The 68,510-nt window shown below is 42.8% G+C and overlaps 1 protein-coding gene across 1 annotated transcript; it reads right to left on the reverse strand.

The window, feature by feature from the left end:
• Positions 1-31,862: 31,862 nt before the first annotated feature.
• LOC140066247 (persulfide dioxygenase ETHE1, mitochondrial-like) lies at positions 31,863-59,429 on the reverse strand. Its single transcript, XM_072113817.1, has 7 exons — positions 59,274-59,429; positions 57,959-58,103; positions 39,443-39,591; positions 38,977-39,106; positions 38,819-38,908; positions 35,945-36,061; positions 31,863-32,129 (listed from the first exon to the last, which is right to left on the reverse strand). Exons 1-7 carry the CDS (start codon positions 59,346-59,348, stop codon positions 32,086-32,088), a joined length of 750 nt encoding a protein of 249 aa, XP_071969918.1. The 5' UTR covers positions 59,349-59,429; the 3' UTR covers positions 31,863-32,085.
• Between the last annotated feature and the right edge of the window lie 9,081 nt (positions 59,430-68,510).

Below are 68,510 nucleotides of genomic sequence, written 5' to 3' on the forward strand. Positions count from 1 at the left end.
GGAGTGTATGATGGTATTATTATTGGGGAGTGTATGATGGTATTATTATAGGGGGGTGTATAGCGGTATTATTGGGGAGTGTATGATGGTAATATTATTGGTAGTGTATGATGGTATTATTATTAGGGAGTGTATGATGGTATTATTATTGGGGGGTGTATAGCGGTATTATTATTGGGGCGTGTATGATGGTATTATTATTGGGGAGTATGCGGTGGTATTATTATTAGGGAGTGTATGATGATATTATTATTGGGGGGTGTAAAGTGGTATTATTATTGGGGAGTGTATGATGGTATTATTATTGGGGAGTATGTGGTGGTATTATTATTAGTGAGTGTATAATGGTATTATTATTGGTGGTTTATGGCAATAATATTATTGGGGAGTGTATGATGGTATTATTATTGGGGGTGTATAGTGGTATTATTATTAAGGAATGTGTGATGGTATTATTTTTGGGGAGTGTATAGCGGTATTATTATTGGGGAATGTATGATGGTATTATTATTGGGGGGTGTATAGTGGTATTATTATTGGGGAGTGTAGGATGGTATTATTATTGGGGAGTGTATAGCGGTATTATTATTGGGGAATGTATGATGGTATTATTATTGGGAAGGGTATGATGGTATTATTATTAGGGAGTGTATGGCGGTATTATTGTTGGGGTTTATAGCGGTATTATTGGGGAGTGTATGGCGGTATTATTATTGGGGGTGTATAGTGGTATTATTATTAAGGAATGTGTGATGGTATTATTTTTGGGGAGTGTATAGCGGTATTATTATTGGGGAATGTATGATGGTATTATTATTGGGGGGTGTATAGTGGTATTATTATTGGGGAGTGTAGGATGATATTATTATTGGGGAGTGTATAGCGGTATTATTATTGGGGAATGTATGATGGTATTATTATTGGGGAGGGTATGATGGTATTATTATTAGGGAGTGTATGGCGGTATTAGTGTAGGGGTTTATAGCGGTATTATTGGGGAGTGTATGGCGGTATTATTATTGGGGAGTGTATGGCGGTATTATTATTGGGGAGTGTATGATGGTATTATTAATGGGGAGTGTATGATGGTATTATTATTAGGGAGTGTACGATGGTATTATTATTGGGGAGTGTATGATGTATTATTATTGGGAAGTGTATGATGGTATTATTATTGGGGAGTGTATGATGGTATTATTATTGGGGAGTGTATGATGGTATTATTATTGGGGAGTGTATGATGATATTATTATTGGGGAGTGTATGATGGTATTATTATTGGGGAGTGTATGGTTGTATTATTATTGGGGAGTGTATGATGGTATTATTATTGGGGAGTGTATGGTGGTATTATTATTGGGGAGTGTATGGCGGTATTATTACTGGGGAGTGTATGATGGTATTATTATTGGGGAGTGTATGATGGTATTATTATTGGGGAGTGTATGATGGTATTATTATTGGGGAGTGTATGATGGTATTATTATTGGGGAGTGTATGGCGGTATTATTTGTAGGGAGTGTATGATGGTATTATTATTGGGGCTGTATAGTGGTATTATTATTGGGGGTGTATAGTGGTATTATTATTGGGGAGTGTATTATGGTATTATTATTGGGGGGTGTATGGCGGTATTATTATTGGGGAGTGTATGATGGTATTATTATTAGGGAGTGTATGATGGTATTATTATTGGGGAGTGTATGATGGTATTATTATTGGGGAGTGTATTATGGTATTATTATTGGGGAGTGTATGATGGTATTATTATTGGGGAGTGTATGATGGTATTATTATTGAGGATTGTATGGCGGTATTATCATTGGGGAGTGTATGATAGTATTATTATTGGGGAGTGTATGATGGTATTATTATTGGGGAGTGTATGATGTAATTATTATTGGAGAGTGTATGGTGGTATTATTATTGGGGAGTGTATGATGGTATAATTTATAGGGAGTGTATGATGGTATTATTATTGGGGGGTGTATAGTGGTATTATTATTGGGGGTGTATAGTGGTATTATTATTGGGGAGTGTATTATGGTATTTTTATTGGGGGGTGTATGGCGGTATTATTATTGGGGAGTATATGATGGTATTATTATTAGGGAGTGTATGGCGGTATTATTATTGGGGGATGTATGGCGGTATTATTATTGGGGAGTGTATAGCGGTATTATTATTGAGGAGTGTATGATGGTATTATTATTGGGGAGTGTATAGCGGTATTATTATTGGGGAGTGTATGATGGTATTATTATTGGGGAGTATGGGGTGGTATTATTATTAGGGAGTGTATGATGGTATTATTATTGGGGAGTATGTGGTGGTATTATTATTAGGGAGTGTATGATGGTATTATTATTAGGGAGTGTATGATGGTATTATTATTGGGGAGTGTATAGCGGTATTATTATTGGGGAGTGTATGATGGTATTATTATTGGGGAGTATGGGGTGGTATTATTATTAGGGAGTGTATGATGGTATTATTATTGGGGAGTGTATGATGGTATTATTATTAGGGAGTGTATGGTGGTATTATTTTTGGGGAGTATGTGGTGGTATTATTATTAGGGAGTGTATGGTGGTATTATTATTGGGGAGTGTATGATGGTATTATTATTGGGGAATGTATGATGGTATTATTATTGGGGAGTGTATGATGGTATAATTTATAGGGAGTGTATGATGGTATTATTATTGGGGGGTGTATAGTGGTATTATTATTGGGGGTGTATAGTGGTATTATTATTAGGGAGTGTATGATGGTATTATTATTAGGGAGTGTATGGCTGTATTATTATTGGGGGATGTATGGCGGTATTATTATTGGGGAGTGTATAGAGGTATTATTATTGGGGAGTGTATGGTGGTATTATTATTGAGGAGTGTATGATGGTATAATTATTGGGGAGTATATGATGGTATTATTATTGGGGAGTGTATAGCGGTATTATTATTGGGGAGTGTATGATGGTATTATTATTGGGGAGTATGGGGTGGTATTATTATTGGGGAGTATGGGGTGGTATTATTATTAGGGAGTGTATGATGGTATTATTATTAGGGAGTGTATGATGGTATTATTATTGGGGAGTATGTGGTGGTATTATTATTAGGGAGTGTATGATGGTATTATTATTAGGGAGCGTATGATGGTATTATTATTGGGGAGTGTATAGCGGTATTACTATTGGGGAGTGTATGATGGTATTATTATTGGGGAGTATGGGGTGGTATTATTATTAGGGAGTGTATGATGGTATTATTATTGGGGAGTGTATGATGGTATTATTATTAGGGAGTGTATGGTGGTATTATTATTGGGGAGTATGTGGTGGTATTATTATTAGGCAGTGTATGATGGTATTATTATTAGGGAGTGTATGATGGTATTATTATTGAGGAGTGTATAGCGGTATTATTATTGGGGAGTGTATGATGGTATTATTATTGGGGAGTGTATGATGGTATTATTATTGGGGAGTATGTGGTGGTATTATTATTAGGGACTGTATGATGGTATTATTATTAGGGAGTGTATGATGGTATTATTATTGGGGAGTGTATGGTGGTATTATTGGGGGGGTGTATAGTGGTATTATTATTGGGGAGTATGTGGTGGTATTATTATTAGGGAGTTGATAATGGTATTATTATTGGGGGGTGTATAGTGGTATTATTATTGGGGGGTGTATGATGGTATTATTATTGGGGAGTGTATGATGGTATTATTATTAGGGAGTGTATGATGGTATTATTATTGGGGAGTGTATGATGGTTTTATTTTTGGGGAGTGTATAGTGGAATTATTATTGGGGAGTGTATGGCGGTATTATTATTGGGGAGTGTATGGCGGTATTATTACTGGGGAGTGTATGATGGTATTATTATTAGGGAGTATATGATGGTATTATTATTGGGGAGTGTATGATGTATTTTTATTGGGAAGTGTATAGTGGTATTATTATTGGGGAGTGTATGGCGGTATTATTATTGGGGAGTGTATGGCGGTATTATTATTGGGGAGTGTATGGCGGTTTTATTATTAGGGAGTGTATGGCGGTATTATTATTGGGGGGTGTATGGCGGTATTATTATTGGGGAGTGTATAGTGGGATTATTATTGGGGAGTGTATAGCGGTATTATTATTGTGGAGTGTATTATGGTATTATTATTGGGGAGTGTATGGCGGTATTATTATTGGGGAGTGTATGGCGGTATTATTATTAGGGAGTGTATGATGGTATTATTATTGGGGAGTGTATGATGGTATTATTATTGGGGAGTGTATAGTGGAATTATTATTGGGGAGTGTATGGCAGTATTATTATTGGGGAGTGTATGGCAGTATTATTAGTGTGGAGTGTGTGGCAGTATTATTATTGGGGAGTGTGTGTTGGTATTATTATTGGGGAGTGTGTGGCAGTATTGTTATTGGGGAGTGTGTGGTGGTATTATTATTGGGGAGTGTGTGGCAGTATTATTATTGGGGAGTTTGTGGTGGTATTATTATTGGGGAGTGTATAGCGGTATTATTATTGGGGAGTGTATGATGCTATTATTATTGGGGAGTGTATAGCGGTATTATTATTGGGGAGTGTATGATGGTATTATTATTGGGGAGTGTATAGCGGTATTATTATTGGGGAGTGTGTGGCAGTATTATTATTGGGGAGTGTGTGGTGGTATTATTATTGGGGAGTGTGTGGCAGTATTATTATTGGGGAGTGTGTGGTGGTATTATTATTGGGGAGTGTGTGGCAGTATTATTATTGGGGAGTTTGTGGTGGTATTATTATTGGGGAGTGTATAGCGGTATTATTATTGGGGAGTGTATGATGGTATTATTATTGGGGAGTGTATAGCGGTATTATTATTGGGGAGTGTATGATGGTATTATTATTGGGGAGTGTATAGCGGTATTATTATTGGGGAGTGTGTGGTGGTATTATTATTGGGGAGTGTGTGGCAGCATTATTATTGGGGAGTGTGTGGTGGTATTATTATTGGGGAGTGTGTGGCGTTTTTGTTTCAGACTGTATATCTCTATCACTACTGTTGGTTTGTGGGATCATCATTTGGAAACTTCTCCAGCTCCTGCAGTCTTGTCTATCGCTCTGATCTAATGGTATAAGACATCTAATAACTTCTATTAGAATTTAATAACATCTAATAACATCTAATAACATCTAATAACTTCTAATATCATCTAATAACATCTAATAACATCTAATAACTTCTAATAACATCTAATAACTTCTAATAACATCTAATAACTTCTAATATCTTCTAATAACATCTAATAACTTCTAATAACATCTAATAACTTCTAATAACATCTAATAACTTCTAATAACATCTAATAACTTCTAATATCTTCTATTAACATCTAATAACATCTAATAACATCTAATAACATCTAATAACTTCTAATAACTTCTAATAACATCTAATAACATCTAATAACTTCTAATAACATCTAATAACTTCTAATATCTTCTAATAATAATATCTAATAACTTCTAATAACATCTAATAACTTCTAATAACATCTAATAACTTCTAATATCTTCTATTAACATCTAATAACATCTAATAACATCTAATAACATCTAATAACTTCTAATAACATCTAAAAACTTCTAATATCTTCTATTAACATCTAATAACATCTAATAACATCTAATAACTTCTAATAACTTCTAATAACATCTAATAACTTCTAATAACTTCTAATAACTTCTAATAACATCTAATAACTTCTAATATCTTCTAACAACATCTAATAACATCTAATAAATTCTAATATTGTCTAATATCTTCTAATAACATCTAATATCTTCTAATATCATCTAATAACATCTAATAACTTCTAATATCATCTAATAACATCTAATAACATCTAATAACTTCTAATATCATCTAATAACATCTAATAACATCTAATATCTTCTAATATCACCTAATAACATCTAATAACATCTAATAACATCTAATAACTTCTAATATCATCTAATAACGTCTAATATCTTCTAATAACATCTAACATCATCTAATAACTTCTAATATCTTCTAATAACATCTAATAACTTCTAATATCTTCTAATAACATGATGGTATTATTATTGGGGAGTGTATGATGGTATTATTATTGGGGAGTGTATAGCGGTATTATTATTGGGGAGTGTATGATGGTATTATTATTGGGGAGTGTGTGGTGGTATTATTATTGGCGAGTGTATGATGTTATTATTATTGGAGATTGTATGGTGGTATTATTATTGGGGAGTGTATGATGGTATTATTATTGGGGGGTGTATAGTGGTATTATTATTGGGGGTGTATAGTGGTATTATTATTGGGGAGTGTATTATGGTATTTTTATTGGGGAGTGTATGATGGTATTATTATTGGGGGGGTGTATAGTGGTATTATTATTGGGGGATGTATGGTGGTATTATTATTGGGGGGTGTATGGCGGTATTATTATTGGGGAGTGTATGATGGTATTATTATTAGGGAGTGTATGGCGGTATTATTATTGGGGAGTGTATGGCGGTATTATTATTGAGGAGTGTATGGTGGTATTATTATTGGGGAGTGTATGGCGGTATTATTATTGAGGAGTGTATGGTGATATTATTATTGGGGAGTGTATGATGGTATTATTATTGGGGAGTGTATGGTGGTATTATTATTGGGGAGTGTAAGGTGGTATTATTATTGAGGAGTGTATGATGGTATTATTATTGGGGAGTGTATGATGGTATTATTATTGGGGAGTGTATAGCGGTATTATTATTGGGGAGTGTATGATGGTATTATTATTGGGGAGTATGGGGTGGTATTATTATTAGGGAGTGTATGATGGTATTATTATTGGGGAGTATGTGGTGGTATTATTATTAGGGAGTGTATGATGGTATTATTATTAGGGAGCGTATGATGGTATTATTATTGGGGAGTGTATAGCGGTATTATTATTGGGGAGTGTATGATGGTATTATTATTGGGGAGTATGGGGTGGTATTATTATTAGGGAGTGTATGATGGTATTATTATTGGGGAGTGTATGATGGTATTATTATTAGGGAGTGTATGATGGTATTATTATTGGGGGATGTATGGCGGTATTATTATTGGAGAGTGTATGGTGGTATTATTATTGGGGAGTCTATGATGGTATTATTATTAGGGAGTGTATGATGGTATTATTATTGAGGAGTGTATGGTGGTATTATTATTGGAGAGTGTATGATGGTATTATTATTGGGGAGTGTATGATGGTATTATTATTGGGGGGTGTATGGCGGTATTATTATTGGGGAGTGTATGATGGTATTATTATTAGGGAGTGTATGATGGTATTATTTTTGGGGAGTGTATGATGGTATTATTTTTGGGGAGTGTATAGTGGTATTATTATTGGGGGTGTATAGTGGTATTATTATTGGTGAGTGTATGGCGGTATTATTATTGAGGAGTGTATGGCGGTATTATCATTGGGGAGTGTATGATGGTATTATTATTAGGGAGTGTATGATGGTATTATTATTGGGGAGTGTATGATGGTATTATTATAGGGGGGTGTATAGCGGTATTATTGGGGAGTGTATGATGGTATTATTATTGGGGAGTATGTGGTGGTATTATTATTAGGGAGTGTATGATGGTATTATTATTAGGGAGTGTATGATGGTATTATTATTGGGGAGTGTATAGCGGTATTATTATTGGGGAGTGTATGATGGTATTATTATTGGGGAGTATGGGGTGGTATTATTATTAGGGAGTGTATGATGGTATTATTATTGGGGAGTGTATGATGGTATTATTATTAGGGAGTGTATGGTGGTATTATTATTGGGGAGTATGTGGTGGTATTATTATTAGGGAGTGTATGATGGTATTATTATTAGGGAGGGTATGATGGTATTATTATTGAGGAGTGTATGGTGGTATTATTATTGGGGAGTGTATGATGGTATTATTATTGGGGAGTGTATGATGGTATTATTATTGGGGAGTGTATGGCGGTATTATTTGTAGGGAGTGTATGATGGTATTATTATTGGGGCTGTATAGTGGTATTATTATTGGGGGTGTATAGTGGTATTATTATTGGGGAGTGTATTATGGTATTATTATTGGGGGGTGTATGGCGGTATTATTATTGGGGAGTGTATGATGGTATTATTATTAGGGAGTGTATGATGGTATTATTATTGGGGAGTGTATGATGGTATTATTATTGGGGAGTGTATGATGGTATTATTATTGGGGAGTGTATGATGGTATTATTATTGGGGAATGTATGATGGTATTATTATTGGGGAGTGTATGATGGTATAATTTATAAGGAGTGTATGATGGTATTATTATTGGGGGGTGTATGGTGGTATTATTATTAGGGAGTGTATGGCGGTATTATTATTGGGGGGTGTATGGCGGTATTATTATTGGGGAGTGTATAGTGGTATTATTATTGGGGGTGTATAGTGGTATTATTATTGGGGAGTGAATTATGGTATTTTTATTGGGGGGTGTATGGCGGTATTATTATTGGGGAGTGTATGATGGTATTATTATTAGGGAGTGTATGGCGGTATTATTATTGGGGGATGTATGGCGGTATTATTATTGGGGAGTGTATGATGGTATTATTATTGGGGAGTGTATGATGGTATTATTATTGGGGAATGTATGATGGTATTATTATTAGGGAGTGTATGATGGTATTATTATTGGGGAGTGTATGATGGTATTATTTTTGGGGAGTGTATGATGGTATTATTTTTGGGGAGTGTATGATGGTATTATTATTGGGGAGTGTATGATGGTATTATTTTTGGGGAGTGTATAGTGGAATTATTATTGGGGGTGTATAGTGGTATTATTATTGGGGAGTGTATGATGGTATTATTATTGGGGAGTGTATGATGGTATTATTATTAGGGAGTTGATAATGGTATTATTATTGGGGGTGTATAGTGGTATTATTATTGGGGGGTGTATGATGGTATTATTATTGGGGAGTGTATGGCGGTATTATTACTGGGGAGTGTATGATGGTATTATTATTAGGGAGTGTATGATGGTATTATTATTGGGGAGTGTATGATGGTATTATTATTAGGGAGTGTATGGCGGTATTATTATTGGGGGATGTATGGCGGTATTATTATTGGGGAGTGTATAGCGGTATTATTATTGAGGAGTGTATGGTGGTATTATTATTGGGGAGTGTATGATGGTATTATTATTGGGGAGTGTATGATGGTATTATTATTGGGGAATGTATGATGGTATTATTATTGGGGAGTGTATGATGGTATAATTTATAGGGAGTGTATGATGGTATTATTATTGGGGAGTGTATTATGGTATTATTATTGAGGAGTGTATGATGGTATTATTATTGGGGAGTGTATGATGGTATTATTATTAGGGAGTGTATGGTGGTATTATTATTGGGGAGTATGTGGTGGTATTATTATTAGGGAGTGTATGATGGTATTATTATTAGGGAGTGTATGATGGTATTATTATTGAGGAGTGTATGGTGGTGTTATTATTGGGGAGTGTATGATGGTATTATTATTGGGGAGTGTATGATGGTATTATTATTGGGGAGTATGTGGTGGTATTATTATTAGGGACTGTATGATGGTATTATTATTGGGGGGGTGTATAGTGGTATTATTATTGGGGAGTGTATGATGGTATTATTATTGGGGAGTATGTGGTGGTATTAATATTAGGGAGTTGATAATGGTATTATTATTGGGGGGTGTATAGTGGTATTATTATTGGGGGGTGTATGATGGTATTATTATTGGGGAGTGTATGATGGTATTATTATTAGGGAGTGTATGATGGTATTATTATTGGGGAGTGTATGATGGTATTATTTTTGGGGAGTGTATAGTGGAATTATTATTGGGGGTGTATAGTGGTATTATTATTGGGGAGTGTATGATGGTATTATTATTGGGGAGTGTATGATGGTATTATTATTAGGGAGTTGATAATGGTATTATTATTGGGGGTGTATAGTGGTATTATTATTGGGGGTGTATGATGGTATTATTATTGGGGAGTGTATGGCGGTATTATTACTGGGGAGTGTATGATGGTATTATTATTAGGGAGTGTATGATGGTATTATTATTGGGGAGTGTATGATGTATTATTATTGGGAAGTGTATAGTGGTATTATTATTGGGGAGTGTATGGCGGTTTTATTATTGGGGAGTGTATGGCGGTATTATTATTGGGGAGTGTATGGCGGTATTATTATTGGGGAGTGTATGGCGGTTTTATTATTAGGGAGTGTATGGCGGTATTATTATTGGGGGGTGTATGGCGGTATTATTATTGGGGAGTGTATAGTGGTATTATTATTGGGGAGTGTATAGCGGTATTATTATTGTGGAGTGTATTATGGTATTATTATTGGGGAGTGTATGGCGGTATTATTATTGGGGAGTGTATGGCGGTATTATTATTAGGGAGTGTATGATGGTATTATTATTGGGGAGTGTATGATGGTATTATTATTGGGGAGTGTATAGTGGAATTATTATTGGGGAGTGTATGGCAGTATTATTATTGGGGAGTGTATGGCAGTATTATTAGTGTGGAGTGTGTGGCAGTATTATTATTGGGGAGTGTGTGTTGGTATTATTATTGGGGAGTGTGTGGCAGTATTGTTATTGGGGAGTGTGTGGTAATATTATTATTGGGGAGTGTGTGGCAGTATTATTATTGGGGAGTGTGTGGTGGTATTATTATTGGGGAGTGTGTGGCAGTATTATTATTGGGGAGTTTGTGGTGGTATTATTATTGGGGAGTGTATAGCGGTATTATTATTGGGGAGTGTATCATGGTATTATTATTGGGGAGTGTATGGCGGTATTATTATTGGGGAGTGTATGGCGGTTTTATTATTAGGGAGTGTATGGCGGTATTATTATTGGGGGGTGTATGGCGGTATTATTATTGGGGAGTGTATAGTGGTATTATTATTGGGGAGTGTATAGCGGTATTATTATTGTGGAGTGTATTATGGTATTATTATTGGGGAGTGTATGGCGGTATTATTATTGGGGAGTGTATGGCGGTATTATTATTAGGGAGTGTATGATGGTATTATTATTGGGGAGTGTATGATGGTATTATTATTGGGGAGTGTATAGTGGAATTATTATTGGGGAGTGTATGGCAGTATTATTATTGGGGAGTGTATGGCAGTATTATTAGTGTGGAGTGTGTGGCAGTATTATTATTGGGGAGTGTGTGTTGGTATTATTATTGGGGAGTGTGTGGCAGTATTGTTATTGGGGAGTGTGTGGTAATATTATTATTGGGGAGTGTGTGGCAGTATTATTATTGGGGAGTTTGTGGTGGTATTATTATTGGGGAGTGTATAGCGGTATTATTATTGGGGAGTGTATAGCGGTATTATTATTGGGGAGTGTATAGCGGTATTATTATTGGGGAGTGTGTGGCAGCATTATTATTGGGGAGTGTATAGCGGTATTATTATTGGGGAGTGTATAGCGGTATTATTATTGGGGAGTGTGTGGTGGTATTATTATTGGGGAGTGTGTGGCAGCATTATTATTGGGGAGTGTGTGGTGGTATTATTATTGGGGAGTGTGTGGCGTTTTTGTTTCAGACTGTATATCTCTATCACTACTGTTGGTTTGTGGGATCATCATTTGGAAACTTCTCCAGCTCCTGCAGTCTTGTCTATCGCTCTGATCTAATGGTATAAGACATCTAATAACCCCTATTATAATTTAATAACATCTAATAACTTCTATTATAACTTAATAACATCTAATAACATCTAATAACCTCTAATAACTTCTAATATCATCTAATAACATCTAATAACATCTAATAACTTCTAATAACTTCTAATAACTTCTAATAACATCTAATAACTTCTAATATCTTCTAATATCATCTAATAACATCTAATAACATCTAATAACTTCTAATAACATCTAATAACATCTAATAACTTCTAATAACTTCTAATAACATCTAATAACATCTAATAACTTCTAATAACATCTAATAACTTCTAATAACTTCTAATAACATCTAATAACATCTAATAACTTCTAATATCTTCTAATATCATCTAATAACATCTAATAACTTCTAATAACATCTAATATCTTCTAGCTAATAACATCTAATAACATCTAATAACATCTAATAACTTCTAATAACATCTAATAACATCTAATAACATCTAATAACTTCTAATAACATCTAATATCATCTAATAACTTCTAATAACATCTAATATCTTCTAGTAACATCTAATAACTTCTAATAACATCTAATAACATCTAATAACTTCTAATAACATCTAATAACTTCTAGTAACATCTAATAACTTCTAATAACATCTAATATCATCTAATAACATCTAATAACTTCTAATATCTTCTAATAACATCTAATAACTTCTAATAACATCTAATATCTTCTAGTAACATCTAATATCTTCTAATAACATCTAATAACATCTAATAACTTCTAGTAACATCTAATAACTTCTAATAACATCTAATAACATCTAATAACATCTAATAACTTCTAATATCTTCTAATAACATCTAATAACTTCTAATATCTTCTATTAACATCTAATAACATCTAATAGCATCTAATAACTTCTAATATCTTCTATTAACATCTAATAACATCTAATAACATCTAATATCATCTAATAACATCTAATAACTTCTAATAACATCTAATAACTTCTAATAACTTCTAATAACTTCTAATAACATCTAATAACATCTAATAACTTCTAATAACATCTAATAACTTCTAATATCATATAATATCATCTAATATCATCTAATAACATCTAATAACTTCTAATATCATCTAATAACATCTAATAACATCTAATAACATCTAATAACTTCTAATATTGTCTAATATCTTCTAATAACATCTAATAACTTCTAATATCATCTAATAACATCTAACATCATCTAATAACTTCTAATATCTTCTATTAACATAATGGTATTATTATTGGGGAGTGTATGATGGTATTATTATTAGGGAGCGTATGATGGTATTATTATTGGGGAGTGTATAGCGGTATTATTATTGAGGAGTGTATGATGGTATTATTATTGAGGAGTGTATGATGGTATTATTATTAGGGAGTGTACGATGGTATTATTATTGGGGAGTGTGTGGTGGTATTATTATTGAGGAGTGTATGATGGTATTATTATTGAGGAGTGTATGATGGTATTATTATTGGGGAGTGTATGATGTGTGAGACACTGAAGGGGTTAACTGTGGATGGGCGGTATGTTTCCCCCAGGTTTTGCTTCTATGCAAGGCCTTAGTGCTGAGGTGGGTTTGTCCAGCACCTTGGACACAGGTGATGGGAACAGCCTAATTAGCCTGGATAAAATGACTCAGCAGAGTTGAGTGGGTTGTCTCTCTGTGGAAGGAGGCTGAGAGGACACAGCTCTGACCTGTGTGTCTGGAGCAGCCACGCGATCTTTTGTTTAGTGTGAGCTAGTGGACTATTTGTATAGTTAGCACCCTGACGGGTAGGTTTTCTTTTGTTTATTCAAATACCTGTATGTAAAGGCTGGTTTTATTTTGCTGCAATAAACGCAGGCGAGACCTGTTTGGACTGTACCCTGGTGTCCCTGTCTTGAACTACATCACAGCACCCCGCTACCACGGTCTCTACTGGGCCAAATCCCCACATATGGTGCTTCGGATTGCGGGCAGTTCAAAAAGACACACACCCGAAAGGCTCGCTACATCCTGCAACATTGCATGGCCTGGCTGAAAGCAGCAGGCAAATTGCAGGATACAGCCAAGATGGAGGACTTTATTAAAGCCATGCTCCAGCAGCAGGAGGAGAGATCCCGCCAGCAGCAGGAGGAGGCCAGAGCTAATCGGCAGCAGCAGCAGGAAGAGTCCCTGGCTAATCGACAGCTGCAGCAAGCCATGCTCCAGCAGCAGGAGGAGAGGTCCCGCCAGCAGCAAGCCATGTTTCAGCTGCAGGAGGAGAGGTCCCGCCAGCAGCAGGAAGAATCCCGAGCCATGTTCCAGCTGATGATGGAGAAGTTTTCTGGCATGATGGCAGCACCGCAAGCGACGACTACTGAGGGGTTCCGTACTGGTCTGCAAGGGTACCCGGTTGTCCAGCATTCCGCACGGGCTGCAGTACAAAAGGCTTTACAAAAAATGGCGACGACCGACGACGTGGAGGCGTATCTTACTGTGTTCGAACGAGTAGCTGAGCGAGAGGAGTTACCGGCTGAGCAGTGGGCAGATGTCCTGGCACCGTTCCTGACCGGCGAGTCGCAGAAGGCTTACTACGACCTGAGTGAAACGGAGGCCCGTGAGTACCCCCAGCTAAAGGCGGAGATTCTGGCTCGTCTTGGGGTCACCGTTCAGGTTCGCTCCAGCCGGGTCCACCAGTGGGCTTACTCAGAAAAATTACCCCCACGCTCCCAAATGCATGACCTGATCCATCTTGTCCGGAAGTGGCTGCAACCAGAGGACTGCACCCCCGCACAGATGGTAGAGAGAGTGGTCCTCGACAAATTCACCCGTTCTCTGCCCTCTCGGCTCCAGCGGTGGGTTGGACAGGCCGGTCCCACAAAAGCTGAGGATCTTGTGTCCCTTGTAGAGAGGTATCGGGCTACGGAGGACCTTCTACTTACCTCTCCGACACGAAGCAGTGCCAGTGACAGGGTCACCAGACCAGCTGGTAAGACTGCTACTGCGGAAAAGGGGAGACATGTCAGGTTGGGAGGGGGTTCATTGGGGGGCGTGGATACCCAGAAACCCAGTGAGGCTCGTGACAGAGGTCATGGCCGTATCCAGTGCTGGCGGTGCCATGAAATGGGCCATATTGCTGCCAACTGTCCACTGTCAGTGGAGCCAATGGACTGCAACCAGACCCGGCGAGTGTCACTGTTTGCCCGGCCAGTTCTGTCGGCAGAGTCAGTCACGGATGCAGAACCCCAAGTATGCATGGTCACAATCGGTGGTCACACAGTGGAAGCCTTGCTAGACTCAGGGAGTCTGGTCACCCTGGTGCGGGGAACTTTGGTTGATCCTGGACTGTACAGCGGGCGGAAAGTGGGAGTGTTGTGTATACATGGGGACACTCGCGAATATCCCACTGCTGTCATCAACCTACATACCCCTTGTGGTTCTGTTACCCATGAAGTGGGGGTGGTGGGGACCCTTTTTCATGAGGCTATTATCGGCAGAGACTTACCGGTGTTTTGGGACCTCTGGAGACGAAGACCCACCTCAGGTGCTGTTGCAGATAATGGACAACAGGTATGTCCGGCCTTGGCCCCTGAACCCTTTGAGGCCGATGTACCCACACCAGCAGTAGGGGTGACCCCATGTGATGAATTCTCTCCCCTAGAGGTCCTAGCTGGTGAGGTCGAGGGCCACGAGGAGGTGGCCGACATGCTGGACCTTGAGATTTCCCGTGACAATTTTGGGGCTGCACAGCTACAGGACCCTACCTTGGTTAAAGCACGGGAGAATGTCAAGGTGATAAATGGGGTACTCCAAATACCAGGGGCTGATAAAATATACCCCCGAATGGCGATTATTGGGGAACTGTTGTACAGGGTCGACCAGATACGGGGTGAGGAGGTTGAGCAACTTGTAGTACCCCAATCTCACCGTAGGCTGGTGCTAGAGTTGGCACACAAACATGTGCTGGGAGGGCACTTAGGGGCTGAGAAGACCCGAGAGAGGATCCTGCAGCGATTTTTCTGGCCCGGGGTATGGGAGGAGGTAAACCGGTATTGTAGCTCCTGCCCTGAGTGTCAACTTACTGCCCCGCTCTCCCACTTCAGGAGTCCTTTGGTCCCGCTACCGATCATAGAAGTGCCCTTTGAACGGATTGCAATGGATCTGGTTGGCCCCATAGTCAAATCCTCCAGGGGGCACCAATACATCCTAGTTATCCTGGACTACGCTACGCGGTACCCCGAGGCGGTTCCACTAAGGAACACCTCCTCCAAAAATATTGCTAGGGAGCTGTTCCAGGTGTTCTCACGCACAGGCCTCCCCAAGGAAATCTTGACTGACCAGGGTACCCCATTCATGTCTAGGGTAATGAAGGAGATGTGCAAGTTACTACAGGTAAAACAGCTCCGCACCTCTGTGTATCATCCTCAGACAGATGGCCTGGTCGAGAGGTTTAATAAGACCTTGAAGGGGATGCTTAAGAGGGTGGTCAGCAAAGATGGGAAGGACTGGGATTGTTTGTTGCCCTATTTGATGTTTGCCATACGTGAAGTTCCCCAGTCCTCCACGGGTTTCTCACCCTTTGAGCTGTTATATGGCCGTTCTCCACGTAGCTGTTATATGGCCGTTCTCCACGTGGGCTTTTGGATGTAGCCAAGGAGACCTGGGAGCAGGAGAGGACCCCCCACCGTAGTGTGATAGAACACGTCTCCCTTATGCAGGACCGCATAGCGGCGGTAATGCCCCTGGTAAAGGAGCACATGACAAGGGCACAAGAGGCCCAGTCTAGGGTCTACAATAGGTCAGCCAGACTCAGGACCTTTAACCCAGGCGACAGAGTGCTAGTTCTAGTGCCCACCGTGGAGAGCAAGTTCTTGGCCAAATGGCAAGGGCCATATGAGGTCATGGAGAGAGTGGGGAAGGTAACCTACAGGGTATCTCAGCCGGGGAGGAGGAAACCCGAACAGATATACCACGTGAACCTCCTAAAGCCATGGAGGGAAAGAGAGTCCCTGATGGCCATGGGAGTAGAGAAGGCGTCTGTCTCCAAGAAGGGGACACCGGAGGTAGGTGTACCCGTTGCCAAGGTGCCTGAAGTACGGATCTCGGAGTCCCTCTCCAGGGCCCAGATTCAGGAAGCGAAGGAGTTTGTGCTCCGAAATATGGATGTGTTCTCTAAGTTGCCGGGACGTACTTCAGTCATCAAGCATGACATCATAACCGAACCCCACATCCGGGTACACCAAAAACCTTACCGGGTCCCTGAAGCGCGCCGGCTTGCCATATCCGAAGAAGTCAGGCAGATGTTAGACCTGGGGGTTATCGAGGAGTCTAAAAGTGACTGGTCGAGTCCTATTGTGTTGATTCCCAAACCGGATGGTTCCCTACGGTTCTGCAATGATTTTAGGAAGTTGAACGAGGTGTCCAAATTTGATTCCTATCCCATGCCCAGGGTTGACGAGTTGATAGAACGACTTGGACAGGCTAGGTTCTTCTCCACCCTTGACCTGACGAAAGGGTATTGGCAGGTACCCCTGACTGACAGGGCTAAAGAGAAGACCGCTTTTGTTACCCCTGATGGGCTTTTTCAGTACGTGGTACTCCCCTTTGGGCTACATGGGGCTCCCGCCACATTCCAGAGGTTAATGGATCTCGTGCTAAAACCTCACCGGAGTTATGCCTCGGCCTACTTAGATGATATTATAGTCTATAGTAACGACTGGGAGAGTCATCTAGCCAAAGTACAAGCAGTGGTAGACTCCCTGAGGGCAGCAGGGCTGACAGCGAACCCCCAAAAGTGTGCACTGGGTCTGGAAGAGGCCCGTTACCTGGGGTACCGTATTGGGCGAGGGGTCATCAAACCCCAAGTAAACAAAGTAGAGGCGATCCAGCAGTGGCCACGACCTTTGAGCAAGAAGCAAGTGAGGGCTTTTTTGGGCATAGTGGGCTATTATCGCCGATTTATCCCCGATTTTGCGACAATAGCGGCACCTCTGACTGACCTGACTAAGGGTAGCAGGGCGGTGATGGTAAAGTGGAGTGAAGAGGCTGAGGGGGCGTTTCAGCGACTTAAGACGGTTTTGTGTGAGGGACCGATACTGATCACCCCTAACTTCACCAAGACCTTTATTGTGCAGACTGACGCTTCTGACGTGGGCTTGGGGGCTGTCCTGTCCCAAGTAGTGGAGGGTGAGGAACATCCCGTGACCTTCCTGAGCCGCAAGCTCACACCTCCTGAAAAGAACTATAGTATAGTTGAGAGGGAGTGCTTGGCGATCAAATGGGCTCTGGAATCCCTGAGGTATTATTTGGTAGGGCGACAGTTTACACTAGTGACCGATCACTCTCCCCTAACCTGGATGAGTCAGGCCAAGGAGAGGAACGCCAGGGTCACAAGGTGGTTCCTAATGCTCCAGAATTTTAAATTCACGGTGGAACATCGAGCAGGAAAATTGCATGGGAATGCCGATGCCCTATCCCGTACCCACTGTCTGATGGCCAAAAGTGTTCGTCCCCACAGGGTCAAACAGAGGGGGAGGGTATGTGAGACACTGAAGGGGTTAACTGTGGATGGGCGGTATGTTTCCCCTAGGTTTTGCTTCTATGCAAGGCCTTAGTGCTGAGGTGGGTTTGTCCAGCACCTTGGACACAGGTGATGGGAACAGCCTAATTAGCCTGGATAAAATGACTCAGCAGAGTTGAGTGGGTTGTCTCTCTGTGGAAGGAGGCTGAGAGGACACAGCTCTGACCTGTGTGTCTGGAGCAGCCACGCGATCTTTTTGTTTAGTGTGAGCTAGTGGACTAATTGTATAGTTAGCACCCTGACGGGTAGGTTTTCTTTTGTTTATTCAAATACCTGAGTGTAAAGGCTGTTTTATTTTGCTGCAATAAACGCAGGCGAGACCTGTTTGGACTGTACCCTGGTGTCCCTGTCTTGAACTGCATCCTAGCACCCCGCTCCCACGGTCTCTACTGGGCCAAATCCCCACAGATGGTATTATTATTGGGGAGTGTATTATGGTATTATTATTGGGGGTGTATAGTGGTATTATTATTGGGGAGTGTATTATGGTATTTTTATTGGGGGGTGTATGGCGGTATTATTATTGGGGAGTGTATGATGGTATTATTATTAGGGAGTGTATGGCGGTATTATTATTGGGGGATGTATGGTGGTATTATTATTGGGGAGTGTATGATGGTATTATTATTGGGGAGTGTATGGTGGTATTATTATTGGGGAGTGTATGGTGGTATTATTATTGAGGAGTGTATGATGGTATTATTATTGGGGAGTGTATGATGGTATTATTATTGGGGAGTGTATAGCGGTATTATTATTGGGGAGTGTATGATGGTATTATTATTGGGGAGTATGGGGTGGTATTATTATTATTAGGGAGTGTATGATGGTATCATTATTGGGGAGTATGTGGTGGTATTATTATTAGGGAGTGTATGATGGTATTATTATTAGGGAGTGTATGGTGGTATTATTATTGGGGAGTGTATAGCGGTATTATTATTAGGGAGTGTATGGTGGTATTATTATTGGGGGGTGTATGGTGGTATTATTATTAGGGACTGTATGATGGTATTATTATTAGGGAGTGTATGGTGGTATTATTATTGGGGAGTGTATAGCGGTATTATTATTGGGGAGTGTATGATGGTATTATTATTGGGGAGTATGGGGTGGTATTATTATTAGGGAGTGTATGATGGTATTATTATTAGGGAGCGTATGATGGTATTATTATTGGGGAGTGTATGATGGTATTATTATTGGGGAGTGTATGGTGGTATTATTATTGGGGAGTGTATAGCGGTATTATTATTGGGGAGTGTATGGCGGTATTATTATTGGGGAGTATGGGGTGGTATTATTATTAGGGAGTGTATGATGGTATTATTATTGGGGAGTGTATGATGGTATTATTATTAGGGAGTGTATGGTGGTATTATTATTGGGGAGTATGTGGTGGTATTATTATTAGGGAGTGTATGATGGTATTATTATTAGGGAGTGTATGATGGTATTATTATTGAGGAGTGTATGGTGGTATTATTATTGGGGAGTGTATGATGGTATTATTATTAGGGAGTGTATGATGGTATTATTATTGAGGAGTGTATGGTGGTATTATTATTATGGAGTTTATGATGGTATTATTATTGAGGAGTGTATGGTGGTATTATTATTGGGGGTGTATGATGGTATTATTATTTGGGAGTGTATGATGGTATTATTATTGGGGAGTATGTGGTGGTATTATTATTAGGGACTGTATGATGGTATTATTATTGGGGGGGTGTATAGTGGTATTATTATTGGGGAGTGTATGATGGTATTATTATTGGGGAGTATGTGGTGGTATTATTATTAGGGAGTTTATAATGGTATTATTATTGGGGGGTGTATAGTGGTATTATTATTGGGGGGTGTATGGCGGTATTATTATTGGGGAGTGTATGATGGTATTATTATTAGGGAGTGTATGATGGTATTATTTTTGGGGAGTGTATGATGGTATTATTTTTGGGGAGTGTATAGTGGAATTATTATTGGGGGTGTATAGTGGTATTATTATTAGGGAGTGTATGATGGTATTATTATTGGGGAGTGTATGGCGGTATTATTATTGAGGAGTGTATGGCGGTATTATCATTGGGGAGTGTATGATGGTATTATTATTAGGGAGTGTATGATGGTATTATTATTGGGGAGTGTATGATGGTATTATTATAGGGGGGTGTATAGCGTTATTATTGGGGAGTGTATGATGGTATTATTATTGGGGAGTATGTGGTGGTATTATTATTAGGGAGTGTATGATGGTATTATTATTAGGGTGTGTATGATGGTATTATTATTGGGGAGTGTATAGCGGTATTATTATTGGGGAGTGTATGATGGTATTATTATTGGGGAGTATGGGGTGGTATTATTATTAGGGAGTGTATGATGGTATTATTATTGGGGAGTGTATGATGGTATTATTATTAGGGAGTGTATGGTGGTATTATTATTGGGGAGTATGTGGTGGTATTATTATTAGGGAGTGTATGATGGTATTATTATTAGGGAGTGTATGATGGTATTATTATTGAGGAGTGTATGGTGGTATTATTATTGGGGAGTGTATGATGGTATTATTATTGGGGAGTGTATGATGGTATTATTATTGGGGAGTGTATGGCGGTATTATTTGTAGGGAGTGTATGATGGTATTATTATTGGGGCTGTATAGTGGTATTATTATTGGGGGTGTATAGTGGTATTATTATTGGGGAGTGTATTATGGTATTATTATTGGGGGGTGTATGGCGGTATTATTATTGGGGAGTGTATGATGGTATTATTATTAGGGAGTGTATGATGGTATTATTATTGGGGAGTGTATGATGGTATTATTATTGGGGAGTGTATAGTGGTATTATTATTGGGGTGTGTATGATGGTATTATTATTGGGGAGTGTATTATGGTATTATTATTGGGGAGTGTATGATGGTATTATTATTGGGGAGTGTATGATGGTATTATTATTGGGGAGTGTATGATGGTATTATTATTGGGGAATGTATGATGGTATTATTATTGGGGAGTGTATGATGGTATTATTATTGGGGAGTGTATGGCGGTATTATTATTGGGGAGTGTATGATGGTATAATTTATAGGGAGTGTATGATGGTATTATTATTGGGGGGTGTATAGTGTTATTATTATTGGGGGTGTATGGCGGTATTATTATTGGGGAGTGTATGATGGTATTATTATTGGGGAGTGTATGGCGGTATTATTATTGGGGGATGTATGGCGGTATTATTATTGGGGAGTGTATAGCGGTATTATTATTGAGGAGTGTATGGTGGTATTATTATTGGGGAGTGTATGATGGTATTATTATTGGGGAGTGTATGGTGGTATTATTATTGAGGATTGTATGGCGGTATTATCATTGGGGAGTGTATGGCGGTATTATTATTGGGGAGTGTATGATGGTATTATTATTGGGGAGTGTATTATGGTATTATTATTGGGAAGTGTATGATGGTATTATTATTGGGGAGTGTATGATGGTATTATTATTGAGGATTGTATGGCGGTATTATCATTGGGGAGTGTATGATGGTATTATTATTGGGAAGTGTATGATGGTATTATTATTGGGGAATGTATGATGGTATTATTATTGGGGAGTGTATGATGGTATAATTTATAGGGAGTGTATGATGGTATTATTATTGGGGGGTGTATAGTGGTATTATTATTGGGGGTGTATAGTGGTATTATTGGGGAGTGAATTATGGTATTTTAATTGGGGGGTGTATGGCGGTATTAATATTGGGGAGTGTATGATGGTATTATTATTAGGGAGTGTATGGCGGTATTATTATTGGGGGATGTATGGCGGTATTATTATTGGGGAGTGTATAGTGGTATTATTATTGGGGTGTGTATGATGGTATTTTTATTGGGGGGTGTATGGCGGTATTATTATTGGGGAGTGTATGATGGTATTATTATTAGGGAGTGTATGGCGGTATTATTATTGGGGAGTGTATGATGGTATTATTATTGGGGAGTGTATAGCGGTATTATTATTGGGGAGTGTATGGTGGTATTATTATTGAGGAGTGTATGATGGTATTATTATTGGGGAGTGTATGATGGTATTATTATTGGGGAGTGTATAGCGGTATTATTATTGGGGAGTGAATGATGGTATTATTATTGGGGAGTATGGGGTGGTATTATTATTAGGGAGTGTATGATGGTATTATTATTGGGGAGTGTATGGCGGTATTATTTGTAGGGAGTGTATGATGGTATTATTATTGGGGCTGTATAGTGGTATTATTATTGGGGGTGTATAGTGGTATTATTATTGGGGAGTGTATTATGGTATTATTATTGGGGGGTGTATGGCGGTATTATTATTGGGGAGTGTATGATGGTATTATTATTAGGGAGTGTATGATGGTATTATTATTGGGGAGTGTATGATGGTATAATTATTGGGGAGTGTATTATGGTATTATTATTGGGGAGTGTATGATGGTATTATTATTGGGGAGTGTATGATGGTATTATTATTGAGGATTGTATGGCGGTATTATCATTGGGGAGTGTATGATGGTATTATTATTGGGGAGTGTATGATGGTATTATTATTGTGGAATGTATGATGGTATTATTATTGGGGAGTGTATGATGGTATAATTTATAGGGAGTGTATGATGGTATTATTATTGGGGGGTGTATAGTGGTAATATTATTGGGGGTGTATAGTGGTATTATTATTGGGGAGTGAATTATGGTATTTTCATTGGGGGGTGTATGGCGGTATTATTATTGGGGAGTGTATGATGGTATTATTATTGGGGAGTGCATAGCGGTATTATTATTGAGGAGTGTATGGTGGTATTATTATTGGGGAGTGTATGATGGTATTATTATTGGGGAGTGTATGGTGGTATTATTATTGGGGAGTGTATGGTGGTATTATTATTGAGGATTGTATGATGGTATTATTATTGGGGAGTGTATGATGGTATTATTATTGGGGAGTGTATAGCGGTATTATTATTGGGGAGTGTATGATGGTATTATTATTGGGGAGTATGGGGTGGTATTATTATTAGGGAGTGTATGATGGTATTATTATTGGGGAGTATGTGGTGGTATTATTATTAGGGAGTGTATGATGGTATTATTATTAGGGAGTGTATGATGGTATTATTATTGGGGAGTGTATAGCGGTATTATTATTGGGGAGTGTATGATGGTATTATTATTGGGGAGTATGGGGTGGTATTATTATTAGGGAGTGTATGATGGTATTATTATTGGGGAGTGTATGATGGTATTATTATTAGGGAGTGTATGGTGGTATTATTATTGGGGAGTATGTGGTGGTATTATTATTAGGGAGTGTATGATGGTATTATTATTAGGGAGTGTATGATGGTATTATTATTGAGGAGTGTATAGTGGTATTATTATTGGGGAGTGTATGATGGTATTATTATTGGGGAGTGTATGATGGTATTATTATTGGGGAGTATGTGGTGGTATTATTATTAGGGACTGTATGATGGTATTATTATTGGGGGGGGTGTATAGTGGTATTATTATTGGGGAGTGTATGATGGTATTATTATTGGGGAGTATGTGGTGGTATTATTATTAGGGAGTTTATAATGGTATTATTATTGGGGGGTGTATAGTGGTATTATTATTGGGGGGTGTATGATGGTATTATTATTGGGGAGTGTATGATGGTATTATTATTAGGGAGTGTATGATGGTATTATTATTGGGGAGTGTATGATGGTATTATTTTTGGGGAGTGTATAGTGGAATTATTATTGGGGGTGTATAGTGGTATTATTATTGGGGAGTGTATGGCGGTATTATTATTGGGGAGTGTATGGCGGTATTATTACTGGGGAGTGTATGATGGTATTATTATTAGGGAGTGTATGATGGTATTATTATTGGGGAGTGTATGATGTATTATTATTGGGAAGTGTATAGTGGTATTATTATTGGGGAGTGTATGGCGGTATTATTATTGGGGAGTGTATGGCGGTATTATTATTGGGGAGTGTATGGCGGTATTATTATTGGGGAGTGTATGGCGGTATTATTATTGGGGGGTGTATTGCGGTATTATTATTGGGGAGTGTATGATGGTATTATTATTGGGGAGTGTGTGGCAGTATTGTTATTGGGGAGTGTGTGGTGGTATTATTATTGGGGAGTGTGTGGCAGTATTATTATTGGGGAGTGTGTGGTGGTATTATTATTGGGGAGTGTGTGGCAGTATTATTATTGGGGAGTTTGTGGTGGTATTATTATTGGGGAGTGTATAGCGGTATTATTATTGGGGAGTGTATGATGGAATTATTATTGGGGAGTGTATAGCGGTATTATTATTGGGGAGTGTGTGGCAGTATTATTATTGGGGAGTGTGTGGTGGTATTATTATTGGGGAGTGTATGATGGAATTATTATTGGGGAGTGTATAGCGGTATTATTATTGGGGAGTGTGTGGCAGTATTATTATTGGGGAGTGTGTGGCAGTATTATTATTGGGGAGTGTGTGGCAGTATTATTATTGGGGAGTGTGTGGCAGCATTATTATTGGGGAGTGTGTGGTGGTATTATTATTGGGGAGTGTATAGCGGTATTATTATTGGGGAGTGTGTGGCAGCATTATTATTGGGGAGTGTGTGGTGGTATTATTATTGGGGAGTGTGTGGCAGCATTATTATTGGGGAGTGTATGATGGTATTATTATTGGGGAGTGTATAGCGGTATTATTATTGGGGAGTGTATAGCGGTATTATTATTGGGGAGTGTGTGGTGGTATTATTATTGGGGAGTGTGTGGCAGTATTATTATTGGGGAGTGTGTGGTGGTATTATTATTGGGGAGTGTGTGGCGTTTTTGTTTCGGACTGTATATCTCTATCACTACTGTTGGTTTGTGGGATCATCATTTGGAAACTTCTCCAGCTCCTGCAGTCTTGTCTATCGCTCTGATCTAAAGGTATAAGACATCTAATAACTTCTATTATAATTTAATAACATCTAATAACATCTAATAACATCTAATATCATCTTATAACATCTAATAACATCTAATAACATCTAATAACTTCTAATAACATCTAATAACTTCTAATAACTTCTATTATAATTTAATAACATCTAATAACATCTAATAACATCTAATAACTTCTAATAACATCTAATAACTTCTAATATCTTCTAACAACATCTAATAACATCTAATAACATCTAATAACATCTAATAACATCTAATAACATCTAATAACATCTAATAACATCTAATAACTTCTAATAACATCTAATAACTTCTAATAACTTCTATTATAATTTAATATCATCTTATAACATCTAATAACATCTAATAACTTCTAATAACATCTAATAACTTCTAATATCTTCTAACAACATCTAATAACATCTAATAACATCTAATAACTTCTAATATTGTCTAATATCTTCTAATAACATCTAATAACATCTAATATCATCTTATAACATCTAATATCATCTAATAACATCTAATATCATCTTATAACATCTAATAACATCTAATAACTTCTAATAACATCTAATAACTTCTAATATCTTCTAACAACATCTAATAACATCTAATAACATCTAATAACTTCTAATATTGTCTAATATCTTCTAATAACATCTAATAACATCTAATATCATCTAATAACGTCTAATATCATCTAATAACTTCTAATATCTTCTAATAACATCTAATAACTTCTAATATCTTCTAATAACATCTAATAATATCTAATAACTTCTAATAACGTCTAATATCTTCTAATAACATCTAATAACATCTAATAACTTCTAATATCTTCTAATAACATCTAATAACTTCTAATATCTTCTAATAACATCTAATAACTTCTAATATCATCTAATATCTTCTAATAACTTCTAATAACATCTAATATCATCTAATAACATCTAATAACTTCTAATAACATCTAATAACGTCTAATAACGTCTGATATCTTCTAATAACATCTAATAATATCTAATAACTTCTAATAACTTCTAATAACTTCTAATAACATCTAATAACTTCTAATAACATCTAATATCATCTAATAACTTCTAATATCTTCTAATAACATCTAATATCATCTAATAACATCTAATAACATCTAATAACTTCTAATAACTTCTTATAACTTATAATAACTTCTAATATCATCTAATAACATCTAATAACATCTAATATCTTCTAATAACATCTAATAACTTCTAATAACTTCTAATATCATCTAATAACATCTAATAACATCTAATAACATCTAATATCTTCTAATAACATCTAATAACTTCTAATAACTTCTAATATCATCTAATAACATCTAATAACATCTAATAACTTCTAATAACATCTAATAACTTCTAATATCTTCTAATAACTTCTAATATCTTCTAATATCTTCTAATAACATCTAATACAATCTAATAACTTCTAATAACTTCTAATAACTTCTAATATCTTCTAATAACATCTAATAGCTTCTAATAACATCTAATAACATCTAATAACTTCTAATAACATCTAATATCATCTAATAACTTCTAATATATTCTAATAACATCTAATAACATCTAATAACATCTAATAACTTCTAATAACTTCTAATAACATCTAATAACTTCTAATAACTTCTAATAACATCTAATAACATCTATTAACTTCTAATAACTTCTAATATCTTCTAATTACATCTAATAACATCTAATAACTTCTAATAACTTCTAATAACATCTAATAACATCTAATAACTTCTAATAACTTCTAATATCTTCTAATAACATCTAATATCATCTAATAACTTCTAATAACATCTAATAACTTCTAATAACATCTAATAACATCTAATAACATCTATTAACTTCTAATATCATCTAATAACATCTAATATCATCTAATATCATCTAATAACATCTAATAACTTCTAATAACATCTAATAACATCTAATAACATCTAATATCACCTAATAACATCTAATATCATCTAATATCACCTAATAACATCTAATAACTTCTAATATCATCTAATAACATCTAATAACTTCTAATATCATCTAATATCATCTAATAACATCTAATAACTTCTAATATCATCTAATAACATCTAATAACATCTAATAACATCTAATATCATCTAATAACATCTAATAACTTCTAATATCATCTAATAACATCTAATAACTTCTAATATCATCTAATAACATCTAATATCATCTAATATCATCTAATAACTTCTAATATCATCTAGTAACATCTAATATCACCTAATAACATCTAATAACTTCTAATATCACCTAATAACATCTAATATCATCTAATAACATCTAATAACATCTAATAACTTCTAATATCATCTAATATCATGTAATATCACCTAATAACATCTAATATCACCTAATAACATCTAATAACATCTAATAACATCTAATAACTTCTAATAACATCTAATATCATCTAATAACATCTAATAACATCTAATATCATCTAATATCTTCTAATAACATCTAATAACTTCTAATAACATCTAATAACTTCTAATAACATCTAATATCACCTAATAACATCTAATAACTTCTAATATCATCTAATAACATCTAATAACTTCTAATATCATCTAATATCATCTAATAACATCTAATAACTTCTAATATCATCTAATAACATCTAATAACATCTAATAACATCTAATATCATCTAATAACATCTAATAACTTCTAATATCATCTAATAACATCTAATAACTTCTAATATCATCTAATAACATCTAATAACATCTAATATCATCTAATAACTTCTAATATCATCTAGTAACATCTAATATCACCTAATAACATCTAATAACTTCTAATATCACCTAATAACATCTAATATCATCTAATAACATCTAATAACATCTAATAACTTCTAATATCATCTAATATCATGTAATATCACCTAATAACATCTAATATCACCTAATAACATCTAATAACATCTAATAACATCTAATAACTTCTAATAACATCTAATATCATCTAATAACATCTAATAACATCTAATATCATCTAATATCTTCTAATAACATCTAATATCACCTAATAACATCTAATAACTTCTAATATCTTCTAATAACTTCTAATATCTTCTAATAACATCTAATAACTTCTAATAACATCTAATAACATCTAATAACATCTAATAACTTCTAATAACATCTAATAACATCTAATATCATCTAATATCATCTAATAACATCTAATAACATCTAATAACTTCTAATATCACCTAATAACATCTAATATCATCTAATATCATCTAATAACATCTAATAACATCTAATAACTTCTAATAACATCTAATAACATCTAATAATATATAACATATAATAACATCTTTTATAGAGAGACCTCAAGTGTCTGGAAATGGTAATGCAGCTGTAACCTATCTGCCGGAGAAGGAATTGTTGTTATTGCACAGTTATGAGCTTGCTGGTTGAATGAGAAGCTGCCGCTATACAAGGAGAGGTGATAAAACCCCTGGTGGCTGGATAGTTTCAGGTAAGTCCTGGAGAGCTCTAAGTCCTGAGAAGCTCCATAGAAGCACCTGCGTCTGTGGCACGCTGCCCTGACCCACCTGGCCTGCATGGAGACCAGGCCCAAGCAGAGATCCACCTGCAGGAGCCATCTATCCATCTCCAGCATGAAGCTTCCCATACCAGGCTGTGAGTGATTCCTGCAGGACACCATCGCCATCCAGTTGATTGTTCCTGCTGTTTTGGCCATTGCCGTGTTCCTGAATAAATGAACTGTGAGTTGAATGATTGACATCCTCTGTCTCCGAGTGATCCCTGTGATAGGCTGAAAACACCAAGGGCGCCCCATTCTCCATCACCAGGGATCCCTACATCTACCTCAGGGTCGCCCCAGGGAGAAGCATTCTACATCTTCAACCTTTCCCTCTTTTTCTTGTGCTTCCACCTGTCGGAGACCTGAGACCTTTGCTCCACCAGCCACTCAGGTACCTAGGGCTGCCCCCAACCCAAGCCTTGTGGGGGATCTTGCATCTGTGGCTTGGTAACAGGAAGCCGCAGGGGCCCCAAGCTTGGCCGTACACACTCCATGTACACCGCTGTCCTGTGCACTGGGGACTAATCTGTTGTCACCCTAGGATCTTCTGCTACACGGGACACTTCTCTGTCCTGTCTGCAGCTCCCACTCACTTCCCTTCTATCCTGCTACACGGGACACTTCTCTGTCCTGTCTGCAGCTCCCACACACTTCTCTTCTATCCTGCTACACAGGACACTTCTCTGTCCTGTCTGCAGCTCCCACTCACTTCCCTTCTATCCTGCTACACGGTACACTTCTCTGTCCTGTCTGCAGCTCCCACACACTTCTCTTCTATCCTGCTACACAGGACACTTCTCTGTCCTGTCTGCAGCTACCACTCACTTCCCTTCTATCCTGCTACACGGGACACTTCTCTGTCCTGTCTGCAGCTCCCACACACTTCTCTTCTATCCTGCTACACAGGACACTTCTCTGTCCTGTCTGCAGCTACCACTCACTTCTCTTCTATCCTGCTACACAGGACACTTCTCTGTCCTGTCTGCAGCTCCTACTCACTTCTCTTCTATCCTGCTACACGGGACACTTCTCTGTCCTGTCTGCAGCTCCCACACACTTCTCTTCTATCCTGCTACACGGGACACTTCTCTGTACTATCTGCAGTTTCCACTTACTTCTCTTCTATCCTGCTACACAGGACACTTCTCTATCCTGTCTGCAGCTCCCCCTCACTTCTCTTCTATCCTGCTACACGGGACACTTCTCTGTCCTATCTGCAGCTCCCACTCACTTCTCTTCTATCCTGCTACATGGGACACTTCTCTGTCCTGTCTGCAGCTCCCACACACTTCTCTTCTATCCTGCTACACGGGGCACTTCTCTGTCCTGTCTGCAGCTCCCACTCACTTCTCTTCTATCCTGCTACACGGGACACTTCTCTGTCCTGTCTGCAGCTCCCACCCACTTCTCTTCTATCCTGCTACACAGGACACTTCTCTGTCCTGTCTGCAGCTACCACTCACTTCCCTTCTATCCTGCTACACGGGACACTTCTCTGTCCTGTCTGCAGCTCCCACACACTTCTCTTCTATCCTGCTACACAGGACACTTCTCTGTCCTGTCTGCAGCTCCTACTCACTTCTCTTCTATCCTGCTACACAGGACACTTATCTGTCCTGACTGCAGCTACCACTCACTTCTCTTTTATCCTGCTACACAAGGGCACTGCTCTGTCCTGTCTGCAGCTCCCACTCACTTCTCTTCCATTCTGCTCTGAGCTGCTGCTTTTAAGTGTTGTGTTTGTTCCCAAACAAGCCGGCGTTAAGAGTCCGCTCATGTTCGTGAACGAAGGGAGCCGGCTCACGTCAGTGAGCCAATGGCTCATTTAGCTTCGCCCTTAACCGGCTCACCATGCTCCCTTTAACTCGATACAATCAGGTTAAAAGCGGAGTGGTGTGGGGTGATTTACTGGCCTGCGGCTCCCTATTTTATATTTAATAGGAAGCCGTTCAGGAGGCAAAAGAGCCGGCTCTTCTTAGTGACAGAAGCCTAAAGAGCCAGCTCACTAAGAAGAGACCTAATTCCCATCACTACTGCTTTTGCAGATTGTTTGTAAACAGAGGCTGCAGGTAGAGTCTGTAGTGTCTGCTGAGCTCTGCTGCTGGGGATGAGCTGCTCTGCACAGGGACTCAGTGTGGCTTCTCAGTTTACGCCTCCTTTGGGCTCGTTTTTGCCGTTTGCACCCATTTTTTCCGTTCAGATTAACTCCAATAACACTGCAGGTCCCTGAAAGTGTCTTGAATTTTTTATATTTATATTATTAATATTATCATTCTGTGCTGTAGAATATTTTAATGTATGGATGTAATCACAAAGGACACACTGTGACATTTAGGACATTTTTTGTTGATCTCCAGTGTATATCATTTAGGAGCACAGTGTGGGAAATAGCTGTTATCCAAAGAGCAGTATCCTGCAGGTGACTGTAGAATATTTAAGGGCGCAGTGTGGATATTTGCTGCAAGGAGCTGGAGACATGCAGAGGGTAATTCTGCAGTGATAAGTCATGACAAGGAGAAGTCATCCTGAATAAACAGGGAAAAAATTTGCTTTTATGGAGCCCCGAATTTCCTGACTGCATCCCTAATTGCCGAAACTCCATATACTCAGCTTATCTGATTCTACACGCACTTCTCCGACACTGTGGTTCTCTACCTCTCTGCTTTCTTTTACCCATTCCATCCACAGCCCGGGGCCATGGGATGGGCACAAAGCTTTTTGACTTGTTGAGTTCAGTAACAATGGTTTCAGCAGCACAGAGGATTTCAGCAGATGCATATTAGGAAATATGGACTGTGGAGTCCTGCAGATATCACTAATAATAAATGAGACTTCAGAATTATCTTCATTTTACTGGAAACAGTCATCTTATACATATTTACATGGATGCATCCGACCTCCGGAGCGATCCGGGGTGAGGTATAACCTAGAAGAGAGAGAATTCCACACCGTGCCCCTAAGAGTCGCATCTATAAGAACATCACATAAAACCATCAAGAGGTAACAAAGTCTTTAAAAATATTCAAGATGAGTCCAAGAAGCAGCGCAGTGATGATGTCATCAGTCCTGGACACCGCACTTCAGGTTAGCCGGGACAGCGATGTCTGCAGAGAAGAGACAGGAATAATGTAAAACACTGTAAAACCTTTACAACAAGTTACCCAGTGACATCTAGTGGTCACCCTGTGTACTGCAGACAGTGCAGAAGTAATGGTGAGAGTCATAGTGACATCTAGTGGTCACCCTGTGTACTGCAGACAGTGCAGGAGTAATGGTGGGAGACATAGTGACATCTAGTGGTCACCCTGTGTCCTGCAGACAGTGCAGGAGTAATGGTGAGAGTCATAGTGACATCTAGTGGTCACCCTGTGTACTGCAGACAGTGCAGGAGTAATGGTGAGAGTCATAGTGACATCTAGTGGTCCCCCTGTGTACTGCAGACAGTGCAGGAGTAATGGTGGGAGACATAGTGACATCTAGTGGTCACCCTGTGTACTGCAGACAGTGCAGGAGTAATGGTGGGAGTCATAGTGACATCTAGTGGTCACCCTGTGTACTGCAGACAGTGCAGGAGTAATGGTGGGAGTCATAGTGACATCTAGTGGTCACCCTGTGTACTGCAGACAGTGCAGGAGTAATGGTGAGAGTCATAGTGACATCTAGTGGTCCCCCTGTGTACTGCAGACAGAGCAGGAGTAATGGTGAGAGACATAGTGACATCTAGTGGTCACCCTGTGTACTGCAGACAGTGCAGGAGTAATGGTGAGAGTCATAGTGACATCTAGTGGTCCCCCTGTGTACTGCAGACAGTGCAGGAGTAATGGTGGGAGTCATAGTGACATCTAGTGGTCAGCCTGTGTACTGCAGACAGTGCAGGAGTAATGGTGAGAGTCATAGTGACATCTAGTGGTCCCCCTGTGTACTGCAGACAGTGCAGGAGTAATGGTGAGAGTTATAGTGACATCTAGTGGTCTCCCTGTGTACTGCAGACAGTGCAGGAGTAATGGTGGGAGTCATAGTGACATCTAGTGGTCACCCTGTGTACTGCAGACAGTGCAGGAGTAATGGTGAGAGACATAGTGACATCTAGTGGTCACCCTATGTACTGCAGACAGTGCAGGAGTAATGGTGAGAGTCATAGTGACATCTAGTGGTCACCCTGTGTACTGCAGACAGTGCAGGCGTAATGGTGGGAGTCATAGTGACATCTAGTGGTCACCCTGTGTCCTGCAGACAGTGCAGGAGTAATGGTGAGAGTCATAGTGACATCTAGTGGTCACCCTGTGTACTGCAGACAGTGCAGGAGTAATGGTGAGAGTCATAGTGACATCTAGTGGTCCCCCTGTGTACTGCAGACAGTGCAGGAGTAATGGTGAGAGTCATAGTGACATCTAGTGGTCCCCCTGTGTACTGCAGACATTGCAGGAGTAATGGTGGGAGTCATAGTGACATCTAGTGGTCCCCCTGTGTACTGCAGACAGTGCAGGAGTAATGGTGAGAGTCATAGTGACATCTAGTGGTCCCCCTGTGTACTGCAGACAGTGCAGGAGTAATGGTGAGAGTCATAGTGACATCTAGTGGTCCCCCTGTGTACTGCAGACAGTGCAGGAGTAATGGTGAGAGTCATAGTGACATCTAGTGGTCCCCCTGTGTACTGCAGACAGTGCAGGAGTAATGGTGAGAGTCATAGTGACATCTAGTGGTCACCCTGTGTACTGCAGACAGTGCAGAAGTAATGGTGAGAGTCATAGTGACATCTAGTGGTCCCCCGTGTACTGCAGACAGTGCAGGAGTAATGATGGGGGTCATAGTGACATCTAGTGGTCCCCCTGTGTACTGCAGACAGAGCAGGAGTAATGGTGAGAGTCATAGTGACATCTAGTGGTCACCCTGTGTACTGCAGACAGTGCAGGAGTAATGGTGAGAGTCATAGTGACATCTAGTGGTCACCCTGTGTACTGCAGACAGTGCAGGAGTAATGGTGGGAGTCTTAGTGGCATCTAGTGGTCCCCCTGTGTACTGCAGACAGTGCAGGAGTAATGGTGGAAGTCATAGTGATATCTAGTGGTCACCCTGTGTACTGCAGACAGTGCAGGGGTAATGGTGGGAGTCATAGTGGCATCTAGTGGTCCCCCTGTGTACTGCAGACAGAGCAGGAGTAATGGTGAGAGTCATAGTGATATCTAGTGGTCACCCTGTGTACTGCAGACAGTGCAGGGGTAATGGTGGGAGTCATAGTGGCATCTAGTGGTCCCCCTGTGTACTGCAGACAGTGCAGGAGTAATGCTGGGAGTCATAGTGACATCTAGTGGTCACCCTGTGTACTGCAGACAGTGCAGGAGTAATGGTGGGAGTCATAGTGACATCTAGTGGTCCCCCTGTGTACTGCAGACAGTGCAGGAGTAATGGTGGAAGTCATAGTGACATCTAGTGGTCCCCCTGTGTACTGCAGACAGTGCAGGAGTAATGGTGGAAGTCATAGTGACATCTAGTGGTCCCCCTGTGTACTGCAGACAGAGCAGGAGTAATGGTGAGAGTCATAGTGACATCTAGTGGTCTCCCTGTGTACTGCAGACAGTGCAGGAGTAATGGTGAGAGTCATAGTGACATCTAGTGGTCACCCTGTGTACTGCAGACAGTGCAGGAGTAATGGTAAGAGACATAGTGACATCTAGTGGTCCCCCTGTGTACTGCAGACAGTGCAGGAGTAATGGTGAGAGTCATAGTGACATCTAGTGGTCCCCCTGTGTACTGCAGACAGTGCAGGAGTAATGGTGAGAGTTATAGTGACATCTAGTGGTCTCCCTGTGTACTGCAGACAGTGCAGGAGTAATGGTGGGAGTCATAGTGACATCTAGTGGTCACCCTGTGTACTGCAGACAGTGCAGGAGTAATGGTGAGAGACATAGTGACATCTAGTGGTCACCCTATGTACTGCAGACAGTGCAGGAGTAATGGTGAGAGTCATAGTGACATCTAGTGGTCACCCTGTGTACTGCAGACAGTGCAGGCGTAATGGTGGGAGTCATAGTGACATCTAGTGGTCACCCTGTGTCCTGCAGACAGTGCAGGAGTAATGGTGAGAGTCATAGTGACATCTAGTGGTCACCCTGTGTACTGCAGACAGTGCAGGAGTAATGGTGAGAGTCATAGTGACATCTAGTGGTCCCCCTGTGTACTGCAGACAGTGCAGGAGTAATGGTGAGAGTCATAGTGACATCTAGTGGTCCCCCTGTGTACTGCAGACATTGCAGGAGTAATGGTGGGAGTCATAGTGACATCTAGTGGTCCCCCTGTGTACTGCAGACAGTGCAGGAGTAATGGTGAGAGTCATAGTGACATCTAGTGGTCCCCCTGTGTACTGCAGACAGTGCAGGAGTAATGGTGAGAGTCATAGTGACATCTAGTGGTCACCCTGTGTACTGCAGACAGTGCAGGAGTAATGGTGAGAGTCATAGTGACATCTAGTGGTCACCCTGTGTCCTGCAGACAGTGCAGGAGTAATGGTGAGAATCATAGTGACATCTAGTGGTCCCCCTGTGTACTGCAGACAGAGCAGGAGTAATGGTGAGAGTCATAGTAACATCTAGTGGTCACCCTGTGTACTGCAGACAGTGCAGGAGTAATGGTGGGAGTCATAGTGACATCTAGTGGTCACCCTGTGTACTGCAGACAGAGCAGGAGTAATGGTGAGAGTCATAGTGACATCTAGTGGTCACCCTGTGTACTGCAGACAGAGCAGGAGTAATGGTGAGAATCATAGTGACATCTAGTGGTCACCCTGTGTACTGCAGACAGTGCAGGAGTAATGTAGTTTGTCACCTATGTGAGATACTAATATTATGAGAATTAGTGACATTGTGGTCCCACTATTAGGCAATCCCACCCTTGTCCCCTGTGACAATGTCTCAGGTCTCACCTATCTGTTTAGGTTTTGGCAAATTCAAGTTATTCATGATCTGCACAAACTCCGCTTCGCTCTTGGTGAGCCGAGGATTCAGACGCTTCTCCTCCTCCACAGTAGTGACGGCCTGACCTGCAGATCATTGAGACGTGGAGTGAGAGGGACGGGATACAGGTGACCTGTGACCCTGAGCTGCCCCCGGATACTGGATGATGTCTATCAGGTGACCCCTGAGCTGCCCCCGGATACTGGATGACATCTATCAGGTGACCCCTGTGCTGCCCCCGGATACTGGATGACGTCTATCAGGTGACCCCTGAGCTGCCCCCGGATACTGGATGACGTCTATCAGGTGACCCCTGAGCTGCCCCCGGATACTGGATGACGTCTATCAGGTGACCCCCGAGCTGCCCCCAGGATACTGGATGACATCTATCAGGTGACCCCCGAGCTGCCCCCGGATACTGGATGACATCTATCAGGTGACCCCTGAGCTGCCCCCGGATACTGGATGACATCTATCAGGTGACCCCTGAGCTGCCCCCAGATACTGGATGACGTCTATCAGGTGACCCCTGAGCTGCCCCTGGATACTGGATGACGTCTATCAGGTGACCCCCGAGCTGCCCCCGGATACTGGATGACGTCTATCAGGTGACCCCTGTGCTGCCCCCGGATACTGGATGACGTCTATCAGGTGACCCCCGTGCTGCCCCCGGATACTGGATGACGTCTATCAGGTGACCTGTGACCCCTGAGCTGCCCCCGGATACTGGATGACGTCTATCAGGTGACCTGTGACCCCTGTGCTGCCCCCGGATACTGGATGACGTCTATCAGGTGACCCCCGAGCTGCCCCCGGATACTGGATGACGTCTATCAGGTGACCTGTGACCCCTGTGCTGCCCCCGGATACTGGATGACGTCTATCAGGTGACCCCCGAGCTGCCCCCGGATACTGGATGACGTCTATCAGGTGACCCCCGAGCTGCCCCCGGATACTGGATGACGTCTATCAGGTGACCCCTGAGCTGCCCCCGGATACTGGATGACGTCTATCAGGTGACCCCTGAGCTGCCCCCGGATACTGGATGACGTCTATCAGGTGACCCCTGAGCTGCCCCCTGGATACTGGATGACGTCTATCAGGTGACCCCCGAGCTGCCCCCGGATACTGGATGACGTCTATCAGGTGACCCCTGAGCTGCCCCCGGATACTGGATGACATCTATCAGGTGACCCCCGAGCTGCCCCCGGATACTGGATGACATCTATCAGGTGACCCCTGAGCTGCCCCCGCATACTGGATGACGTCTATCAGGTGACCCCTGAGCTGCCCCCGGATACTGGATGACATCTATCAGGTGACCCCCGAGCTGCCCCCGGATACTGGATGACATCTATCAGGTGACCCCCGAGCTGCCCCCGGATACTGGATGACGTCTATCAGGTGACCCCTGTGCTGCCCCCGGATACTGGATGACGTCTATCAGGTGACCCCTGAGCTGCCCCCGGATACTGGATGACGTCTATCAGGTGACCCCCGAGCTGCCCCCGGATACTGGATGACGTCTATCAGGTGACCCCCGAGCTGCCCCCGGATACTGGATGACGTCTATCAGGTGACCCCCGAGCTGCCCCCGGATACTGGATGACGTCTATCAGGTGACCCCTGAGCTGCCCCCGGATACTGGATGACGTCTATCAGGTGACCCCTGAGCTGCCCCCGGATACTGGATGACGTCTATCAGGTGACCCCTGAGCTGCCCCCTGGATACTGGATGACGTCTATCAGGTGACCCCCGAGCTGCCCCCGGATACTGGATGACGTCTATCAGGTGACCCCTGAGCTGCCCCCGGATACTGGATGACATCTATCAGGTGACCCCCGAGCTGCCCCCGGATACTGGATGACATCTATCAGGTGACCCCTGAGCTGCCCCCGCATACTGGATGACGTCTATCAGGTGACCCCTGAGCTGCCCCCGGATACTGGATGACATCTATCAGGTGACCCCCGAGCTGCCCCCGGATACTGGATGACGTCTATCAGGTGACCCCTGAGCTGCCCCCGGATACTGGATGACATCTATCAGGTGACCCCTGAGCTGCCCCCGGATACTGGATGACGTCTATCAGGTGACCCCCGAGCTGCCCCCGGATACTGGATGACGTCTATCAGGTGACCCCGAGCTGCCCCCGGATACTGGATGACGTCTATCAGGTGACCCCTGTGCTGCCCCCGGATACTGGATGACGTCTATCAGGTGACCCCTGTGCTGCCCCCGGATACTGGATGACGTCTATCAGGTGACCCCCGAGCTGCCCCCGGATACTGGATGACGTCTATCAGGTGACCCCTGAGCTGCCCCTGGATACTGGATGACGTCTATCAGGTGACCCCCGAGCTGCCCCCAGATACTGGATGACGTCTATCAGGTGACCCCTGAGTTGCCCCCGGATACTGGATGACGTCTATCAGGTGACCCCTGAGCTGCCCCCCGGATACTGGATGACGTCTATCAGGTGACCCCTGAGCTGCCCCCGGATACTGGATGATGTCTATCAGGTGACCCCTGAGCTGCCCCCGGATACTGGATGACGTCTATCAGGTGACCCCTGAGCTGCCCCCGGATACTGGATGACGTCTATCAGGTGACCCCTGAGCTGCCCCCGGATACTGGATGACGTCTATCAGGTGACCCCTGAGCTGCCCCCTGGATACTGGATGACATCTATCAGGTGACCCCTGTGCTGCCCCCGGATACTGGATGACATCTATCAGGTGACCCCTGAGCTGCCCCCGGATACTGGATGACGTCTATCAGGTGACCCCTGAGCTGCCCCCGGATACTGGGTGACGTCTATCAGGTGACCCCGGGCACTCACCCGTGTAATCGTGAGCCGGGTACAGGTGGCAGCTGTCGGGGAGGGTGAAGATCTTGCTGTGGACGGACCGGTACAGGGTGTTGGGGCAGCCTGGAGGTAAATCACATTTGGTTATAGATGTGACGAGCAGTGGAGGAGGTAGGTGGCTCAGGACCTACCTTGCTGGAAGTCGGTGCGGCCGCAGCCTCTGATGAGCAGGGCGTCCCCGGTGAAGGCCATGCTCCCATCATTCAGCACGTAGGTGAGGCAGCCGTCCGTGTGCCCAGGGGTGGCCCGCGCCTCCAGGGACTGCAGGGACAGGGAGGTCACAGGTCATAGGTCATAGCCGCTCCCACACCTAACGCCCTGACCAGTGACCCCACCAGGGATCAGTGACCTGTGACCCCACCAGGGATCAGTGACCTGTGACCCCACCAGGGATCAGTGACCTGTGACCCCACCAGGGATCAGTGACCTGTGACCCCACCAGGGATCAGTGACCCCAATCATTATAATAATAATCTATATATCAGGTCCAATGGAAACGCACGGATCAGAAGGTTCTGTACAAAGAAAATCATCCACCGGGGGGAAAGGGGCGACATCTCTGTCCTGTCACATCTCCGGATCATCTCCCGCACTCACATATCTGCCAAACGTGATGAGGTCTCCCTCCTGGATGTGGATGTCGGCCATCGCTCCACTGTCCTTGGAGATGACGCTCCGACACCCCGTTAGTAACTTCTTCAGCGCCCCCGACCCAGTGATGTGATCCGCATGGCAGTGAGTGTTAGCTGCAGGAGGGAGGAGAGCACGGGGTTAATACAGAAATAATCCATAGGGGGCAGTATTATAGTAGTTATAGTCTTGTACATAGGGGGCAGTATTATAGTAGTTATATTCTTGTACATAGGGGGCAGTATTATAGTAGTTATATTCTTGTACATAGGGGGCAGTATTATAGTAGATATATTCCTGTACATAGGGGGCAGTATTATAGTAGATATATTCCTGTACATAGGGGGCAGTATTATAGTAGTTATATTCTTGTACATAGGGGGCAGTATTATAGTAGTTATATTCCTGTACATAGGGGGCAGTATTATAGTAGATATATTCCTGTACATAGGGGGCAGTATTATAGTAGTTATATTCTTGTACATAGGGGGCAGTATTATAGTAGTTATATTCCTGTACATAGGGGGCAGTATTATAGTAGTTATATTCTTGTACATAGGGGGCAGTATTATAGTAGTTATATTCTTGCACATAGGGGGCAGTATTATAGTAGTTATATTCCTGTACATAGGGGGCAGTATTATAGTAGTTATATTCCTGTACATAGGGGGCAGTATTATAGTAGTTATATTCCTGTACATAGGGGGCAGTATTATAGTAGTTATATTCTTGCACACAGGGGGCAGTATTATAGTAGTTATATTCCTGTACATAGGGGGCAGTATTATAGTAGTTATATTCCTGTACATAGGGGGCAGTATTATAGTAGTTATATTCCTGTACATAGGGGGCAGTATTATAGTAGATATATCCCTGTACATAGGGGGCAGTATTATAGTAGTTATATTCTTGTACATGGGGGCAGTATTATAGTAGTTATATTCCTGTACATAGGAGGCAGTATTATAGTAGTTATATTCTTGTACATAGGGGGCAGTATTATAGTAGTTATATTCCTGTACATAGGGGGCAGTATTATAGTAGTTATATTCTTGTACATGGGGGCAGTATTATAGTAGTTATATTCCTGTACATAGGGGGCGGTATTATAGTAGTTATATTCCTGTACATAGGGGGCGGTATTATAGTAGTTATATTCCTGTACATAGGGGGCGGTATTATAGTAGTTATATTCTTGTACATAGGGGGCAGTATTATAGTAGATATATCCCTGTACATAGGGGGCAGTATTATAGTAGTTATATTCCTGTACATAGGGGACAGTATTATAGTAGTTATATTCTTGTACATAGGGGGCAGTATTATAGTAGTTATATTCCTGTACATAGGGGGCAGTATTATAGTAGTTATATTCCTGTACATAGGGGGCAGTATTATAGTAGTTATATTATTGTACATAGGGGGCAGTATTATAGTAGTTATATTCTTGTACATAGGGAGCAGTATTATAGTAGTTATATTCTTGTACATAGGGGGCAGTATTATAGTAGTTATATTCCTGTACATAGGGGGCAGTATTATAGTAGTTATATTCTTGTACATAGGGGGCAGTATTATAGTAGGTATGTTCTTGTACATAGGGGGCAGTATTATAGTAGTTATATTCTTGTACATAGGGGGCAGTATTATAGTAGTTATATTCCTGTACATAGGGGGCAGTATTATAGTAGTTATATTCTTGTACATAGGGGGCAGTATTATAGTAGTTATATTCTTAGACATAGGGGGCAGTATTAAAGTAGTTATATTCTTGTACATAGGGGGCAGTATTATAGTAGTTATATTCTTGTACATAGGGGGCAGTATTATAGTAGTTATATTCCTGTACATAGGGGACAGTATTATAGTAGTTATATTCTTGTACATAGGGGGAGTATTATAGTAGTTATATTCCTGTACATAGGGGGCAGTATTATAGTAGTTATATTCCTGTACATAGGGGGCAGTATTATAGTAGTTATATTCCTGTACATAGGGGGCAGTATTATAGTAGTTATATTCTTGTACATAGGGGGCAGTATTATAGTAGTTATATCCCTGTACATAGGGGGCAGTATTATAGTAGTTATATTCCTGTACATAGGGGGCAGTATTATAGTAGTTATATTCCTGTACATAGGGGGCAGTATTATAGTAGTTATATTCCTGTACATAGGGGGCAGTATTATAGTAGTTATATTCCTGTACATAGGGGCAGTATTATAGTAGTTATATTCTTGTACATAGGGGGCAGTATTATAGTAGTTATATTCTTGTATATAGGGGGCAGTATTATAGTAGTTATATTCTTGTACATAGGGGGCAGTATTATAGTAGTTATATTCTTGTACATAGGGAGCAGTATTATAGTAGTTATATTCCTGTACATAGGAGGCAGTATTATAGTAGTTACACTCCTGTATATAGGGGGCAGTATTATAGTAGTTATATTCCTGTACATAGGGGGCAGTATTATAGTAGTTATATTCCTGTACATAGGAGGCAGTATTATAGTAGTTACACTCCTGTATATAGGGGGCAGTATTATAGTAGTTATATTCCTGTACATAGGGGGCAGTATTATAGTAGTTATATTCTTGTACATAGGGGGCAGTATTATAGTAGTTATATTCTTGTACATAGGGGGCAGTATTATAGTAGTTATATTCTTGTACATAGGGAGCAGTATTATAGTAGTTACACTCCTGTACATAGGGGGCAGTATTATAGTAGTTATATTCCTGTACATAGGGGGCAGTATTATAGTAGTTATATTCTTGTACATAGGGGGCAGTATTATAGTAGTTATATTCTTGTACATAGGAGGCAGTATTATAGTAGTTATATCCCTGTACATAGGGGGCAGTATTATAGTAGTTATATTCCTGTACATAGGGGGCAGTATTATAGTAGTTATATTCCTGTACATAGGGGGCAGTATTATAGTAGTTATATTCTTGTACATAGGGGGCAGTATTATAGTAGTTATATTCCTGTACATAGGGGGCAGTATTATAGTAGTTATATTCTTGTACATAGGGGGCAGTATTATAGTAGTTATATTCCTGTACATAGGGGGCAGTATTATAGTAGTTATATTCTTGTACATAGGGGACAGTATTATAGTAGTTATATTCCTGTACATAGGGGGCAGTATTATAGTAGTTATATTCTTGTACATAGGGGGCAGTATTATAGTAGTTATATTCCTGTACATAGGAGGCAGTATTATAGTAGTTATATTCCTGTACATAGGGGGCAGTATTATAGTAGTTATATTCCTGTACATAGGGGCAGTATTATAGTAGTTATATTCCTGTACATAGGAGGCAGTATTATAGTAGTTATATTCCTGTACATAGGGTACAGTATTATAGTAGTTATATTCCTGTACATAGGGGGCAGTATTATAGTAGTTATATTCCTGTACATAGGGGACAGTATTATAGTAGTTATATTCCTGTACATAGGGGCAGTATTATAGTAGTTATATTCCTGTACATAGGGGGCAGTATTATAGTAGTTATATTCCTGTACATAGGGGGCAGTATTATAGTAGTTATATTCTTGTACATAGGGGGCAGTATTATAGTAGTTATATTCCTGTACATAGGGGACAGTATTATAGTAGTTATATTCCTGTACATAGGGGCAGTATTATAGTAGTTATATTCCTGTACATAGGGGGCAGTATTATAGTAGTTATATTCCTGTACATAGGGGGCAGTATTATAGTAGTTATATTCTTGTACATAGGGGGCAGTATTATAGTAGTTATATTCCTGTACATAGGGGACAGTATTATAGTAGTTATATCCTTGTACATAGGGGGCAGTATTATAGTAGTTATATTCCTGTACATAGGGGGCAGTATTATAGTAGTTATATTCCTGTACATAGGGGGCAATTTTTATTGTAAAAACCAACAAAATACAATTAAACAAAATCATAAATACATTCTTCTGTATACACAATTAGGAATCAAACAAAAATAAACTCAGAGTAAATGTAACTTAGAGTCCATAGCTGCTGCTGCTGGAAAGGAAAAAGAAGAAAACTAAATCAATAAATATAGAAATTAAACACCAGATATATTCCTCCATAATTTCCTATTTCTCTGGTCTTTCCTGACTTCCAGTGATTTTATCCACCAGAGCTCAGACAATATTTGGGATACCACAGCCGTGTAGTTATAGTCCTCACTATGCAGGGACACCCGGGTTCTGGCATGCCATTGGTAATACTTTATCACTGTTATTATGAGATACATGGTTCCCGGATCTATATCACCATCTGGAGATGGGACGCCATAGATGATGTCCGGGTACTGGAGGAATTGCAGCCTCGGGATGTTCAGCAGGTCAGATACTTCCTTCCAGATCTTCCTCCCTCCCCAGCACTCAGAGATGAAATGCTCCATCGTCTCCTCCTGCTGACACCCCAGGGGACACTTCCTATCTGCCACACACACAAACTTTAGGTTCCCTCTCACAAATAACTTCCCATGTAGTGATAACCAAGAAATATCAAACAACTTGGGGGGAAGTCGCTTCCCATTGAGGAACCTGAGACTCTTCTGTAAGGTGGTGGTCACACAGTCTCTAAGAGCGAGTGGGGAGTGGTAGAAAGCCAGACATATCCTAGTATAGAGATCCCTCCTGGTGTTACTGACAATGTAGGACTTCTCCAGCTTCCACATCCTGACACACTTCAGACCATATACCAGATACTGGGGGAGGAAGCCAGGAGTCCATCGACCCCTCTTGAGACTGCCGCCTCGCACCCAAGACTCTGCAAAAGGCAATATCCAGTCCCTGACACTACTTACCCACAGGAGACCATTGTTTGAGTCCAGGCAACCAAAATTGACTTTCAGAAACATGGAGTCAAAGAAAACCCTTGGATTTAACATATCCAGTCCACCCTCTCTCCTCTGCAGGTAGGTGATCCCTCTTTTTACTGGGTTCAACCTGTTCCCCCATAAAAGTTGGAAGAACAGGCTAAAGAGCCTAGCGGAGAAAGATTCTGGCAAAGGAAAGACGACAGAGACGTAGAGGAAGACAGGGACCAGGTAAGTCTTCATCAGAGTAACCCTTTCTCTATAGGTCAGCCTCCAGTTCTTCCATCGCTGAACCTTTGCATTTCCGGCTTCCAACTTCTCTTCCCAATTTAGTGTGGAATTATCTTCCCTCCCGAATTTAACCCCAAGGATCTTAATATGGGTGGAGGCCTTGGCGAATTGTGGCAGATCAAAGCCAGGAGCAGCATCCAATGTCCAGAAAGCTTGACTCTTCTCTAGGTTGACCAGAGACCCGGAGGCCTCTGAGTAACTTCTGATGGCTGCAGATAACATCTCCACCTCACGAGGTTCAGATATCACCACAGTCACATCATCCGCGTAGGCGACTACCTTCAAAGGCAAGCAATGGGGGACAGGCACCCCCTGAAAATCACACCGCTGCAGTGATCGCAGAAACAAGTCTATGGCAAACACATACAGCAGTGGACTCAGGGGGCAGCCTTGTCGCACCCCTGCCTCTACCCCGAAAGTGTCCCCCTGCCAACCATTGATCAGAGGAAAGCTCTCAGCCTCTCTATACAAAGTTCTCAGCCAATCTATAAATTGTCCCGGAATGACAAAGTGGCCCATAGATAATCGTGATCAACCCTGTCAAAGGCTTTAGCCTGGTCCAGACCTACAACATATCTCCCACACCTCAGAGCTTTACATCTCTCAAACATCTCCCTTATCGAGATGACTGCTCCAGAGATGTTCCGCCCTTTTACTGTGCCGTACTGAGAGCCTGCCAACAGTGCCGGGGACAAACAGACTAATCTAGAGAAGAGGATTTTTGCCAGAATTTTCCTATCAACATTCAAGAGGGCGATCGGCCTCCAGTTCTTGATGTCACTAGGCTCCTTACCTTTGGACAGCAGAATAAGGGAGGACACTCTCATGGATGGAGGCATCAGGTGATTTTTTAGACAATTGGTAAACACATCCACAAGGATCGGGGCTAAGAGGTCTCTGAACTTCTTATAGAATTCACATGTTATTCCATCAGGACCTGGTGCCTTCTTCAGATGTAATTTATTGATGGCCTCTTTAACCTCCTCCTCTGTTATTTCTGCTGTCAAAGGAGAAAAGTCCAAATCTCTAGTGTCAGGACCTGGAGTTGCCTCCAAGAATTGAACCATTTTGTCTTTATCCAAAACCTTCTTCTGAAATAACTCAGCATAGTACGATCTCACCACCCCCAGGATACCCTCCCGAGATTCCTGTAAAACTCCCTGGGAGTCAGTGAGACCTGTGATCAATTTCTTAGCCACACGTTCCCGGCAACTCTCATATGGATCTGGCGTGACTAAGTTTCCATAGTCACGCTCCACAACCAGGGACGTGTAGCGGCTGTACTGATACTGCTTTATCTCAGACTTCAGTCGGTCAATCTTTTGTTTTTCATCCCCACCCGCCGAATAGAGTGACTCCAATTCTTTCCGCAGCTTGAGATACTGGCTGTACTTACTCTTACCCTTCTTCACTGACAGTCTCTTTAAGAGGGACCGGATCTCCTCCTTGACGTCCTCCCACCAGTCGGATATGTGGTTATAGAAATCCACTCTCTCCATTTCACCCTGTATAAGAGAGTGGACTTGCTCCTGGACAAACACATCTTCTAATAGGGTAGAATTTAGTCTCCACAAGCCTCTTCCTATATCTGGCCGTTCTGTATTACCCAAGTAGAAGTAAAGGGCCAGGTGATCCGAGTATGGGACAGACTTCTCACTTCTATCCCCAATGACCTCCGAGGGAGTCACCAGCGCTAGGTCTATTCTGCTATGCCTCCCAGCACAGGAGTAGGTAAATTTGGGTTTTCTACCACCCTGCACAAAGACATCAGACAAACCTGACTGTGTTATAATATCATTTAAGACCTTAGAGTCCCTAGCAAGAGGCCTACCAGTGGGTCTGTCACTCAATGTCCTAGTGGCGTTGAAATCACCCGCCATGATGACTGGGAGAGATGTAAATAAATATGGCTTCACGTCATTAAATAGATTGACTCTCTCAGTCACTGTCTGTGGACCATAGATATTGATAAGCCGGAGCCTTCTACCTCGGATAGTAACCTCCAGCACCAAACATCTTCCCATCGACACCTCAGTTAGTCTGTGAATGGTGACATCGTGGGTATTAAACAGTATGGAGACCCCGGCACACGGCTCCACAGACAGTGACCAGATGGACGGCCCGGAGCGCCATTCTCTCTCTGCTTCTTTTAACAAACTAAGACTATTAAGATGAGTCTCCTGTAGGAAAAAGACATCGGCATCGAGATAATGTAGATGTTCATACACCGCATGTCTTGTCCTTCTTGCCCTAATGCTGTTGACATTGCTAGATATTATTCTCAGGTTGAAGTTCGCCATTAGAGCTATAACAAGAAGCAGAGAGAGTGTCCCCATCATCATAAATCTGGATCAGATCCCTCCTCTTCACCACCCGTCTCCATGTCTGATTCAGACTCTGGCCCCACCCTATGGGGTCTCCGTTTTGAGGGGGGGTCACCATCGGGATCCTCATCATACTCTGCCACCATCCTCTGCAGTTCCTTCTCTAGCTCCTCCTCTGCGTCTGACTCTGAGAGGACACTGAATCTATTCACAGTCATGGTCATGTCTGTTCCACTGTCCACTCTGATCTTTGATGACTTGTGAACTGTGGTCCACTCGCCCTCAGGCTTCCGGGTGGACCTATCTTTTTTCCTCCTCTTATTAGCAGATGTTGTGGCTGGAGAGGGAATGAGCACTGAGGGTGGTGCAACCTGCTGGACAACTTCCATATCTCCCTCTGTGGTTTGGGTCTGAGGCTGGTCTGGTGTTGGTACAGCATCACTTGATTCTAGGACCTGATGAGGTTCTGGCGTAGCCTGATCTGACCCTAATAACAATGCCTCCTCCTCCCCCAGGTCATCTGCCCCTGCCAATAGGTCTTCATCAGGGAAGCTCTTACATATGTTGTGCCAGGCATTGGGACAATCCCTGTGGGCATGCCCGATCTCACCGCACAGGTTACACCTGATGTTCTGGCAGTCCGCACTCACATGGCCGATGTCCCCACACAGGCTGCACTTGACCACAGAGCAATTACTGGCGATGTGACCGACTCTACCGCATTTGAAGCATCTACGGGGCTGACCTGGATAGAAACATACCCCCTTCTCCCGGCCAATGAAGAAGGAGTTGGGCAGATGCTGGGTTATGTTGTTGTACTGTCTTAATTTCACCAGGACCTTCCACCCTCCTGTCCAGATCCCGTCCTCATCCCGGGTCTTGGTGAGCTCTGACATGAGGTCACAGTGCCTCTTGAGCCAGATGACAATATCCTGCTGGGGAACAGACTCATTCCAGAAGATGACTGTGACTGTGACTGTACCAAGTTTAGAGATGGGGATGAAGCTGAAATTATTCCACCCCTCTGCATCTCTAAACCTGGGGAAGATGGCCCAAAACCGGTCCAGGTTGCCCATCAGCTTAAAGCTCACATCATATCCCTGGCGGTCGGGGAGGTTAATTACTGCCAAAATGTCACTTGGCGAGAAACCCATTTGTTCACACAATAGCGACCTGACCACAAACCGCCTGTCAGGTAGGTCCTCCTTGGCCCCTTTGTGCCTAAATCTCACCACATTCCTCCTCTTAAATGCCTGACCGGTGTAATGAGAGCCGGATGAAAAAGATGGTGCACCCCGGCTCCAGGCGTTGCCAGAAGAAGACTGGTGAGGGCCCGTACCCTGCTGTGTCTGGGGGCGCTGCGGGGGCTGCTGGGCTCCTGCACTCTGAGGGTCTGATACCTCAGCAACTAGAGGGGGGAAGTCCTGAGCATCAGACTGTACTACCCCCTCCCCACCATCAGCCTCCATACACTGCTCTGCCTGCTCTATGGCAACATCCCACACAGACTGCGCTTCCCCTGCTGGAACATTATCACACACAATGGTATTATCAGGAGGAGATACAGATGCATCAGCATTATCACCAACATTGGGGGCAGCAGCATCACAGACAATAGGGGCAGCAGTATCACAGACATTAGGGGCAGCAGTATCACAGGCCATAGGGGCAGCAGTATCACAGGCCATAGGGGCAGCAGTATCACAGACAATAGGGGCAGCAGTATCACAGACAATAGGGGCAGCAGTATCACAGATATTAGAAACAGCATTATGCACTGATGTATGAGCAGTATCAGGCACTGAAGTCCCATCAATGTCAGTACAATCAGTCCCAGCAGAGTCCTGATGATCCTGCTCAGATGCCACAGTGTTACCTTCAGGATCAGGTGCACCGTCCTGCTGCAGTGAGCCGTCACCTGGGACTTGTGGTGCTTGTTCTCCGCTACCATCAGGCAGATGTCCACGTTGCACGCTGAATGCTGGGACATGCGGTGTTTGCTCTGCTCTGGTAACATCAGAGGGACGGCTGTGATCCTTCTGCAGATTGCAGGCTGCTGGGACTTGTGGTGCTTCTGCTGTGGGTGGTTGCTGTTTCATGGCTTTATCTTTCTTGTAGAGATCCCCTTGCTGGTATGGGAAAGTCGCAGGCTGGAGTATAGGTTTCCCCTTGGTCTCAGTTGCCGGATTAGATGCCCCTCCATGATGTCTCTGGGCCTGGAAGCGCTCCTGGTTCCTGTAGGTCTCTGCCAGGGGACCCATCTGCTCCAGGACAGCCTCAGTCTGGGCGACATTGTCAGCGAGCTGCTTGGCCAGGGTGGTGAGCTTCTTGTCTAACAGCTCATGTCTCTCCGGGTTTGCTGCCTTCAGCTTGTAGGCACAGTCAATGTTTTTTGTAGCAGCAGTTTTTGTTCCTTCAGGTTTCCCAGTCTCTTTACCAGTGTTGGGATCTGATCAGCCAGGAGGAGCTCAGGTGCACGCTCAGCCGCTGTACATGGAGTTGCTGCAGGTGCACGCTCAGCCGCTGCACATGGAGTTGCTGCAGGTGCACGCTCAGCCGCTGCACATGGAGTTGCTGCAGGTGCACGCTCAGCCGCTGCACATGGAGTTGCTGCAGGTGCACGCCCAGCCGCTGCACATGGAGTTGCTGCAGGTGCACGCTCAGCCGCTGCACATGGAGTTGCTGCAGGTGCACGCTCAGCCGCTGCACATGGAGTTGCTGCAGGTGCACGCTCAGCCGCTGCACATGGAGTTGCTGCAGGTTTCTTACAGGTGGTAGGTGATGGCACTCTGTTGGGTCCGGGTCTCTGCGCCACTGTTGGGTTCTGGCGCGCTGCGGCTCTTACTGCTGGGGGGTGACACTGTCCAGTAGCAGCACTTGTGGCAGCCTGAGGCCTCCCTGCTAGTTTGGTCTCGGCCTTGCTGCCTCCACTCCCATACCTTGTGCGCTCAGAGCGGATGAGCACAGGCTGCTGCAGGTTCTCCAGCAAGGTCTGCTTCTCCAGAGATGTCCTCCTCTGCCTGGATGATGGAGGTGTACACGGCACAGGTGAGGCCGGGGCTGGAGGCTTCCTCTGCCTGGATGATGGAGGTGTACACGGCACAGCTGAGGCCGGGGCTGGAGGCTTCCTCTGCCTGGATGATGGAGGTGTACACGGCACAGCTGAGGCCGGGGCTGGAGGCTTCCTCTGCCTGGATGATGGAGGTGTACACGGCACAGCTGAGGCCGGGGCTGGAGGCTTCCTCTGCTCCTGCACAACCTGCTCGCTCCTCTGTCCTGGATGACCCGACATTGTGTTCCCACTCACTGGCTTCTGCTGCACATTCACACTGGTAGGTGACTTCACCAAACTGGAACTTACTGCTGCTTCTTTCTTGACAAACTCTTCATTCTTTACTTCACTGCTTCTGGCAGAACTGCAGCCGCTGACATGACTTACTGTACCGGAGATTTTAGGATTCTCATCCATTAGTTTTGGTGTCTGGGAGTTATTTCCCAGAGAAGGCCTTGGAGCCTGGGCCTTGCATGGGGAACTTCCCCACCCAGGGTGGCCCCGCCCTGGGCTAGCTCCAGACATGAGGAGACCTCAGGAGCTCTGCTCACACACAACCTCTCAGCAAGGGGGCAGTATTATAGTAGTTATATTCTTGTACATAGGGACAGTATTATAGTAGTTATATTCCTGTACATAGGGGGTAGTATTATAGTAGTTATATTCTTGTACATAGGGGGCAGTATTATAGTAGTTATATTCCTGTACATAGGGGGCAGTATTATAGTAGTTATATTCATGTACATAGGGGGCAGTATTATAGTAGTTATATTCCTGTACATAGGGGGCAGTATTATAGTAGTTATATTCTTGTACATAGGGGGCAGTATTATAGTAGTTATATTCCTGTACATAGGGGGCAGTATTATAGTAGTTATATTCCTGTACATAGGGGGCAGTATTATAGTAGTTATATTCTTGTACATAGGGGGCAGTATTATAGTAGTTATATTCTTGTACATAGGGGGCAGTATTATAGTAGTTATATTCTTGTACATGGGGGCAGTATTATAGTAGTTATATTCCTGTACATAGGGGGCAGTATTATAGTAGTTATATTCCTGTACATAGGGGGCAGTATTATAGTAGTTATATTCTTGTACATAGGGGGCAGTATTATAGTAGTTATATTCTTGTACATAGGGGGCAGTATTATAGTAGTTATATTCTTGTACATAGGGGGCAGTATTATAGTAGTTATATTCCTGTACATAGGGGGCAGTATTATAGTAGTTATATTCCTGTACATAGGAGGCAGTATTATAGTAGTTATATTCCTGTACATAGGGGGCAGTATTATAGTAGTTATATTCCTGTACATAGGGGGCAGTATTATAGTAGTTATATTCTTGTACATAGGGGGCAGTATTATAGTAGTTATATTCCTGTACATAGGAGGCAGTATTATAGTAGTTATATTCCTGTACATAGGGGGCAGTATTATAGTAGTTATATTCCTGTACATAGGAGGCAGTATTATAGTAGTTATATTCCTGTACATAGGGGGCAGTATTATAGTAGTTATATTCCTGTACATAGGGGGCAGTATTATAGTAGTAATATTCTTGTACATAGGGGGCAGTATTATAGTAGTTATATTCTTGTACATAGGGGGCAGTATTATAGTAGTTATATTCCTGTACATAGGGGGCAGTATTATAGTAGTTATATTCCTGTACATAGGAGGCAGTATTATAGTAGTTATATTCCTGTACATAGGGGGCAGTATTATAGTAGTTATATTCTTGTACATAGGGGGCAGTATTATAGTAGTTATATCCCTGTACATAGGGGGGCAGTATTATAGTAGTTATATTCCTGTACATAGGGGGCAGTATTATAGTAGTTATATTCCTGTACATAGGGGGCAGTATTATAGTAGTTATATTCCTGTACATAGGGGGCAGTATTATAGTAGTTATATTCTTGTAAATAGGGGGCAGTATTATAGTAGTTATATTCCTGTACATAGGGGGCAGTATTATAGTAGTTATATTCCTGTACAAAGGGGGCAGTATTATAGTAGTTATATTCCTGTACATAGGGGCAGTATTATAATAGTTATATTCTTGTACATAGGGGCAGTATTATAGTAGTTATATTCCTGTAGATAGGGGACAGTATTATAGTAGTTATATTCTTGTACATAGGGGGCAGTATTATAGTAGTTATATTCTTGTACATAGGGGGCAGTATTATAGTAGTTATATTCTTGTACATAGGGGGCAGTATTATAGTAGTTATATTCCTGTACATAGGGGGCAGTATTATAGTAGTTATATTCCTGTACATAGGGGGCAGTATTATAGTAGTTATATTCCTGTACATAGGGGGCAGTATTATAGTAGTTATATTCCTGTACATAGGGGGCAGTATTATAGTAGTTATATTCCTGTACATAGGAGGCAGTATTATAGTAGTTATATTCCTGTACATAGGGGGCAGTATTATAGTAGTTATATTCCTGTACATAGGGGGCAGTATTATAGTAGTTATATTCTTGTACATAGGGGGCAGTATTATAGTAGTTATATTCCTGTACATAGGGGGCAGTATTATAGTAGTTATATTCCTGTACATAGGAGGCAGTATTATAGTAGTTATATTCCTGTACATAGGGGGCAGTATTATAGTAGTTATATTCTTGTACATAGGGGGCAGTATTATAGTAGTTATATTCCTGTACATAGGGGGCAGTATTATAGTAGTTATATTCCTGTACATAGGAGGCAGTATTATAGTAGTTATATTCCTGTACATAGGGGGCAGTATTATACTAGTTATATTTTTGTACATAGGGGGCAGTATTATAGTAGTTATATTCCTGTACATAGGGGGCAGTATTATAGTAGTTATATTCTTGTACATAGGGGGCAGTATTATAGTAGTTATATTCCTGTACATAGGGGGCAGTATTATAGTAGTTATATTCCTGTACAAAGGGGGCAGTATTATAGTAGTTATATTCCTGTACATAGGGGGCAGTATTATAGTAGTTATATTCTTGTACATAGGGGGCAGTATTATAGTAGTTATATTCTTGTACATAGGGGGCAGTATTATAGTAGTTATATTCTTGTACATAGGGGGCAGTATTATAGTAGTTATATTCCTGTACATAGGGGGCAGTATTATAGTAGTTATATTCCTGTACATAGGAGGCAGTATTATAGTAGTTATATTCCTGTACATAGGGGGCAGTATTATAGTAGTTATATTCCTGTACATAGGGGGCAGTATTATAGTAGTTATATTCTTGTACATAGGGGGCAGTATTATAGTAGTTATATTCCTGTACATAGGGGGCAGTATTATAGTAGTTATATTCCTGTACATAGGGGGCAGTATTATAGTAGTTATATTCCTGTACATAGGGGGCAGTATTATAGTAGTTATATTCTTGTACATAGGGGGCAGTATTATAGTAGTTATATTCCTGTACATAGGGAGCAGTATTATAGTAGTTATATTCCTGTACATAGGGGGCAGTATTATAGTAGTTATATTCCTGTACATAGGGGGCAGTATTATAGTAGTTATATTCTTGTACATAGGGGGCAGTATTATAGTAGTTATATTCCTGTACATAGGAGGCAGTATTATAGTAGTTATATTCCTGTACATAGGGGGCAGTATTATAGTAGTTATATTCCTGTACATAGGGGGCAGTATTATAGTAGTTATAATCTTGTACATAGGGGGCAGTATTATAGTAGTTATATTCCTGTACATAGGAGGCAGTATTATAGTAGTTATATTCCTGTACATAGGGGGCAGTATTATAGTAGTTATATTCCTGTACATTGGGGGCAGTATTATAGTAGTTATATTCCTGTACATAGGGGGCAGTATTATCGTAGTTATATTCCTGTACATTGGGGGCAGTATTATAGTAGTTATATTCTTGTACATAGGGGGCAGTATTATAGTAGTTATATTCCTGTACATAGGGGGCAGTATTATAGTAGTTATATTCATGTACATAGGGGGCAGTATTAAAGTAGTTATATTCTTGTACATAGGGGGCAGTATTATAGTAGTTATATTCTTGTACATAGGGGGCAGTATTATAGTAGTTATATTCCTGTACATAGGGGGCAGTATTATAGTAGTTATAGTCTTGTACATAGGGGGCAGTATTATAGTAGTTATATTCCTGTACATAGGGGGCAGTATTATAGTAGTTATATTCTTGTACATAGGGGGCAGTATTATAGTAGTTATATTCTTGTACATAGGGGGCAGTATTATAGTAGTTATATTCCTGTACATAGGGGGCAGTATTATAGTAGTTATATTCTTATACATAGGGGGCAGTATTATAGTAGTTATATTCCTGTACATAGGGGGCAGTATTATAGTAGTTATATTCCTGTACATAGGGGGCAGTATTATAGTAGTTATATTCCTGTACATAGGGTGCAGTATTATAGTAGTTATATTCTTGTACATAGGGGTAGTATTATAGTAGTTATATTCTTGTACATAGGGGGCAGTATTATAGTGGTTATATTCTTGTACATAGGTGGCAGTATTATAGTAGTTATATTCTTGTACATAGGGGGCAGTATTATAGTAGTTATATTCCTGTACATAGGTGGCAGTATTATAGTAGTTATATTCTTGTACATAGGGGGCAGTATTATAGTAGTTATATTCCTGTACATAGGGGGCAGTATTATAGTAGTTATATTCTTGTACATAGGGGTAGTATTATAGTAGTTATATTCTTGTACATAGGGGGCAGTATTATAGTAGTTATATTCTTGTACATAGGTGGCAGTATTATAGTAGTTATATTCTTGTACATAGGGGGCAGTATTATAGTAGTTATATTCCTGTACATAGGGGGCAGTATTATAGTAGTTATATCCCTGGACATAGGGGGCAGTATTATAGTAGTTATATTCCTGTACATAGGGGGCAGTATTATAGTAGTTATATTCCTGTACATAGGGGGCAGTATTATAGTAGTTATATTCCTGTACATAGGGGGCAGTATTATAGTAGTTATATTCTTGTACATAGGGAGCAGTATTATAGTAGTTATATTCCTGTACATAGGGGGCAGTATTATAGTAGTTATATTCTTGTACATAGGAGGCAGTATTATAGTAGTTACATTCTTGTACATAGGGGGCAGTATTATAGTAGTTATTTTCCTGTACATAGGGGCAGTATTATAGTAGTTATATTCTTGTACATAGGGGTAGTATTATAGTAGTTATATTCTTGTACATAGGGGGCAGTATTATAGTAGTTATATTCCTGTACATAGGGGGCAGTATTATAGTAGTTATATTCTTGTACATAGGGAGCAGTATTATAGTAGTTATATTCTTGTACATAGGGGGCAGTATTATAGTAGTTATATTCCTGTACATAGGGGGCAGTATTATAGTAGTTATATTCCTGTACATAGGGGGCAGTATTATAGTAGTTATATTCTTGTACATAGGGGGCAGTATTATAGTAGTTATATTCCTGTACATAGGGGGCAGTATTGTAGTAGTTATATTCCTGTACATAGGGGGCAGTATTATAGTAGTTATATTCCTGTACATAGGGGGCAGTATTATAGTAGTTATAGTCTTGTACATAGGGGGCGGTATTATAGTAGTTATATTCCTGTACATAGGGGGCAGTATTATAGTAGTTATATTCTTGTACATAGGGGGCAGTATTATAGTAGTTATATTCCTGTACATAGGGGGCAGTATTATAGTAGTTATATTCATGTACATAGGGGGCAGTATTATAGTAGTTATATTCTTGTACATAGGGGGCAGTATTATAGTAGTTATATTCTTGTACATAGGGGGCAGTATTATAGTAGTTATATTCCTGTACATAGGGGGCAGTATTATAGTAGTTATAGTCTTGTACATAGGGGGCAGTATTATAGTAGTTATATTCCTGTACATAGGGGGCAGTATTATAGTAGTTATATCCCTGTACATAGGGGGCAGTATTATAGTAGTTATATTCCTGTACATAGGGTGCAGTATTATAGTAGTTATATTCCTGTACATAGGGGGCAGTATTATAGTAGTTATAGTCTTGTACATAGGGGGCAGTATTATAGTAGTTATATTCCTGTACATAGGGGGCAGTATTATAGTAGTTATATCCCTGGACATAGGGGGCAGTATTATAGTAGTTATATTCCTGTACATAGGGGGCAGTATTATAGTAGTTATATTCCTGTACATAGGGTGCAGTATTATAGTAGTTATATTCCTGTACATAGGGGGCAGTATTATAGTAGTTATATTCCTGTACATAGGGGGCAGTATTATAGTAGTTATATTCTTGTACATAGGGAGCAGTATTATAGTAGTTATATTCCTGTACATAGGGGGCAGTATTATAGTAGTTATATTCTTGTACATAGGAGGCAGTATTATAGTAGTTACATTCTTGTACATAGGGGGCAGTATTATAGTAGTTATATTCATGTACATAGGGGGCAGTATTATAGTAGTTATATTCTTGTACATAGGAGGCAGTATTATAGTAGTTACATTCTTGTACATAGGGGGCAGTATTATAGTAGTTATATTCCTGTACATAGGGGGCAGTATTATAGTAGTTATATTCTTGTACATAGGGGGCAGTATTATAGTAGTTATATTCCTGTACATAGGGGGCAGTATTATAGTAGTTATATTCCTGTACATAGGGGGGCAGTATTATAGTAGTTATATTCCTGTACATAGGAGGCAGTATTATAGTAGTTATATTCTTGTACATAGGGGGCAGTATTATAGTAGTTATATTCCTGTACATAGGGGGCAGTATTATAGTAGTTATATTCCTGTACATAGGGGGCAGTATTATAGTAGTTATATTCTTGTACATAGGGGGCAGTATTGTAGTAGTTATATTCCTGTACATAGGGGGCAGTATTATAGTAGTTATATTCCTGTACATAGGGGGGCAGTATTATAGTAGTTATTTTCCTGTACATAGGGGGCAGTATTATAGTAGTTATATTCCTGTACATAGGGGGCAGTATTATAGTAGTTATATTCCTGTACATAGGGGGCAGTATTATAGTAGTTATATTCCTGTACATAGGGGGGCAGTATTATAGTAGTTATATTCCTGTACATAGGGGGCAGTATTATAGTAGTTATATTCCTGTACATAGGGGGCAGTATTATAGTAGTTATATTCCTGTACATAGGGGGCAGTATTATAGTAGTTATATTCCTGTACATAGGGGGCAATGTTATAGTAGTTATATTTCTGTACATAGGGGGCAGTATTATAGTAGTTATATTCTTGTACATAGGGGCAGTATTATAGTAGTTATATTCTTGTACATAGGGGGCAGTATTATAGTAGTTATATTCTTGTACATAGGGGGCAGTATTATAGTAGTTATATTCTTGTACATAGGGGGCAGTATTATAGTAGTTATATTCTTGTACATAGGGGGCAGTATTATAGTAGTTATATTCCTGTACATAGGGGGCAGTATTATAGTAGTTATATTCCTGTACATAGGGGGCAGTATTATAGTAGTTATATTCCTGTACATAGGGGGCAGTATTATAGTAGTTATTTTCCTGTACATAGGGGGCAGTATTATAGTAGTTATATTCCTGTACATAGGGGGCAGTGTTATAGTAGTTATATTCTTATACATAGGGGCAGTATTATAGTAGTTATATTTCTGTACATAGGGGGCAGTGTTATAGTAGTTATATTCTTGTACATAGGGGGCAGTATTATAGTAGTTATATTCCTGTACATAGGGGGCAGTATTATAGTAGTTATATTCTTGTAAGGTAAGTGTCCATGATGAAGCTTGTAGTCCTGGTATGGCAGGATTGTGGGGTTATTTATTCTCTGTATCATTAGTGTTGAGTTTCTTTACAGCTTATATCCTTGGTTCCTGAGGGAAAGCGTTTTTGCGCCAATGTTGGGGTCACCTGTTACCCCTCTATCTATGCCGCCGCCCCTCTTACCTGCATACACCATGTTGAGTCCCAGTTCTGTCACCAGTTTGGCGTCGCGGTTTGCGGTCTCCAGTACTGGATCGATGAGAACGGCCTCCTTGGTCTCTGGGTCGGCGAGCAGGTAGGTGTACGTGCAGCTCACCGGCTCAAACAACTGCAAGGAAACAAATATTCATCATCTAATGCGACTACAAGGGGCATGTCATCAGCAGAGCCTTGATGTAACCTACCTCTGCACCCCTATATCCCCCCTCTTTGCAGGAGGTTGTATAGACCTACAAGGATACAGCCAGGAGACCACCACAAGCCCATCCGAATGATGAGGTGTCATGGCAGGAGCCACCACCAGGGGGCTTCACCTTACATTGGATGGAGCCCTCTGCTTTCTGGCACTGCCGCATTTACCAACCTGTCAGCAATAGTCTTATTATTTGGGGAGGGGACCCTGTCCCTGGGGGTGGCCTCTAATGGGGGTTCTTCTAATTATATTGTGGAGGCTGCTAAGTGAGACTTTATGGGGGGCGGGGGTAATATTATATGGGTCCACTAAGGGGGCATGGTCCCTATGTATAGGACTGTGTAGGGTGGGCGGAGAACTTGAGACTGGGCAGAGACCTGGGCTGGGGGTTCTAGGGGTCAGATTTGGGGTTTAGCTGCCTCAGGGTTGCAGTAGCCAATAGAGCATCTTGCCTCAGGCAGCGCCACCTGCAGCACGATGAGGGGAGGCACCAGGACGCTCACACAGTATCATATCTACTCGCTGCCCCCTTAGGGCTATAGATCGTCTGAATTGGGGGGTCTGAAATTTTTTGGAGGTCCTGGGGTCTGTCTCAGGGATCTGGATGTTATTTGGGAGAATTTGACATATGAAGGAGCCTGCTGGGAGTTGTAGTTTATTCCTGTGGAATCTGGACAAGTCCTGGTGTAAGAGCGAGACTTCCCCCAATGCCCCGGGGCAGAAGATGAAAGGGTGTGGCGTCCTCCACGTGACTTCCAGGACCTCCGCCTCAGCCCTGACATCTCCCCTACATAGGACATAACATGATAAGACACCCAGCTTTCCCACACTCCGGAATGATATGAGAAAGCTGGGTGAGATCCCATTATGTGTCCCAGGACAGATATTTCAGGTTTCTATGGAATCAACAAGTAGAACCGGCTCCACCGGTAGTGACACGACCTACAGTACACAGCAGTGCGGGGGTTAACGCAGTCAGTCCTGAGACGCCTATGAAGGGTTAATCCTCTAAAAACACAGGGTTAACCGAGCCCAGTCTATGTAAATATGGAATACGTGCTGGGGTGGAGGGGGTTAACTACCTACCTGCCTGAAGATAAGTCCCCTCCCGGTCGCCATGACGCTGCACCCCCGGGCCCCTGCAATCAGCACCCGGCTCATCCGTATCCCCGGAGACGATACAATGTATCTATATATATGCTATATGTATCTGTGTGTATCGTCTACAGGGACCCGCCCACCCAGGGCTCCTCCAATCACAGGCTGCGGCATCGCTGTGGAGTTAACTGTCTCATGGCCAGAGCCGTGTTATCTGGTCACGTACTCAGATAACAGGTGTCCATAGGGCGGTATATAGCAACACATGTCATATACCGTATACATATACTGCACAGCCCCAGTACAGGCTGAGCGAGGAACACAATGCTATATAATACCGCCACCAGCATCACAGCATGAGGAATAATACCGTACAGTATAGTATTACACACTACGCAATATACTGTATGCACAAATAATGGTCCTTATCACTAAGTAACAATGTTATATAATGCCGCCACCACCACAGAGTAAAAAAATAATACTGCACAGTGTATTACAACCGCCATACAGTGCTCGTACAGTACAGTCATAGAGGTACCAGGTCATACCGCCATACAGTGATACCGCCATACAGTGATACCTCCATACAGTAATACCGCCATACAGTGATACCGTCATACAGTAATACCGCCATACAGTGATACCGCCATACAGTGATACCGCCATACAGTAATACCGCCATACAGTGATACCGCCATACAGTAATACCTCCATACAGTAATACCTCCATACAGTTATACCGCCATACAGTAATACCTCCATACAGTAATACCGCCATACAGTGATACCGCCATACAGTGATACCTCCATACAGTAATACCGCCATACAGTGATACCGCCATACAGTGATACCTCCATACAGGTATACCGCCATACAGTAATACCTCCATACAGTAATACCTCCATACAGTTATACCGCCATACAGTAATACCTCCATAAAGTAATACCTCCATACAGTGATACCGCCACACAGTGATACCGCCACACAGTGATACCGTTATACAGTGATACCGTTATACAGTGATACCGCCATACAGTAATACCGCCATACAGTGATACCGTCATACAGTGATACCGCCATACAGTGATACCGCCATACAGTGATACCGCCATACAGTAACACCGCCATACAGTGATACCGTCATACAGTGATACCGCCATACAGTGATACCGCCATACAGTAACACCGCCATACAGTGATACCGTCATACAGTGATACCGTCATACAGTTATACCGCCATACAGTGATACCGCCATACAGTGATACCGCCATACAGTAACACCGCCATACAGTGATACCGTCATACAGTGATACCGCCATACAGTGATACCGCCATACAGTAACACCGCCATACAGTAACACCGCCATACAGTAATACCGCCATACAGTGATACCGCCATACAGTGATACCTCCATACAGTAATACCGCCATACAGTGATACCGCCATACAGTGATACCGCCATACAGTGATACCGTCATACAGTGATACCGCCATACAGTGATACCGCCATACAGTGATACCGCCATACAGTTATACCGCCATACAGTGATACCATCATACAGTGATACCATCATACAGTAATACCACCATACAGCACTACCATCATACTGTAATACCGCCATACAGCAACACTGTCATACAGTAACACCGCCATACAGTGATACCGCCATACAGTGATACCATCATACAGTGATACCGCCATACAGTTATACCATCATACAGTGATACCGCCATACAGTTATACCGCCATACAGTGATACCATCATACAGTGATACCATCATACAGTAATACCACCATACAGCACTACCATCATACAGTAATACCGCCATACAGCAACACTGTCATACAGTAACACCGCCATACAGTGATACCATCATACAGTGATACCGTCATACAGTAATACCGCCATACAGTGATACCGTCATACAGTGATACCATCATACACTAATACCGCCATACAGTGATACCGCCATACAGTGATACCATCATACAGTGATACCGCCATACAGTGATACCATCATACAGTGATACCGCCATACAGTGATACCATCATACAGTGATACCATCATACAGTAATACCACCATACAGCACTACCATCATACAGTAATACCGCCATACAGCAACACTGTCATACAGTAACACCGCCATACAGTGATACCATCATACAGTGATACCGTCATACAGTAATACCGCCATACAGTGATACCGTCATACAGTGATACCATCATACACTAATACCGCCATACAGTGATACCGCCATACAGTTATACCGCCATACAGTAATACCACCATACAGTGATACCGTCATACAGTGATACCATCATACAGTAATACCGCCATACACCAACACTGTCATACAGTAATACCGCCATACAGTAATACCATCATACAGTAATACCATCATACAGTAATACCCCCATACAGTAATACCGCCATACACCAACACTGTCATACAGTAAGACCGCCATACAGTAATACCGCTGTAAAGTGATAGCGTCATACAGTAATACCGCCATATTATGTCCATAGATCAGCTACAAGCAAAAAAACCTGATACTGCTATACAATGGCTAAAGAAAACTGCAATTTTGAGTAATGTCTCTGCCCTGAGATTGCAGTATACTGTATCTATAGCGCCCCCTTCAGCTGGGGCGTTTATCACAATCACACGGTATCCACATGAAGAGACTGATCAGTGAGGGGTTGTATGAAGCTACTCACATTTCATACCCCCTTCATGTGTTCAGCCTCCATGTTGGGGTCTTTGGGGTTGGACTTCCACCGCCTCATTTCCTTGTTTATCGTTAGAATCTTCGAGGATGAGACGTTCACCGCTAATTAGTCTCCGCCCCTCCCCCCAGCTCTAAGACGCCATAAACTACCCCCAACGCTTATAACAGGAGGAGCAAGGGGGGCACTTACTAAATGCTTCACAGTAATAATATAGTATATCCATACTATGCCAATGTTGTTAGTGGCAGCAGGACTGTGAAGTATGTATTTATATTACAGTATTGTAGCTTCTGTGACCCCGTCCTCTCACTGCTGTGCTCTGTGCTCTCTGCAGCCAGTGTTATGTATTGTCCCTGGAGAGATGTATAGTCAGACCTCACACTGCTGTGCTCTGTGCACTCTGCAGCCAGTGTTATGTATTGTCCCTGGAGAGATGTGTAATCAGACCTCACACTGCTGTGCTCTGTGCTCTCTGCAGACAGTGTTATGTACTGTCCCTGGAGAGATGTGTAATCAGACCTCACACTGCTGTGCTCTGTGCTCTCTGCAGCCAGTGTTATGCATTGTCCCTGGAGAGATGTGTAATCAGACCTCACACTGCTGTGCTCTGTGCTCTCTGCAGCCAGTGTTATGTATTGTCCCAGGACTGATGTGTAATCAGACCTCACACTGCTGTGCTCTGTGCTCTGTGCAGCCAGTGTTATGTATTGTCCCTTGAGAGATGTGTAATCAGACCTCACACTGCTGTGCTCTGTGCTCTCTGCAGCCAGTGTTATGTATTGTCCCTTGAGAGATGTGTAATCAGACCTCACACTGCTGTGCTCTGTGCTCTCTGCAGCCAGTGTTATGTATTATCCATGGAGAGATGTGTAATCAGACCTCACACTGCTGTGCTCTGTGCTCTCTGCAGCCAGTGTTATGTATTGTCCCTGGAGAGATGTGTAATCAGACCTCACACTGCTGTGCTCTGTGCTCTCTGCAGCCAGTGTTATGTATTGTCCCTGGAGAGATGTGTAATCAGACCTCACACTGCTGTGCTCTGTGCTCTCTGCAGCCAGTGTTATGTACTGTCCCTGGAGAGATGTGTAATCAGACCTCACACTGCTGTGCTCTGTGCTCTCTGCAGCCAGTGTTATGTATTGTCCATGGAGAGATGTGTAATCAGACCTCACACTGCTGTGCTCTGTGCTCTCTGCAGCCAGTGTTATGTATTGTCCCTGGAGAGATGTGTAATCAGACCTCACACTGCTGTGCTCTGTGCTCTCTGCAGCCAGTGTTATGTACTGTCCCTGGAGAGATGTGTAATCAGACCTCACACTGCTGTGCTCTGTGCTCTCTGCAGCCAGTGTTATGTATTGTCCCTGCATGTCCTCACACTGCTGTGCTCTGTGCTCTGTGCAGCCAGTGTTATGTATTGTCCCTTGAGAGATGTGTAATCAGACCTCACACTGCTGTGCTCTGTGCTCTCTGCAGCCAGTGTTATGTATTGTCCCTTGAGAGATGTGTAATCAGACCTCACACTGCTGTGCTCTGTGCTCTCTGCAGCCAGTGTTATGTATTATCCATGGAGAGATGTGTAATCAGACCTCACACTGCTGTGCTCTGTGCTCTCTGCAGCCAGTGTTATGTATTGTCCCTGGAGAGATGTGTAATCAGACCTCACACTGCTGTGCTCTGTGCTCTCTGCAGCCAGTGTTATGTATTGTCCCTGGAGAGATGTGTAATCAGACCTCACACTGCTGTGCTCTGTGCTCTCTGCAGCCAGTGTTATGTACTGTCCCTGGAGAGATGTGTAATCAGACCTCACACTGCTGTGCTCTGTGCTCTCTGCAGCCAGTGTTATGTATTGTCCATGGAGAGATGTGTAATCAGACCTCACACTGCTGTGCTCTGTGCTCTCTGCAGCCAGTGTTATGTATTGTCCCTGGAGAGATGTGTAATCAGACCTCACACTGCTGTGCTCTGTGCTCTCTGCAGCCAGTGTTATGTACTGTCCCTGGAGAGATGTGTAATCAGACCTCACACTGCTGTGCTCTGTGCTCTCTGCAGCCAGTGTTATGTATTGTCCCTGCATGTCCTCACACTGCTGTGCTCTGTGCTCTCTGCAGCCAGTGTTATGTATTGTCCCTGGAGAGATGTGTAATCAGACCTCACACTGCTGTGCTCTGTGCTCTCTGCAGCCAGTGTTATGTATTGTCCCTGCATGTCCTCACACTGCTGTGCTCTGTGCTCTCCGCAGCCAGTATTATGTATTGTCCCTGGAGAGATGTGTAATCAGACCTCACACTGCTGTGCTCTGTGCTCTCTGCAGCCAGTATTATGTATTGTCCCTGGAGAGATGAGCAATCAGACCTTTGTGTATGTTTTTAGTAGCAGCAGAGCTGTGAAATATGGATTTACATTCCTGGGTTGTCCTGTCCTCACACTGCTGTGCTCTGTGCTCTCCAGGCCGGTGACACACGCATGCGTTTTACATAACATGTTTTTAGATAAAATGGCTTCACTTTGAGTTTTCTCCCTTGCGTTTTCATTGCGTTTTTCAAAGTGGTCGCGTTTGTGGTCTGCAGTTTGAAACACATGTGAGTTGAGGGTCTGTGGAGTAGCACAGCAGTGTGAGGAGAGACCACTGATATCCATGCTCCAGCACTGAGGCACAGGTTACACACTGGGGACGAGACCCTCTCTATGGGACCCCGATTTATTATCCTGGACCGATCTCCATGTAATGAGGTCACTGGTCTCAGACTTTGTCAGGAAACTGAATACCAGGGTCCAGCCACTTATCAGAGGCTGATAACAGCGAGAACCTGCATCACCATGACTTGCAAATCCTCATTAATTATCCCAAGATAATGAAGATGATCTTCTTCAGTCTGGAGGAGGAGGACAGAGGGGTCTGGAGGAGGACAGAGGAGTCTGGAGGAGGACAGAGGAGTCTGGAGGAGGACAGAGGAGTCTGGAGGAGGACAGAGGAGTCTGGAGGAGGACAGAGGAGTCTGGAGGAGGACAGAGGAGTCTGGAGGAGGAGGAGGACAGAGGAGTCTGGAGGAGGAGGAGGACAGAGTGGTCTGGAGGAGGAGGAGGACAGAGGAGTCTGGAGGAGGAGGAGGACAGAGGGGTCTGGAGGAGGAGGAGGACAGAGGGGTCTGGAGGAGGAGGAGAACAGAGGGGTCTGGAGGAGGAGGAGGACAGAGGGGTCTGGAGGAGGAGGAGGACAGAGGGGTCTGGAGGAGGAGGAGGACAGAGGGGTCTGGAGGAGGAGGACAGAGGGGTCTGGAGGAGGAGGAGGAGGACAGAGGGGTCTGGAGGAGGAGGACAGAGGGGTCTGGAGGAGGAGGAGGACAGAGGGGTCTGGAGGAGGAGGAGGACAGAGGGGTCTGGAGGAGGAGGAGGACAGAGGAGTCTGGAGGAGGAGGAGGACAGAGGAGTCTGGAGGAGGAGGACAGAGGAGTCTGGAGGAGGAGGAGGAGGAGGACAGAGGAGTCTGGAGGAGGAGGAGGAGGACAGAGGAGTCTGGAGGAGGAGGAGGACAGAGGAGTCTGGAGGAGGAGGAGGAGGAGGACAGAGGAGTTTAGAGGAGGAGGAGGAGGAGGACAGAGGAGTCTGGAGGAGGAGGAGGAGGAGGATAGAGGAGGAGGAGGAGGAGGACAGAGGAGTCTGGAGGAGGAGGAGGAGGAGGACAGAGGAGTCTGGAGGAGGAGGAGGAGGACAGAGGAGTCTGGAGGAGGAGGAGGAGGAGGACAGAGGAGTCTGGAGGAGGAGGAGGAGGACAGAGGAGTCTGGAGGAGGAGGAGGACAGAGGAGTCTGGAGGAGGAGGAGGAGGACAGAGGAGTCTGGAGGAGGAGGAGGAGGAGGAGGACAGAGGAGTCTGGAGGAGGAGGACAGAGGAGTCTGGAGGAGGAGGACAGAGGAGTCTGGAGGAGGAGGAGGACAGAGGAGTCTGGAGGAGGAGGAGGAGGAGGACAGAGGAGTCTGGAGGAGGAGGAGGAGGACAGAGGAGTCTGGAGGAGGAGGACAGAGGAGTCTGGAGGAGGAGGAGGACAGAGGAGTCTGGAGGAGGAGGAGGAGGACAGAGGAGTCTGGAGGAGGAGGAGGAGGAGGAGGACAGAGGAGTCTGGAGGAGGAGGAGGACAGAGGAGTCTGGAGGAGGAGGAGGACAGAGGAGTCTGGAGGAGGAGGACAGAGGAGGACAGAGGAGGAGGAGGACAGAGGAGTCTGGAGGAGGAGGAGGAGGAGGACAGAGGAGTCTGGAGGAGGAGGAGGAGGAGGACAGAGGAGTCTGGAGGAGGAGGAGGACAGAGGAGTCTGGAGGAGGAGGACAGAGGAGTCTGGAGGAGGAGGAGGAGGACAGAGGAGTCTGGAGGAGGAGGAGGAGGACAGAGGAGTCTGGAGGAGGAGGAGGACAGAGGAGTCTGGAGGAGGAGGAGGAGGACAGAGGAGTCTGGAGGAGGAGGAGGAGGACAGAGGAGTCTGGAGGAGGAGGAGGAGGAGGAGGACAGAGGAGTCTGGAGGAGGAGGAGGAGGAGGAGGACAGAGGAGTCTGGAGAAGGAGGAGGAGGAGGAGGACAGAGGAGTCTGGAGGAGGAGGAGGAGGAGGACAGAGGAGTCTGGAGGAGGAGGAGGAGGACAGAGGAGTCTGGAGGAGGAGGACAGAGGAGTCTGGAGGAGGAGGAGGAGGAGGAGGACAGAGGAGTCTGGAGGAGGAGGAGGAGGAGGACAGAGGAGTCTGGAGGAGGAGGAGGAGGAGGACAGAGGAGTCTGGAGGAGGAGGAGGACAGAGGAGTCTGGAGGAGGACAGAGGAGTCTGGAGGAGGAGGAGGAGGAGGACAGAGGAGTCCGGAGGAGGAGGAGGAGGAGGAGGACAGAGGAGTCTGGAGGAGGAGGAGGAGGACAGAGGAGTCTGGAGGAGGAGGAGGACAGAGGACAGAGGAGTCTGGAGGAGGACAGAGGACAGAGGAGTCTGGAGGAGGAGGAGGACAGAGGACAGAGGAGTCTGGAGGAGGAGGAGGACAGAGGAGTCTGGAGGAGGAGGAGGACAGGGGAGTCTGGAGGATGAGGAGGAGGACAGAGGAGTCTGGAGGAGGAGGAGGAGGAGGACAGAGGAGTCTGGAGGAGGAGGAGGAGGAGGACAGAGGAGTCTGGAGGAGGAGGACAGAGGAGTCTGGAGGAGGAGGAGGAGGAGGAGGACAGAGGAGTCTGGAGGAGGAGGAGGAGGACAGAGGAGTCTGGAGGAAGAGGAGGAGGACAGAGGGAGTCTGGAGGAGGAGGAGGAGGACAGAGGAGTCTGGAGGAGGAGGAGGAGGAGGACAGAGGAGTCTGGAGGAGGAGCAGGAGGAGGAGGACAGAGGAGTCTGGAGGAGGAGGAGGAGGAGGACAGAGGAGTCTGGAGGAGGAGGAGGAGGAGGACAGAGCAGTCTGGAGGAGGAGGAGGAGGACAGAGGAGTCTCGAGGAGGAGAGGAGGAGGAGGAGGACAGAGGAGTCTGGAGGAGGAGGAGGAGGAGGACAGATGAGTCTGGAGGAGGAGGAGGAGGTGGAGGACAGAGGAGTCTGGAGAAGGAGGAGGAGGACAGAGGAGTCTGGAGGAGGAGGACAGAGGAGTCTGGAGGAGGAGGACAGAGGAGTCTGGAGGAGGAGGACAGAGGAGTCTGGAGGAGGAGGAGGAGGAGGACAGAGGAGTCTGGAGGAGGAGGACAGAGGAGTCTGGAGGAGGAGGAGGAGGAGGAGGATAGAGGAGTCTGGAGGAGGAGGAGGAGGACAGAGGAGTCTGGAGGAGGAGGAGGAGGAGGAGGAGGACAGAGGAGTCTGGAGGAGGAGGAGGAGGAGGACAGAGGAGTCAGGAGGAGGAGGAGGAGGACAGAGGAGTCTGGAGGAGGAGGAGGAGGAGGACAGAGGAGTCTGGAGGAGGAGGAGGAGGAGGAGGACAGAGGAGTCTGGAGGAGGAGGAGGAGGAGGACAGAGGAGTCTGGAGGAGGAGGACAGAGGAGTCTGGAGGAGGAGGACAGAGGAGTCTGGAGGAGGAGGAGGAGGACAGAGGAGTCTGGAGGAGGAGGACAGGGGAGTCTGGAGGAGGAGGAGGAGGACAGAGGAGTCTGGAGGAGGAGGAGGAGGAGGAGGACAGAGGAGTCTGGAGGAGGAGGAGGAGGAGGACAGAGGAGTCTGGAGGAGGAGGAGGACAGAGAGTCTGGAGGAGGAGGAGGACAGAGGAGTCTGGAGGAGGAGGAGGAGGAGGAGGACAGAGGAGTCTGGAGGAGGAGGACAGAGGCGTCTGGAGGAGATTGGGGCAGAGCAGATTGCATAGCTCCCAACCGTCCTGATTTTGACGGGACTTTCCCGTTTTTCGTACCTCTGCCCCGCGTCACGGGCAGCTATGAGATTGTCACGGATTCTCCCCCCAGGTCCCGCTGTGTCCCGGCGCTGTGTCCCCATAGTAAATACTTTGAAAGTCTGAACTCACAGTACAGAATGGCTTCTACAGACATCG

Source organism: Engystomops pustulosus, chromosome 6, assembly GCF_040894005.1.
Source record: "Engystomops pustulosus chromosome 6, aEngPut4.maternal, whole genome shotgun sequence".
Classification (NCBI taxonomy): domain Eukaryota; kingdom Metazoa; phylum Chordata; class Amphibia; order Anura; family Leptodactylidae; genus Engystomops; species Engystomops pustulosus.

Excerpts from the sequence above, each read along its gene's own strand:
- LOC140066247 (XM_072113817.1), bottom strand. The coding sequence starts at position 59,348 with ATGAGCCGGGTGCTGATTGCAGGGGCCCGGGGGTGCAGCGTCATGGCG. Across the intron at positions 39,107-39,442 it reads TCATCACGTTTGGCAGATAT|TCCCTGGAGGCGCGGGCCAC; the intron begins GTGAGTGCGGGA and ends CTGTCCCTGCAG. Across the intron at positions 38,909-38,976 it reads CCGCACCGACTTCCAGCAAG|GCTGCCCCAACACCCTGTAC; the intron begins GTAGGTCCTGAG and ends ATTTACCTCCAG.